This window comes from Sciurus carolinensis, chromosome 2, assembly GCF_902686445.1.
Source record: "Sciurus carolinensis chromosome 2, mSciCar1.2, whole genome shotgun sequence".
Classification (NCBI taxonomy): Eukaryota; Metazoa; Chordata; class Mammalia; order Rodentia; family Sciuridae; genus Sciurus; species Sciurus carolinensis.
In genome coordinates this window covers 123,684,228-123,753,223 of record NC_062214.1, presented here as the reverse complement: position 1 = coordinate 123,753,223, position 68,996 = coordinate 123,684,228, and the positions used below count along the sequence as shown (strand labels likewise).

At 46.0% G+C, this 68,996-nt stretch overlaps 4 protein-coding genes across 16 annotated transcripts; 1 reads left to right on the top strand and 3 right to left on the bottom strand.

Annotated features, from left to right (window-relative positions):
• Positions 1-21,168: 21,168 nt before the first annotated feature.
• Tmem253 (transmembrane protein 253) lies at positions 21,169-27,045 on the bottom strand. Of its 3 annotated transcripts, XM_047536823.1 has the most exons (10): positions 26,541-27,045; positions 26,307-26,428; positions 25,090-25,969; positions 24,903-24,965; positions 24,640-24,777; positions 24,133-24,243; positions 23,984-24,040; positions 23,594-23,704; positions 23,335-23,484; positions 21,169-22,993 (listed from the first exon to the last, which is right to left on the bottom strand). In XM_047536823.1, exons 5-10 carry the CDS (start codon positions 24,745-24,747, stop codon positions 22,913-22,915), a joined length of 618 nt encoding a protein of 205 aa, XP_047392779.1. In that variant the 5' UTR covers positions 24,748-24,777; positions 24,903-24,965; positions 25,090-25,969; positions 26,307-26,428; positions 26,541-27,045; the 3' UTR covers positions 21,169-22,912. The 3 variants fall into 3 exon arrangements, with proteins under 3 accessions (XP_047392779.1, XP_047392769.1, XP_047392761.1); XM_047536813.1 differs by lacking the exon at positions 25,090-25,969 and having other exon boundaries at positions 24,903-25,017; XM_047536805.1 differs by lacking the exon at positions 25,090-25,969.
• Positions 21,697-35,804, top strand: Znf219 (zinc finger protein 219). Of its 6 annotated transcripts, XM_047536760.1 has the most exons (6): positions 27,014-27,443; positions 30,488-30,652; positions 31,983-32,071; positions 32,338-33,745; positions 34,034-34,165; positions 34,432-35,804. In XM_047536760.1, exons 3-6 carry the CDS (start codon positions 32,066-32,068, stop codon positions 35,034-35,036), a joined length of 2,151 nt encoding a protein of 716 aa, XP_047392716.1. In that variant the 5' UTR covers positions 27,014-27,443; positions 30,488-30,652; positions 31,983-32,065; the 3' UTR covers positions 35,037-35,804. The 6 variants fall into 6 exon arrangements, with proteins under 6 accessions (XP_047392751.1, XP_047392741.1, XP_047392716.1 ...); XM_047536795.1 differs by lacking the exons at positions 27,014-27,443; positions 30,488-30,652 and adding an exon at positions 21,697-21,799; XM_047536785.1 differs by lacking the exons at positions 27,014-27,443; positions 30,488-30,652 and adding an exon at positions 26,846-26,944.
• On the bottom strand, positions 34,981-54,894 carry Arhgef40 (Rho guanine nucleotide exchange factor 40). 6 transcript variants are annotated; one of them, XM_047536708.1, is made up of 24 exons: positions 54,346-54,892; positions 51,625-51,822; positions 49,722-50,967; positions 49,436-49,603; positions 49,172-49,292; positions 48,502-48,598; positions 48,312-48,392; positions 48,073-48,189; positions 46,337-46,432; positions 46,125-46,240; positions 45,605-45,731; positions 43,771-43,893; positions 43,539-43,682; positions 42,468-43,078; positions 42,100-42,334; positions 41,659-41,745; positions 40,860-41,075; positions 40,055-40,225; positions 39,135-39,312; positions 38,007-38,111; positions 37,641-37,784; positions 37,005-37,135; positions 36,648-36,709; positions 34,982-36,532 (listed from the first exon to the last, which is right to left on the bottom strand). In XM_047536708.1, the coding sequence occupies exons 1-23, from the start codon at positions 54,346-54,348 to the stop codon at positions 36,653-36,655; spliced, it is 4,572 nt and encodes a 1,523-aa protein (XP_047392664.1). In that variant the 5' UTR covers positions 54,349-54,892; the 3' UTR covers positions 34,982-36,532; positions 36,648-36,652. The 6 variants fall into 6 exon arrangements, with proteins under 6 accessions (XP_047392688.1, XP_047392664.1, XP_047392695.1 ...); XM_047536716.1 differs by having other exon boundaries at positions 34,983-36,532; positions 36,648-36,694; positions 54,346-54,722; XM_047536732.1 differs by lacking the exon at positions 37,641-37,784 and having other exon boundaries at positions 34,981-36,532; positions 54,346-54,894.
• Positions 54,895-65,046: 10,152 nt separating this feature from the next.
• Positions 65,047-65,516, bottom strand: LOC124974143 (ribonuclease 8-like). The gene is given in 2 exon segments (XM_047537639.1): positions 65,047-65,114; positions 65,117-65,516. Coding segments are annotated over 2 exon segments (468 nt in total).
• Between the last annotated feature and the right edge of the window lie 3,480 nt (positions 65,517-68,996).

Sequence of the window (68,996 nt, the reverse complement as noted above, 5' to 3'; positions counted from 1 at the left end):
GCATATGGATTTCCAGTTTTCCCAGCACCATTTGTTGAAGAGGCTATCTTTTCTCCATTGCATATTTTTGGAACCTTTGTCTAGTATGAGAAAATTGTATTTATTTGGGTTTGTGTCCATGTCCTCTATTCTGTACCATTGATCTACCTGTCTATTTTGGTGCCAATACCATGCTGTTTTTGTTACTATTGCTTTGTAGTATAGTTGAAGTTCTGGTATTGTGATACCCCCTGCTTCATTCTTCCTGCTAAGGATTGCTTTAGCTATTCTGGGTTTCTTATTCTTCCAGATGAATTTCATGATTGCTTGCTCTATTTCTGTAAGGTACGTCATTGGAATTTTAATTGGAATTGCATTGAATCTGTATAGCACTTTTGGTAGTATGGCCATTTTGACAATATTAATTCTGCCTATCCAAGAACATGGGAGATCTTTCGATCTTCTAAGGTCTTCCTCAATTTCTTTCTTCAATGTTTTGAAGTTTTCATTGTAGAGATCTTTTACCTCTTTGGTTAGATTGATGCCCAAGTATTTTATTTTTTTTTGAGGCTATTGCAAATGGAGTTTTTTTCCTCATTTCCCTTTCAGCTGTTTCGTCGCTTGCGTATAAAAATGCTTTAGATTTATGTATGTTGATTTTATAGTCTGCTATTTTGCTGAATTCATTGATGAGGTCTAGAAGTTTTCTGGAGGAGTTTTTTGGATCCTCTAAATATAGAATCATGTCATCAGCAAAAAGTGACAGCTTAAGTTTCTCTTTTCCTATTCGTATCCCTTTAATTTCTTTAGTCTGCCTAATTGCTCTGGCTAGAGTTTTGAGGACAGTGTTAAATAGAAGTGGTGAAAGAGGACATCCCTGCCTTGTTTTCATTTTAAAAGGAAATGGTTTCAGTTTTTCTCCATTAAGAATGATGTTGGCCATGGGCTTAGCATAAGTAGCCTTTACAATGTTCAGGTATGTTCCTACTATCCCTATTTTTTCTAGTGTTTTGAGCATGAAGGGGTGTTGTATTTTGTCAAACGCTTTTTCTGCATCAATTGAAATCACCATATGATTCTTATCCTTAAGTCTATTGACATGAGGGGTTACGTTTATTGATTTACGGATGTTAAACCATCCTTGCATTCCAGGGATGAATCCCACTTGATCGTGGTGCACGATTTTCTTAATATGCTTTTGGATACGGTTTGCCAATATTTTGTTAAGGATCTTTGCATCTATATTCATCAAGGATATTGGTCTAAAATTTTCTTTCTTTGATGTGTCTTTGCCTGGTTTGGGTATGAGGGTGATATTAGCTTCATAGAATGAGTTTGGTAGGGTACCCTCCTTTTCTATTTCCTGGAATACTTTGGGAAGTATTGGAATGAGTTCTTCCTTGAAGGTCTTGTAGAACTCGGCTGAGAATCTGTCTGGTCCTAGGCTTTTCTTGGATGGTAGGTTTTTAATGGCTTCTTCTATTTCATTGCTTGATATTGATCTGTTTAAATTGTGTATGTCCTCCTGGTTCAGTTTGGGAGGAGCATATGTCTCTAGAAATTTGTCAATAACTTCGGTAGTTTCTATTTTGTTGGAATATAGATTTTTGAAGTAGCTTCTCACTATGTATCTCAGTGATGTCTGTTGGACTATTCTTTTACTCTTTTGTGTGCAGTATCCATGTCTGATTTTGTTATCAGAGTAATACTGTCCCTATAAAATGAGTTTCATAAGCATTCCCTCCTTTTCAGTGTTATTGAAAGAGTTTGAGAAGGATTTGTATTTAAATGTTTGCTTTATTGGGAGAACGAAGCAATAGGATTGAAAGTTTTGAGGCCAGCCTGGGTGATTTCAAAACCTGCTCTCAAAATAAGAAAAATAAAAAGCGCTGGGTTTGTGGCTCAGGGGTAGAGAGCCCTCACAAAAAAAGAAAAAGAAAAGAAAGAGTTTTGTCTTTTAAACTTCATAATAAAGATGTAAGCAATTTATATACCACCATTGCACAATTAAAGCACAGGCATACCTGAGATTGAAAGTGTTGGTTTCAGATCACTGCAATAAAGTGAGTTTTACGAATTTTTTTTTTTGTTTCCCAATACATATTAAAGTTCATTCTATTCTCTCTCTCTCCCTCCCTCTTTCCTGGTTCCCATGTCCTGAGTGACTTTCCTCTGCTATGAACTGCTGTGACATTCTGCCCCACCTCAGGCCCAGAGCCATGAAATTAGCTGATCATGAACTAAAACTTTGCAATCATGAGCTAAAATAAACTTTCCTCTTCCTAAAAAAAAAAAAAAAAAAAAGTTTTGTTTACACTATGCTATAGTTCACTAAATATACAATAGCATTTTATCTAAAAAATAATGCATGGAGCTGGGGGTGTAGCTCAGTGGTAGAGCACTTGCCTACCACATGTGAGGCACTGGGTTTGATCCTCAGCATCACATAAAAAACAAATAAATAAAATAAAAATAATGCACATATCTTAAGGTAAAATATTGTATTGCTAGTCAGACACACCTGTAATCCCAGCCACTTGGGAGGCTGGGGCAGAAGGATCACGAGTTCAAAGCCAGCCTCAGCAAAAGTGAGGTACTAAGCAACTCAGTGAGACCCTATCTCTGAATAAAATACAAAATAGGGCTGAGGATGTGGCTCAGTGTTGAGTGCCCTTGAATTCAATCCCTGGTACCCACCCCCACAAAAAGTTTGTATTGCTAAAAATGCTAAGAATCACCTGAGCTTTCAGGGAGTTGCAGTCTTTTTCTGCTGGAGAGTCAGATATGGTGGAAATAGTAAGAGAACTATTGAGAGCTGCTGACTAATCAGGGTGGTGTCTGTTGAAGGTTGTGTAGATGTGTCAATTTTTAAAAATAAGACAAGAACAGGGGATGGGGTTGTGGCTCAGTGATAGAGTGCTCACCTAGCAGGGTGAGGCACTGGGTTTGATCCTCAGCATCACATAAAAATAAAACAAAGGTATTGTGTTCACCCACAACTAAAAAATATATTTAAAAAAAATAAGACAACAAGGAAGTTTGCTGCATCAATTGATTCTTCCTTTTACAAAAACTTTCTTTGAGCATGTGATGTTATTAGATAGTATTTTATCCACAGAAATTCCTTCAAAATTAAAGTCAATCCTCTCAAATTCTGCTGCTGTTGCATAAACTAAGCTTTTGTACTGTTCTAAATCTTTTTTTTTTTTGTCATCTCAACAGTGTTCATAGCATCTTCACCAGGAATAGATCACATTTTAAGAGAACACTTTAATTTGCTCATCCATAAAAAGCAACTCCTCATCCATGAAATTTTTATCATGAGATTACAACAATTCAATTGCATCTTCAGTTTCCACTTTTAATTCGAGTTCTCTTACTATTTCTACCATCAGTTACTTCCTCCATTGAAGTTTTGAAGTCATCGAGGTCATCCATGAGGGTTGGAATCAACTTCTTCCACACTCTAGTTAATGTTAATATTTCTATTTACTTGACCCTTGCCTTCTCAGGTCAGCTAGGACCCAGGGACTGGGTCTAAATGTCCTCCAACTCTGGGTGAATCACTTGACCTCCTAACAGGGAGGATAAGAGGACCCTAGAGAACAGGAAGCCAACCAGTGCACATTCTGCAAAGAGGAGGGTCATTGGAGAGGGAAATGTCCCTGATGCTTCCAAGGGAAGACACATGTGATCAGCAAGACCCTGACCTATCCTGGCAGGTGATACAACTGGTAGAGGAAGAGCAAAAGAGCCAAGAGGCTCCAAGAAAACTCCCAAGAGTGACCCCTGAGGGATCTCAGCTGATCCTAACAATAGATAGGACAAAGTCAATTTTTGACCAAAGTGGTCTTAAACATCTGGCAGGAAAGTATAACTAAAGAACAATCATAAATGGACATTAAAAAAGACTTGTCCTAGGAGTTGTAGTTCAGTGGTACAGCGCTTGCCTTGCATGTGTGAGGAACTGGGTTTGATTCTCAGCACAGCATATAAATAAATAAAATAAAAATCTATTGACAACTAAAAAACTATTTTTAAAAAAGACTTGTCCTTTTAAATGTGATTTGATGTACATTTTCATCAAGGATGTAGAAAAAAATCCAGATTTTGAGATATGTACAAATAAATAAAACTATTAATGCTTACTTACCTACCCTCACTTGGCTGTTTCCACCGTTAGAACTTCTGGTAACTATACTTCTGCTCCTATTGCTAAGTCTGGGTCTTTTTAGTCTAATAAAGCTTGTATCTTCCAGATTACAAAAATTCCACGTTAAGAGAATGGTGACACAAGAATATCAACCCATCCCTGCAACTGAGACCAGTGTCTATCTCCTTTAGAAAAGCCAGGATGAGACTTCTGGTACCTGGCTAGGACTCTTGCCGGTCTGAAACAGCCATAGAAGACAGATCTTTGCCCCTCACCAACCCTTAAGATTAAGGGATCAAAATCTCCGTTGTGGTTGGTGGTTTGGGATTTAGGATAAGGAGAGAGAAATAGGGAATCTTAAGGGAAACACCCTCAAACCATTGAAATGCAGAATCAAGCCATTGAGATGCAAACCTTGGCCCATGCTCTTGGCCTATGCCCTTATAAAATGAGGGGAATACACAAGTGCAGGAAAACTGGCATGAAATTGCACTCCACACTGAATCCACTTCCAGTCCAGCCCCTGATACAGCCCTTCTATAAATATTGAACCCCCCAGCCCAAGTCAGGGCTGCGTCTCATTCTTGAGACAGTCTGCATTCTCCCTTGAATGTGCATACTAAACTATTTATTTTTCATGTGGTGCCGACGATTGAACCCAGTGCCTCACACGTGCTAGGGGAGCACTCTACCACTGAGCCCTCTCCCTTGAATGTGTATCTACCTCCCTAAATGAACCTCTGTCTATGCCTCAAAAAAAAAGTATATGCATTTTTAAACTTTCTTCCATGAATCACAAATGTTCTTATTTTGTTTTTTTTTTTTTTTTTTTAAGAATTTTTTTTTTTTTTAATATTGTCCAGGTTGGCCCTGAACTCAACTAGGTTCAAGAAATCCTCCTGCCTCAGCCTCCTGAGTATCTGTGGCTACATATGTGTACTACTATGCCTGGCTTACAATGTTCTTAATGGTATCTAGAAAGGTTAATCATTTTTAGGGTGTTCATTTTATTTTTTCCACATCCATCAGAGGACTAATTTTCTATAGCAGTTATCTTTTAACAAAATATATTTCTTAAATAATGAGATTGGAAAGTTGATATTATTCCTTGATCCATATTTGCAGAATAGATATTGTGTTAGCAGGCATGTAAGCTGCATTAGTCCTATTGCATAACTTCATTAGAGCCCTTGGGTAACCAGGTGCATTGTCAATGAGCAAAAATATTTTGAAAGGAATCTTTTTTTTTTTCTGAGTAGTAGTTCTCAACAGTGGGCTTAAAATATTCAGTAAACCATGTTATAAATAGATGTGCTGTCATCCAGGTTTTGCTGTTCCATTTAGAGAGCACAGTTTAGTATAATTCTTATGACCCTAGGATTTTTAGAATGGTCAATGAACATTGGCTCTGACTTCAAATCACCAGCTGTATTAGCCACTAACAGGAGAGTCAGCCTGTCCTTTGTGGATCTGAAGCCAGGCATTGACTTCTCCTCTCCAACTATGTGACTCCTAGGTGGCATCCTCTTCCATTATAAGGTTGCTTGATCCATATTGAAATCTGTTGTTTAGTGTAGCCACCTTCATCTGTTACTTTAGGTCTTGTGGATAACTGACTGCAGCTTCTCAATCAGTACTTGCTTCACCTTGCACTTTTATATTATGGAGATGGCTTCTGTCCTTAAATTTCATGAACCAACTTCTGCTAGCTTAGAGTTTTTCTTCTGCACCTTCAATTCTCTCGGTTCCTGTAGAATTGAAGAGAGTTAGGGCCTTCTTCTGCATTAGGTTTTGGCTTAAGGGAGTATTGTGACTGGTTTGATCTTCAGTTTAGACCGTTCAAATTTTTTCCATATCATCAGTGATGCTGTTTCACTTTCTTATCATACGCAGTGCCTTCTAATTTCTTTCAAGAATTTATATTTTGGTTGGGTGTGGTGGTGCACACCTGTAATCCTCATGGCTCCGAAGGCTGAGGTGGGAGAATCACTAGTTCAAAGCCAGCCTCAGCAATTTAGACAGGCCCTAAGCAACTTAGTGAGACCCTGTGTCACAAAAAAAAAAAAAAAGGCTGGGGATGTGATTTCTTAGTGGTTAAGTGCCCCTGGGTTCAATTCCTGGTACCAAAAACCAAAAAACTAAAACTTATATTTTGCATTCACAACTTGGTTAACTGGTGCAAGAGACCTAGTTTTCATCCTATCTTTACTTTTGACATGCCTCCACCCTAAGCTTACTCTTGTCTAGCTTCTGATTTAAAGTGAGAGACATGGGTTAGGAATGTAGCCCAGCGGTAGAGTATTTGCCTATGCTTGGGTAGAATGTGCAAGTCCTTGGGTTTGATTCCCAGCACTGTAAAACAAGTAAGTGAATAGAGTGAGAGACATTCAACTCCTCCTTTTTCTCAAACACTTTTAGGCCACTGTAGGGTTAGTAATTAGCTTACTTTCAATATTTATGTCTTAGGGAACAGGGATGCCTGAGGAAAAGGAGGGAGTAGAATGGTGACTCAGTGGAGCAGTCAAAGCATACATTACGTTTATGAAATTTGCCATTTTTGGGGGGGTTGGGGATACTAGGGGTTAAACCCAGAGGCACTTAATCACTGGACTTCACCCCCAGTCCTTTTTTATTTTTTGAGACAGGGTCTCTTTAAGTTGTTTAGGACCCTCCTAAATTGCTGAGTCTGGCCTTGAACTTGCAATCCTGCCTCAGCCTCCCAAGTCCTGGGATTATAGGCAAGAACCTCTGCACCCAGCTGAAATTTATCGTTTTATGTGAGCTTGGTTCATGGTTCCCCAAAATAGCAATAGTAACAACAAAGATCACTTATCAAGGTCTGAGATGTAATTCAGTGGCAGAGAAAGTGCTTTCCATATGTGAGGTCACAGGTTCAATTCCCTGTACTCCCCCCCAAATCACTGATCACAGATAACCATACCAGAGAGAAGAATAAGGGAAAAGGCTGAAATATTGTGAGAATTACAATATACGTGACACAAAGACTTGAAGTGAGCTCATACTCTTGGAAAACCATCACCAACAGATTTTACTGGTGCAGGGTTGCGACAAACCTTTAATTTGTTAAAAAATAAAAAAGTTACCTGTGAAATGCAATAAAATGAAGCATGTTCATACTCTGACTTTGACTGTGTACTTAATTTTTTTTTTTTTTTTTTTACCAGCGAGTTTGAAGTTTTCATCTGTTCTGTGTTACTAATCAGTATCTTTCTTTCAGTGTGAATACCTAACTCCCTTTTGAAATGTGTTTTTTAGGAGATGGGAGATACCATAACATAGTCTTGGGCTAATAGGCGTAATTCTATAAAGGAAGAAATCAGTGATGCAGAAGAAAGGGGGTATAATAAGCTTGTGAGTAAGGGGAGAGATTGAAGTTCATATATCAATGAGGAGACTGTCCTTTCGTGGTGGTAATAGTACATCCCATGAACCAGGTTAGAAGGTGAATAGTGTGTACACCTAAGTCATTTGTTAACTTTGGTGAGGCAAAATGAAGTTGTTTTCAATTGGATATTTCTGTTTTCTCAGTAAAATATGAAATGAGTCATACGATTACTTTAATTATAGTTGTCTCTAAGTCGAGGATAATAGTGTTTGTTTCTAAGGGTTTATGTTCATGCATGGAGGCCACATACGTATGTAGGCCTTGGCTAGGTTTGCTCTACTGAAATCTTTAGTGGGTACAACAGCATAGCAAGAGATGAATCTTGGAAGTAGATAAGTTATAGGAGATATTTCATATGAATTTCACAACTATGTTACTGTTCTGTGATACATAAAAAAATACATGAATTTATCCAGGAGCAATGACTCACACCTGTAATCCCAGCAATTTGGGAGGCTGAGGCAGGAGGATTGTAAGTTTGTGGTGAGCCTCAGCAATTTAGCAAGACCCTGTCTCAAAATAAAAAATAAAACGAGGGGCTGGGGCTGTAGTTTAGTGGTGGAGTGCTTGCATGTGTAGGCAATGTGCTCGATTCTCTCAGCACCACATAAAAATAAATAAAGATATAAAAATGAAAAAAAGACATGTTTAAAAAAATAAATAAAATATAAAAAAGTAAAAAGGGTTGGGGATGTAGCTCAGTGGTAAAATCTCCCTGATTTCAATCTCCAGTACCAAAGGAGGAAGAGGAGGAGGAGAAATGAACATAGAACCTAGTTGGGGTGACCATGCCTGATAGATACCCTCTTGCAACAGTCAAAAAAGAATGATACGTTGGGCATTGTAGTGCACACTGGTAATCTCAGTGGCTTAGGAGGCTGAGGCAGGAGGATAGCAAGTTCAAGGCCAGCCTCAGCAACTTAGCAAGGTCCTAAGCAACTTAGCAAGACTGTCTCAAAATAAAAAATAAAGTGGGCTGGGATGTTGCTCAGTGGTTAATTGCCCCTGGGTTCTGTCTCTGGTCCCCCAAATAAATGAATAAGTAAATGATATTACAAAAAGTGCAGATGAACAACCAAAGAGGAACACAGGACAAAGTATGGGGAAAGAATGCACTATTCTTCAGTGTTCAGCAACCATGAAGTACCCAAACTGTCATTTTGAGTTTTCATGGAGACTGCATTATGTTGGCATGATTGATTAAATCACTGGTGCTTGGTGATTGACTCACATTCAACCTATCTCCTTCATCAGCACTTGTCATATGTTGGCATAAATTCTTCCATTAGGATTTTTTAAATGTAATTTTTACATTAAAATTGGGCTCACTCATATATAGTGTTTTGGTTTAATAATATGTGAATGTATGATGACCACTTCCTCCATTTCATTTAATATCATTCTACAGCCTCTTTTAAAAGGACTTAAGTAGGCAGGGTGTGGTGGTGCATGCCTATAATCCCAGCAATTTAGGAGGTTGAGGCGGGAGGATTGCAAGTTTGAGGCCAACCTCAGAAATTTAGCGAGGCCCTAAGCAACTCAGTGAGAACTTGTCTCAGAATTTAAAAAAATAAATAAAAAGGGTCCGGGATGTGATTCTGTGGTTAAGCAGCCCTAGATTTAATCCCTGATTTAAAAAAAAAAAAAAAAGACTCAAGTAATTAAGGATTACAGTAGATAAATTAGAACATTAGTCCTAAATGATCACTCATGGTCTACCAGGGCTATTTGATACTTATCATTCTACATTTTTTCCCTGTGCATATACTTCTAAACCAATATACTTCTAAACCAATCATATCTATTGATTCCTAATGTGTTTTTTCGCTTCAGTCAAATTCATATAACATAAAATTCACCATTTTATCATTTTAAAGTGTACACTTCAGTGTATCATTTAGTACATTCATAATGTTGTAGCACCATCATCACCATGTAGATCCAGAACGTTTGTATCATTCCAGAAGGAAACTCCATAGCCATTAAGCAGTCACTCTGTTGTCTCCTTCCTCCAGATTCTGGTAACCACTGATGTGTTTCCTGTTTCTATGAATTTTTTCTGGATATAGCATATAAAGGGAAGTATACAAAATATGACCTTTTGTATCTGACTTCTTTCATTTAGCATAATGTCGTAGCATGATTGAGTAACAAATATTCCATTGTATCACATGTGTATGTACCACATTTTGTTTGACCATTTATCAGTTGATGAACATTTGAGCTGTTTCCATCTTTTGGCTATTGTGAATAGTGCTCCTATTGACATTCATGTACATGTTTTTGTTTGAACACCTCTTTGTTATATACCTATGAATGGATTTGCTGGATTATATAATAATTTCATGTAGAACCAAATGAAGAAATGCCAAATCATTTTCAACAGTGGTTGTACCATTTTACATTCCCACAAGCAATATAAGAAAGTTGTGATTTCCTGACATTCTTGCCAACACTTGTTTTTTTCCGTTTTTTAAACAGCTATCCTAGTGGATATGAAGCACTAATGTGATATCTCATTGTAGTTTTTATTGCATTTCCCTTAAAGACTAATGAAGTGAGTTGGGCACGGTGGCACATGCCTGTAATCCCAGTAGCTGGGGAGGCTGACCCAGTAGGATAGCAAGTTCAAAGCTAGTGTCAGCAATTTAGTGAGGACCTAAGCAACTCATTGAGACCCTGTCTCTAAATAAAAAATATAAAAAAGGACTGGGGATGTGGCTCAGTGATTAAATACCCTGAGTTCAATCCCCTGTACAAAAAAAAAAAAAAAGAAAGAAAGAAAGAAAGAAAAAGAAGTAGAAGACTAATGAGGCACAGCATAATTTTCATGTTCTTCTTGGTCATTTGCATATCTTGATTGGTCTTATGCACATTTTCAAATTGGATGCAAGCTGTTTTAACTTGTAATATACTATGGACATCTTTTACTCTATAAATTTTATGCTGGTATAATGTAATGCAACAATTTATTCTCTTGATTTGTTATACTTTAAAAACCAATTACTTTATTGTTGGATATTTAGACTGTTCACTCTATTAAACTTTTAAAATTTATTTGCAATAAACATTTCAGCAAGTAACTCCTTGCACATGTCCAACAGTGTTCCTAGAAGCAGAATTGCTGGGTCAACGGTAGGTAATTCTTAATCTTTAGACACAGTTTTTAAAAATTGCTTTCCATTATGATTATACCAATTGCAGTCTCACAGGGGTTAACAGAAAGCGCTCATTTCCTTGTGTACTCATCAACAATGCATTTAAAAATGTGACTGGCATAAAATGGCATCTTAATGTTTTAAATTACTTTTGCTAGCCAGATACAGTGGTGCCCACCTGTAATCCCAGCCGCTTGGGAGGCCGAGGCAGGAGGATTGTTAAATTCAAGGCCAACCTCAGCAACCTAGTGAGGCCCTAAGTAATTTATTGAGACCCTGTCACAAAATAAAAAATAAAAAGGGTTGGGAATGTAGCTCAGTGGTAAAGTGCCCCTGGGTTCAATCCCTAGTAACAAACCAACAAAAAACCCCTTTTACCTACTATGAATATAAACAATTTTTCATAGATTTATTGGCTATTTGAATTTTTTAAAAAAATTGGTTGGTTTGGTTTCTTCAGTGATTCTATTTTTTCAATATTAACAATATTTTGATTATATGTTACTCTTTGTCATCCTTTAATTTTCATTTGAGTGTCACCCTTATTGTGATACTTTTTACAGAGAAAGATTAAAATTTTTTTAAAAAAATATTTTTTGTTGTCAATGGACTTTTATTTTATTCACATGTGGTGCTGAGAATCGAACCCAGTGCCTCACACATGCTAGACAAGTGCTCTTCACTGAGCCACAACCCCAGCCCTGAAAACTTAAAATTTTTCATATAAAAGCTCTCAGTCTTTGATTTGTTAATCTTTATCACTAGTGGTATTTTTAGAAAGCTCTCATCTGGGTTTCTGGGCTCAGATTATATTTTTACCCTTTTTTTTTAAGTACTGGGGATTGAACCCCGGAAGACTCTACCACTGAGCTACATTCTCAGCCCTTTTTATTTTTTATTTTGAAATAGGGTGTCACTAAGCTGCTTAGGGCCTTGCTAATTTGCTGAAGCTGGCTTCAAACCTGTGATCTGCCTGCCTCAGCCTCCCAAGTTGCTGGGATTGTAAGTGTGTGCTGCCCAGTTTACCTATATTTTCTTCTTATATTTTTATGGTTTTGGTTTTTCCATTTAATCATTTAGAACTTATTTTGGTGTAGGATATATGATAGAGCTGTAACTTATTTTATTTGCAATTAGTTGTTCCCACATCACACATTAAAAAAAAAATCAGTCTACCATTAACTAATAGGAAATAGTGCCATTAAAATATATTCTGGGGCTGGGGTTGTGGCTCAGTGGTAGAGTGCTTGCCTAGCATGTATGAGGCACTGGGTTCAGTTCTCAGCACCACACATAAATAAATGAATAAAATAAAGATCTATCAATATCTAAAAAATTTTTTTAAAATATATTCAATATTCAATCTTAGGATATACTTGGCCTTTTTGTTGGACTCTGTTCTTTCCCATTCGTCCATTTGTCCATTCTGATAAAATATCATGCTGCTGTAATTTTTAAAATCTTTTTGATATACATTTAGATCTGAGACACCAAGTCTTATTACTCTTTTTGTTGTATGGGTTCTGTTTTTTTTAGTTTTTATCATTTGTTTATTTTTCTAGATATGCTTTATAATAATTATTGAGAACAAGGTAAAAAACTTGAAGTATATGGAAATTAAGAGCCACTAGTAGTGTACTATGATGTAGCTTTTAAATTCTTATTGCAATTTGAGACCATGAATTTGCTGTGGCACCAGCTGCCTTGTTTGAGTGATCTTCTCCAGGGGTTGCATTATTTTCAATGTTTAAGCAGAGAAGTGATAACTGTTAGAAAGTCTGTTCTGTTTTAACAAAATATCAAAGACTGAGTAATTTTTTGATCTTCGAATTTAATGAGTTTACATCAAAAAATTAGGTAGCAAGACTGAGTAATGTATAAATAATACATAATTACTTCTCAAAGTTTTGCAGGCTGGAAGGTCTAAGATCAAGAAACTGGCAGGCTCAGTGTTGGGTGAGAGCCTGGTCTCTGCTTCCAAGATGACCCCTTATTGCTGCATGCACCTGGCAGGGGAGGGGTGCTGTGTCCTCATATGGTATCAAGGACAGAAGGGAAAAAGGGACTAACTGGTTGCCTCAAGCCCTTTTATAAGGGTACTAATCTGAAAGGTCCTAAAAGGGCCTAATCACTACCTAAAGGCCCCACCTTTTATTACAATCATCTATGAGTGTAAGTGCCAACATATGAATTTTGGAGACACATACATTCAAACCATAGCAGGTATCTTTCAACTGAGTCTACTTATTCATTCATTCATCAAACATTTATCATAGGGCTGGGGAGATAGCTCAGCTGGTAGAATGCTTGCCTTGCAAGCACAAGGCCCTGGGTTCAATCCCCAGCACTGCAAAAAAAAAAAAAAAAAATTATCGTATATCTCCTATATTCCATTTATTTGGCTAGGTCCTAGGGTTATAAAAATGAAAGAACAAAAACAAACAAAGAACAAACTGAGCATGGTGGTATACATCTATAATTCCCAGTGACTCCAGAAGCTGAGGTAGCAGGATCGTAAATTCGAGGTTGGCCTCAGCAATTTAGTAATATCTTATCTCAAAGTAAAATAAGAAGGGCTGAGGATAGAGCTCAGTGTTAGAGAGTCCCTGGTTCAATGCCCAGCCCCCCACTCCTTTTGTTTGTTTTTCCAGCCCCCCACTCCTTTTTTTTTTTTTTTGTGGTGCTGGGGATGGAACCCAGGGCCTTGTGCTTGTGAGGCAAGCACTCTACCAGCTGAGCTATCTCCCCAGCCCAGTCCCCCACTCCTAAAGAATAAAACACAGTTCCTCCTTCAAAGTTCAACAAATAAATGATAATTTCAGTAAAATGTTATAAGAATAGAGCTTTCTATGTGGCACTAAGTGAGCACTGAAGAACACAATTATGGGAGAGGCCAGCAAAGCTTGCCAAAGTGGGTGAGGACTGAGCAGATGACTCTTGAAGGACAAGCAGCAGTTAGCAACACTTGAGACTGAGGTGGGGCCAGAACTGGAGGCAACAGCTGAATAGGAATAAATATATACGTGAAGCGAGAATTTTTGACTCGGTTATTTTGGCATGATATGACTTTGGCTTCCTGTTACTGTTTGTGTGTGTGTGCATGCTGAAGATGGAACCCAGGGTCTCATACATGCTAGGCAAGTACTCTACTATTGAGCTTAACCTCCAGCCCCCAGTGTTTTGTTTTGACATCTCACTAATGTGTGCAACCAACATCCCTGACCCTCACCCAGCCCACCACTGAGTCATTGCTGTCATCATCATCATCCTTGGGAATAATCAAAAATAAGTAAAAAGGAGAGGAAGAAGATGCAATCTCAAGGATGGTGTGGAGGAGTTTGTCATACATATTAATTTTTTTTTTTTTTGTGGTACTGGGAATTGAACTCAGGACCTTGTATTTGTAAGGCAAGTACTCTACCAACTGAGCTATATCCCAACTCCCTATTAATCATTTAAAAAAATCTTTTTCAAGTCCATACATCAACGCTACCTTCCTCAAGTTGCTGTCACCAGATTGTGAAGTGCACAGGACAGATGTGGAAGATGATGCTGGAAGGTTGGGCATGATCCAGATCACAAAGCTCAGGGTACCATTTTTAAAGGCTTAGACTTCATCTTGTGGTTGAAAGGGAGGATCAAAGGGCTTTTAAGCAAGGAAGTGATGTAGGATGTGGAAGACGCATGGGGGGTGGGGACAAGCTCAGAGGCATAGGAGCTATGCCTCTAGGGAGACTTGGGATGGCAGTGGGGAGAAGAGGGCTCATTCAAGAGCAGGAGGAAATTGTAGAATGTTTGGCTATATTTTCTATAGCCCCTGGTTCCATACCCAGTCCCCCACTCCCAAAGAGGGCATTTCAGCTCATGTGACTGTGTGATAACAAAATGAAAATAGATAGTTCAGAATGAGGAGTAGGAAGCAAATATGGGGAGAAATTTGGATTTTAGATGTGCTGTTTGGTTCTTGTAGGTCTTTTTAAATACAAGAATCTCGAGAGGTTAGACAAGAAGTTCTTAAAACCTTTCTAGTCATATCCTTCTAGTTCATTGCTTTCAGGGTTGGAGTGGGTGATGATTTTGTTCCCCAGGGGTCATGCATGGTTGTTATAATAGAGGGGAAGAGGGATACTGGCATCAAATGGGTAGAGGCAGGGAATATGCTTAGCATTTTACAATGCACAGAATAGCCTTCCACAACAAAGAATTATCTGGCTCACATATCGACAATGGCAAGGTTGATAAACTTGGTTCTATAAACCAGAGGAATATTAACCACCTTAATTTTCAATATTGTCCAGGGCTAGTCATTCAGATTAGAGAATATGGATGGATCAATTAATAAACATCATCACTGCTGAGAAACCAACGAAAGCTGTTTGAAGAGAATAAATGTCATCTCATTCAACCATTCAGCTGGTATTTGAATAGTTGCTTCAACAACTTGTCTGTGCATGAGAAAGTACATTGCACAAAACAAACCTAACACATCAAAGTACAACTGAGAGTTCAACTTCAAAGCAGTTCGCCTTTAGAAATGTAGAAATGTGTTGCTGTTGTTCTCTCTCTCTCTCTCTCTTTTTTTATTTTTATTTTTATTTTATTGTAAACAAATGGGATACATGTTGTTTCTCTGTTTGTACATAGAGTAAAGGCATACCATTTGTGTAATCATAAATTTACATAGGGTGATGTTGGTTGATTCATTCTGTTATTTTTCCCCTTCCCCCCACCCCTCCCATCCCTCTTTTCCTTCTATACAGTCCTTCCTTCCCCCATTCTTGCCCCCCTCCCTAACCCTCACTCTAACCCTAAAACTAACCCCTCCCACGCCCCATTATGTATCATCACCCACTTATCAGCGAGATCATTCTTCCTTTGGTTTTTTGAGATTGGCTTATCTCACTTAGCATGATATTCTCCAATTTTGTCCATTTGCCTGCAAATACCATAATTTTATCATTCTTTATGGCTGAGTAATATTCCATTGTATATATATGCCACAGTTTCTTTATCCATTCATCAACTGAAGGGTATCTAGGTTGGTTCCACAATCTGGCTATGGTGAATTGAGCAGCAATGAACATTGATGTGGCTGTATCTCTGTAGTATGCTGATTTTAAGTCCTTTGGGTATAGGCCAAGGAGTGGGATAGCTGGGTCAAATGGTGGGTCCATTCCAAGTTTTCTAAGGAATCTCCATACTGCCTTCCAGAGTGGCTGCACTAATTTGCAACCCCACCAGCAATGTATGAGTGTACCTTTCTCCCCACATCCTCACCAACACCTGTTGTTGCTTGTATTCTTGATAATCGCCATTCTAATTGGGGTGAGATGGAATCTTAGGGTGGTTTTGATTTGCATTTCTCTTATTACTAGAGATGTTGAACATTTTTCCATATGTTTGTTGATTGTTTGTAGGTCTTCTTCTGTGAAGTGTCTGTTCATTTCCTTAGACCATTTGTCGATTGGGTTATTTGTATTCTTGGTGTTGAGTTTTTTGAGTTCTTTATAGATTCTGGAGATTAGTGCTCTATCTGAAGTATGATTGGCAAAGATTTTCTCCCACTCTGTAGGCTCTTTCCTCGCATTGCTGATAGTTTCCTTTGCTGAGAGAAAGCTTTTTAGTTTGAATCTATCCCAGTTGTTGATTCTTGCTTTTATTTCTTGTGCTATGGGAGTCCTGTTGAGAAAGTCTGGTCCTAAGCCGACATGTTGAAGATCTGGACCTACTTTTTCTTCTATAAGATGCAGGGTCTCTGGTCTGATTCCGAGGTCCTTAATCCATTTTGAGTTGATTTTTGTGCAGGGTGAGAGATATGGGTTGTTTCATTTTGTTGCATATGGATTTCCAATTTTCCCAGCACCATTTGTTGAAGAGGCTATCTTTTCTCCATTGCATATTTTTGGCCCCTTTGTCTAGTATGAGGAAATTATATTTATTTGGGTTTGTGTCCGTGTCCTCTATTCTGTACCATTGATCTACCTGTCTAATTTGGTACCAATACCATGCTGTTTTTGTTACTATTGCTTTGTAGTATAGTTGAAGTTCAGGTATTGCAATACCCCCTGCTTCATTTTTCCTGCGAAGGATTGCTTTAGCAATTCTGGGTTTCTTATTCTTCCAGATGAATTTCATGATTGCTTGTTCTACTTCTGTAAGGTACATCGTTGGGATTTTAATTGGATCTGTCTCTCTCTTTTGTCTAAAATTGGCCTCTGATAGCAAGTAACCATTGGACCTGGTTTCACTTCTCAGGTTTACCAAAAACAGTTTCTCTTCATCATAATTTTCTTTGAGGCTTATAAAAGCATAAATTCTATTTCTTCTATGCCATGACTTACACCTAACGCCTAAGAGTAGTCACATAGAACTGTTTTTAAACATAAAGGGAGCACATAATTATAAAGAACAAAACAAAGTATATCTTGGGAGCTTGGACTTAGGAGAAAACATTGTAAATAATACAACCTTACAATGTCTAGGAAAATGAAAAAGAAAACAACAAAGAAAATTCATTAACTGTGTACAGAACTTAGGAAAAGTCTATGATAAAAATGAACTGGTTGTGGGCTGGGATTGTGGCTCACTGGTAGAGCGCTTGCCTAGCATGTGTGAGGCACTGAGTTCAGTTCTCAACACCACATTCAAATAAATAAATAAAGGTTCATCAACAACTAATAAAAAATATTAAGAATAAATAAATAAATAAACTGGTTGTGGTGGCACATGCCTCTAATCCTAGCAACCTAGCAACTGCTGGAGGCTGAAGCAGGAGGATCAAAAGTTTGAGGGCAACTTAGCAATCCCCTGTCTCAAAATAAAAAATAAAAAATGCTGGTGATGTAGGTCAGTGGTAGAGTATCCCTGGGTTCAATTTCCAGGGTTCAACTCCCAGTACTGGAAAAAAGAAAACAAAACAAAACAGAAAATCACACAACAAAAAATATCAATGAAATTAGGAAAAAAAAAAAAAAAAGTAAGCAAAGATGAAAGAACATAAAAGAAAAATAAGATGGTTCCCATGAAGTAAACAGTATATGGGGCCAGGGGTGTAGCTCTGTGCTCTGTGGTAGAGTGCTTCCCTAGCAGGCAGAAGGTCTTGGTCAACCTAATACAAAAAAAAAAGAAAGAAAAAGAGGAAAGAGAGAAAGAGAGAAAGAGAGAAAGAGAGAAAGAAAGAAGAAAGAAAGAAAGAAAGAAAGAAAGAAAGAAAGAGAGAGAGAGAAAGGAAGGAAGGAAGGAAGGAAGGAAGGAAGAAAAGAAAAGAAAGAAAGGTAAATGGCATCTGATTTATCTGATTTTGTTCTTATTTATTTATTCATTTATTGGTACTGGAGGTTGAGCCCAGGTGCACTTAACCACTAAGTCACATCTCCAACCCTTTTTATTTTGGGACAGGGTCTCCCTAAATTACCTTAGGCCTTGCCAAGTTGCTGAAGCTGGCTTTGAATTTGTGATCCGTGCTGACTGGCATCTGATTTTTTAAGAAGTACCACACACCGTACTAGCAGCGATGTACCTCCAGGTATGGCTGTCCCTGACCTAGCAAACTGTATAAGCAGGTCCTTCCCGCTGAAGTATTATAAAGGGGAAAGCAGGCTAAGATAATCACCAAACGTAGACAGTCCCTTTCCTCCTTGCTTCCTCTTAGGTTAGGGGTTAATATAAGTGTTATTACGGGGTGGGGGTGTATTCCGGGGCGGGGTCCATTAGAGCTGTATACATGTTGTACATGGGCATTACTATAACCAAAAACAAAAAACCCAGCACGAACTAAAAACCTTTTCCTGCCTTCCCTTTTCTGCTGAGTCACAGCTCAGTTGCAAGCATTCCAGCTCAGGGCAGTTCCTAGATTCCCTGCCCACGGAGCTGGGCCTCCGATCCCTAGTGCACAGACTCTGTGGTATTGAAGTAGTGACTGCAGCACTGCCATTTGTCCTGCTTGGTCCACCAGTCCGATGTCGAATTTGAGGCAGCACCAGCTAGGCCCACCAAGAGAAAGCACATGGACATAGCATAAAGCCGGCCCAGACATGAAAATAAAATCCGGAACCCGATGGGGTGTCTTCATGTCTCACTGAGCTGAAGAGCATCCCGGCCTCAGGTGGCGAGTAGCAAGAGGCTGCCGAACAGTCATCAGGCCAAGCTGGCGAGGTCAGCTCCGATTACTGCTGGGCAGTGAGTTCACTGATTTCCGTGGCTCCTGGCCAGGATTGCATAACAGTCCCAGAGGCCCAAGGGGGCACAGATGGCAGGAAGGGAACCAGCGCCTCCAGCCCCTGCGCGATGCCCAGGGTTCACGCCCGGCTGGGGATGCGGCACCCCTCCGCGGACCCACTGTAGGGGAGGGATTTGCCGAGGCCCCACGGAGTGGAGAGATTCTTTGCTCCAACTAAGCCACTGCTAAACGCCATTACCTTGAAGGAAAGCGCTTCGTGAGACCTCGACCTGGGCAGCCAAGAGGCCACGAGATGGCGGCAGAGGACGCAGCCTGGGACAAAAAACCCGAGCCATCTTGCGAAAAAACAGGTCGAGAAACGGAAGACAATTCATTTGGGAAAATATCGTCAGTTGTCTGTAATCATGCATTCGGTAAAAATGGCCGGATTTTAAAGAAATGAGGGTAAAAACTCATCAACGTGGGGACCATTTCAATCACAGAATTCAACTGCGTATGAAACCACATATCATGAATGGGATATTTTTCCATTGCTTAGAAGCAGGAGATGGGGGTCATGGCCTTTAAAAATTGACGTCAGCAGAAGCCTTGCCACAGTCCCTTCTTTCTGTGAAGTTCTACTTCAAGTAAAATGAGTGTTCTCCACAGAGGCTGCCAAACTGATGAAGAATGGGGCAGATACAGTGGTTGCTGGGGAGGAATGCAGCAAGCAGAATGCTGTCATGAAGCAGTCGGGGACTCTGGCAATAGGGTGGGGAGGGGGAGATCCTGAGGAACACAGGACAAGTTTCAAACCATCGTTGCTCGCAGTTGGCAAAGGGTACTGCCCAGGGAAGGGGCATTAGTAGCATGGGACTAAACTCCAAATCTTCCGACTTTTTCTTCTAAAGCATGCTCTCCCTTCCCTAGTTGTAACTATGAAAAAAGTCTCAAGATATTGCACAGTATCCTCAGGGGTGCAAAATGACCCTTCCCTGAAAACCAAGAATTTCATTTCATCCCTGCAAGACTCTCATATTTCACAAGTCTATATGAACCATATTGTATATCCAAATCCTGAATCCTGCTATATGTTTGTGTAATGTGGACACTGACAATTGAAGGACCACAGGCTGAATCTAGTCCTTGAATTAAAAAAAAAAAAAAAAAAAAGTTATCAACATTTTAAAATCAGAAGATTTCACAAGTCAGAATCTGTCTTCTATAGGAATATTGAAGGTATGGTACTATGTGGTCCACAGTCCTATATTCCTATATGACAATAACTGGTGGAGATATACATTTAAATAAAATGTGTATCCTCTAGTTTGCCACAGTTTCCACCACTTCCCATTACCTCATGACCATCTGCTTCATTCATTTAAACCATACCTTGCCTCTATAGACAATTTATTTTCAACCCCTGGAGTACTCTATAGTTTATGGGTTTTTTTATTTGTTTTTTTTTTTTTTTTTTTTTTTTTTGCAGTGTTTGGATTGAGCCCAGGGCTTTACATGTGCTAAGCAAATGGTTTGCTACTGAGCCACATCTCCAGCACCACCTTTTAGTTTTATTTTTCCTTGTGTGCTTTTATTGTAGCCTTGATTCTTCAGTAACATGAGGACAAAAATCATGTGAACAAAATGTAGTTTAGAAATTTGACTTGCTAAAGCAACAGAATCAGAACCTAGATTTCTTAACATCCTATTCTATTACCATTATTATTTAAGGGAAAAGTTTGATTAAGAATTTCACTTTGGGCTGGGGAGATAGCTCAGTTGGTAGAGTGCTTGCCTTGCAAGCACAAGACCCTGGGTTCAATCCCCAGCTCCGCAAAAAAAAAAAAAAAAAAGAATTTCACTTTCGGGGCTGGGGATATAGCTTAGTTGGTAAAGTACTTGCCTCACACATACAAGGCCCTGGGTTCAATCCCAGCACCAAAGGAGTTCATGGAACCAAACCAATAATGCAGGAATAGGCATGTTTGCTAGAAATGATGAGTTCCAACTGCTAAGCTGTTCAAGAATCACCAAAATGACTAACCCTTTTTCTCTTATTGAAGTATTTTGGCTTCCCCTCTCCTTCCACACATGTGAAAAAAATGCCCCTCCTGCTTCCTTGAAGTTGAGTGATTATATGGTCTGCTTTGGTCAATGAACTGTCCCCTTTAGGGACACATGATTACTTCACATTTTTGAAGGGGGGGGGGTAACTATAAACCTCATAGTGACACTGTAGGGTCTCAAAATGGTGAGATTCTTCAGCTCGAGTATCTGAATAACTTACAGTGAGCAGAGATCCTTGTCAGCCTACTTTGGACATGTAGTATGAGAAATAAACCTTTGTGGTTTTAAGCCATGGAAATTTTAGCGTTGTTACCACAGCGTCATTTAATGTATCCAGACTGACAGGAGGTTCATTTGCATGGTCTTTTGAGTATTTTTTTTTAAGAACTAGAAAGCAACATCTAGACTTTTGATCATATTATAAAAGCTGAAAGAACAAATTGTTTCATATCTCCCCTCCACAACCCCAGCTTCCTCATATACCACAATCTTCTGACTTTGAACAAAGTTTTTATTCTTGGAGCCTTTCGTACATGAGCCCTCCATTATTCTGGTAGTTAGATTGTGGGGAGGAAGGAGGCCCAGATCTTATGTTCTTCATTCCAGAGTTGATCCCAGAACTGTCCCCACCCACTAGTACTCACATTTAACTTTTCATAGGGCGACTATTACCACTCCCAAGGTGTCACAGAAAGGAATTGTAGCTGGCGCCACTGCAATGTCAAGGCAAGGCAGCCAGGCTGCGCTGTACCCTCAGTGGTGCATGGGCTTGGCTGAGACCTGAGAAGCAGCATTCTCTAGGGAAAGAACGCCTTCTCAAGTGGGAACAAAAATGAGTGTGAGGAGAATACTCATCCTGGGCACTATGTGAATTTGGGGTGAGTTCTCTTAGTACTCCAGCTCTGATCAGTTTCTAGTTGCTAGCGGTTAAGCTGACCTACTGGTGCTACGGGGACTCCCAGTTTTCCTGGGCTTTTCTCCAAGCCCACCCGAGCTTGTTATCTTTTGTACACTTGCAGAGGTCATAAATGGTGAGGGCTGAGTGCAAGCAGAGCTTCAGCAACCAGACCACAGCCCAGGATCAAAGGTCCGCGGGGCTGTGCTGAGGTTGAGTGTGCGCAGTATCGCTCCCGCCTTGGAAAGGCTCTTTACACCCGCGTGCTAGCAAGAGGCGGGAAAGTCTTATGTCCGGTCGCCGCGTCCTTCCCTCTGCCTGCCGGGTCCACCCGCCTGCCTAGCTAGCCCGTCCGCCGCAGACGCCCAGGACGTGGGGGAGGGGGAACGAGAAAGGCCCCGCGCTCCTGACTCATCATCTCCAACCCCTTCTCGCGCGCGCTCCAAGTCTCAGGACTTTGGACCTGGCCTCTCGTGCGAGGGGGCGCAGCGACAGCACCTGGGAAACCCCAGCTCTGCTGAGCGCCGTTCCCAGCCGTCGCCGGGCTCCGAAGCTGCCAGCCGCGGGGGCGAGGGCCCAGAGTCCGCTCACGGTTGAGTGGCTGTTACGGCGGCGCCCCAGCGCTGGGCCGTCCGCCCCGCTCCTCCCCGCTTCCTGGCCCAGTGGTCGCGTCCGAGGAAACTCTCGGCTAGGCCTTGACTTGCGGCGCCTCACATCACTCAGCTGATGCATAGCGGCCCTGCCGCGGAGGGAAGGTTTTTTATTTCCCAGAAGGTCACGGGGTAGTAGGGCATCCTGGGACTTGTAGGCTCTGTTAGAGTGGACCTGAATCTGAGGAAGCAGCAGTGGGGAAAGGAGGGCAAGGATGGAAGGGAGGAAGCAGCTTTACAGGGCGGTGAAGTGAGGGAGGACCCAGGTCCAGGAATATCTTCCTCTCGTGGGGAAGGGACAAGAAAGAACTCCACCAGACCTCATGCGTGTCTCCAACGAGGCCAGCTAACTTCTGAGTTTGGTGGGCTGGCAGGAGGTGCAATCTGGAAGGTGCTCCCTTAGGAAAGAAGGGCCTAGAACCTGTGCTGCTCCTTGCCCGCTCAGCTCACTCACTTGTTCGATTTCCTGTGCTGGCCACCATAGGACCATTTTCCAAACCAGGCACCTCCTCCATCTCAGAGAGGCCCTGAAAAGCAGATAAAAGTTAAGTGAATTGTGGGGATGAGAAAGGAGAAAGCCCAGACTGAAGCAACTTCCTCCTCACCCATTTTTTCTCATGGTCCTTCCAATAAATTTGAATAGCTTCCTATTGCTCACCTATTCTAGTCCCAGTCATTTAGATACCCAATTCCCTCTTATCCATCATTAGAGGAAAAGACGTCCCAAGCCAGAAAACCAATTAGATTCAATCTAGGACCCTTCATTTTCCTCCTGTCCCACTGTCTCCCCTTAAGTGTCACTGAACAGGATTGTGGAAAAATTAACTGGCAGCTAGCTGCTCCATGCTTTCCTTCCTACCCACAATACCTCCTGCAGTTCCTGGTAGTGCAGACTCTGGCTCCTCCTGAAGCATCCTGGTTTCCTCTGGCTCAGCAAGAATAGGGCATATGCTGAGGCCAGCACTCCGCCTAGAGTGAAGACCTCAGCGCTGAGCTCCAGCACCAGCAAGCCTGCCAGCTGCAGGTAGACAGGGCCGAGGATGCTGTGGAGACCAGTCCCTGTTTTTCCCTGCCCTTTCCATCTCTTGCTTCCTCCTCCTCCCACCTTCTCCTTCATTCACCAGTACCTGGGAGGGGGCAGTAGGAGCAGACCCCAAAGCTGTCTTCATCACCTCGACCACCACCGCAATGAAGCCCAAGATCAGGTTGAAGGTGTTGAATATCATCATGGCCCGTACCTGCCAGTGAACCAGCTCAGCCCTGCCCAGCCTAGGGGACTTATTCCAACATCAATCCCCACCTGAAGTCTAGCTGAAAACAAAACTCAGCTCTTGTTTCTCTCCCAAATGGAGCCACCAGCTCTCTAACTTCCTTGCTTTCTGTCTGTAGTTTTTTAGGCCAGCAGAGAGGATTAGTCAACACTTAATTACTTACTTCCTGAGTGGAGGGATGTGTGTGTGTGTGTGTGTGTGTGTTTTGGGGGGGGGGGCACAGTATGTATGCTCTTTCCCACTCACCTTCCAGAGACGGGGTGCTCTGCGAAGCTCAAGGGTGACAGTTCCAGTTAGGAGACCCTGAATGGTGAGAAGTGCAAGTGTTGAACTCTGGTTCCATTAGGGAGGGATCCCCAGAACCCTCCTTCCACCCTCCTTGTGGTAGGTCTTACTGAGGCTCCAGACCCAAGTGGCAGTGCTGTGGCCATGTGACAAGCAGAGTTCAGGCAGGCAACTGAGACAGCAAGGGGTACCACAGCTATTGCCAACCATATCTGGGTCACCTGGAGGCCAGAGCAGGGTAGTTTAGCAGGGGGGACGATCAAGGATTCTTCTCCCTCCTGGCAAACCATGCTTCTTCTAGAGATCAGTAATTGGGATGAATGCATGGCAGAAGGAAAGTAGTCAACCAAGGGCAGCAAAGGAAGTAAGATTTAAAAATTAAATGCCATTTAATTTGTTCTGCCTCATGTTGCAGTTTACTTACCTCTGTTTTCCCTATCTGACAGAAGCTACTGGAGATTAAGGGTCTTGCCTTATTTTTTTCTGTTTCTTCTACCCTCCTCCCACTAAGAGCCTAGCAGTTTCTGGCACATGATAGGTGCTCACTGAACATGGATGGAACTGAACTGGGTACAAGTGGGCATGCTGAGACCTGGGGTGGGGCAGCCTGGCCTCACCGCCAGCACCAAGAGCTGTCCATTTTGCCTGTGCCTTGCCCAATGTTGTAGCTTTTCAAGACGAAGGCTGGCTCTCTCCTGCTCTTGCAGATTAGCTCTATCCTCCATCACTCCCTTGACCACAGAGCTGGGTGCTTCCTAGGGTGGAAAAATTCATTATGGGCTTGTCTTTCAAGAGACAGGACGTGCTATCTCTCTCCCAGTTACCCCTCTGCCCACTCCCAAAATTCAGGGAATTGAGGCCCAGGACCTTACACACCTACCTAGTCTGAAGCAGCTACTCCAAAAGGATGGGACCGAGCTGGGTCCTGGCACTCCTTGGGGGCCTGGTATTTCAGAGCAGATGTCAAACTTGTCCTGGCTGAAAACGGCTGGGGGCTGGGATGTGGTGGGGCAAAGGTCCCTGTAAGGGCCTATGGATCTAGGGAGTGGCCCTGGGTAGACACCAACCTCAGTTCATAAGACACTCAGCCCTGGCTCATTCTGTTCCCATTTTCTGTTGCTCCCATTTCTGTCCATCTGGTTTCCTCTTCTGGATTCATTCACTCACTGCATCCCTTTGGACACAATCAATCCTGGACCTCGATTTCCCCATATTTCCATCATCTTTTCCCTCTCTTTGGTTTCTTCACCAAATAGCTTGCTCTGCCCTATTAAGATTCTGTATTACTCTTTGGACTGCTTACCACTTGCAACTTTGTCCCTAACCCAGGTAAGTTTTAATTCCCCTAGATTTCCTATCTCTTTCTTTTCTCTCATACTTTCTTGAAGGTTTTACTTTGAACTGGACACTAAGTGGATGGAGAGCACTGTTTTCAGCGGGGAATTGATTTTGACTCAGTGATAAGCTGCACTTAGACATATGTAGATGGTCCCCAAGTGGTCTGTCTTGGGAAAGGTACTACTACAACAATATTTCTGAGAGAATAGGTGCCTTGCAGCCTGGGCTAGACTCAGTTTTGCCATGTTCCCAGCTGTGTGATCTTGGACATATTCTTGTGACATTATTTTACCTAATTCAACCTCAGTTTGTTCACTGATAACAGGAAGCTAACAACATGCCTGTGAAAAGTTGTTGATTCAGGGTGAGTGGTTAATAACCATTAATGCTGATGATGAGGTCATACTGATGTGCCTGAGGACTTACTAAAGGGCTTACTCAGAACCTAAGATAGGGACATTTATTTGTACAGCAGAAAGAGCTGGGCCTGAATACATACAGTTCAAAGATAGGAAAGTCCCATTTTGGCACAGAGCCTGAGGTCTGGAGACAACCAGTTCCAGATCCACCTGGATGACCTTGTACAAGTTGCTTAATCTGTTTCCTTATCTATAAAGGGAAGTTAATACCAATTTCAGGGGGTTGCCTTGAGCATTAGAAAAGAAAATGCATACTAGCTAGCTTAGCCCAACACCTAGCACATATATATTCATAAATCTTAGTAGCTATTAATTATTATTGATGATAGGAGAAACTGAGCCAGAAGACCCTTGGCAGGTAGTTCCTTGAGACAGGCTCCTGGGAAGCACATGGCCTTCCTTATAAGCCACTTGTGCCCTACTCAGTGATGGGCCAATATCCTTGGAGCATTTTATCTATTTTTCTTTCTTGGGGAGTGGGAATCACATTTTAAAGGAATCCAGAGAACTGTTGTGTCTATTCCTACCTCTTCAATCCTCGTATGAATTAATTTTATTTAATGGTGATGTGAGATGTTGAACTTGCATAAGGATCCTTAAACTTGCAGGCCAGTGGGGAAAGAAACTCCTTGGGCCTCATTTTTCTTACCTGTAAATGAGAACTAATTATATTAGAGGGTTATCGTTAAGGGTTTTATACTATTAAATATGTGAACAGGCATTTTGTATATATTGACTAAAAATCTGAATATACTACTTACAAGTTTGTAGCCATCGTCCAGACTACAGTCTCAAGGGAAGGAATCGCATCCCCCTCATCTGTGCATCCCCCACAGCACTGAGCACAGTGCCTGGTACTTGGTAAGCACTCAGTAAATATTTGTTGTTTTGAAGAGTCATTTAAGTGTCTTAAAGAATGGAAAATAGAATTCGAGAGGGAAGAACGGGAATTGTTTATCAAGAACAGAAAGGACGGAAGAGTAACTTTAATAATGTTTCTTATACGGCAGACATTAACTATCTCTATAATCGCCCCTCCTCCTCCCCAAAAAGAGACAGAAATTGTAAGGGAGAGGCTTTGAGATAAAACCCCAGGAAGAACTTCCCCGAGTCTGAGTCTGTGCATGTCGGGGCAGAAACAGCGGCAGAGCCAACTCCTTCCCTGGTATGTCCGGGTCTAGGGTGGGAGGGGCAGCCCTGCTTGGAGGCTGGGGGAAGGACGAGATGACCTTTCAAAATCTCTTCCAGTCTCCTGTTGGAATCGTCTGTGCGCCCCACCCCCGCTCCCTCCTCTCTCCCTCCCTCCGACAGCGCCCCCCGTCTCCAAACTGCCCGCACCCCGCCCCTGGCGGCCGCCTCTCGCGGCTCCCGGGGTCCCCAGCTCCCTGTCCCCAGAGCCATAGCCGCGCTCCCGCGCGGTTCCCAACCCCGCCGCGCCGCCCCCCGCATGCTAATGGCCGGGCCGCCTCCCGCCGCACACAATGCGGGCCAGGGCCGGGGGCGGGGGGACCGGGGAGGGGGCGGGGGCCGGGCCGGGGGCGGGGGGGCCGGGGCCCGGCGCATCTCCCCCGGCCCCACGTAACGCTGACGCCCGCGCCGCCGGCCCGCCGCCCGCCGCCGCCGCCGCCGCCGCCGCCCGCTCCGCCGCCGCCCGCCCGGGGCTCGTGAGTAGCCGCTCCCCCCACTCTCGGCCCCCCCCGCCCGCCACCCGCCCCCGCCCCCGGCCCCCCTCCCCCCCTCCCGGAGGGGGGGCCGCTCCGCGCGCCCGGCTCGGAGCAGGTGCAGGGGGCGGGGGCGGGGGAGGGGCGCCGGCTCGGCCCCAAGCAAACTTCGCCCAGAGCTCCTGGGGGGGCGGGGTGGGGGTGGCGGCCTAGGAAGCCTGAAGAGCTAGGGGGGGCCCCACGGGAGGGGGGCCAGGTGGGGGAGCGGGGGGAGCGGACACCAAAGGGGAAGGGCCAACGGGGTGGGGTGGGGGCGGGGGTGGCGAGCGTCTTTGTAGGGGCCCGAAGGCAGGGCGCGAGGGGCCTGGGGGTGCGGGGCGATGGGCCGCGAGCCCGAGTGGATGAGCGCCCCCCGGCCCAGGTAGGGCCGGTGGGGGAGGGGGAAAGGAACCCAAACTCTCCGGGAGTGGGGAGGATGGGGGGAGGGTAGAGGATGGGGGGTGCTTCCCTCTCTGCGTCCCAAACAAAGTGTCACAAAGAGCTCGGCCCGCGGCAGCAGCGGAGGCGGCTGTAACTCAGCTTTTGTTCTCCCGGCCAGGGGTAGCAGAGCCCTGGCCTCCCTATCTCCCACCCTGCCCCCTATCATCCTTCTTGCATATCTTCCCAGGGAGGGGTCGGGGGTGCTGCTGGAAGTACCTCCTGTACGAGATCACAGGTCCTACCATACTTGCCAACCTATTTCTTATAGGGTTATTTTCCAAGAGACTCTCCTGCCCACCTCCCTCATTTCCCCACCTCCCAGTCTGAGGACTGAGGCTCATGTGGGCGGTTAGACTTTTCTAGGGTCAGCTGTAGTTAAGGAGACTTAGGGATGGCTACGTGTCTCCTGTCCCCAAACCCAGATCCTTCACAACTTTCAAAATCGGGGTCAAGTTAGGACATGACTCTGGGATAAAATTCACTGTGGTGGGGTGGCAGCAGGTGTACCTTCCTCTCACCTCCTACTGTGCATTTGGAGTCCATGACAGGTTCCATGCCTCAACTCAGGACAGTGGGACCCAGGGAAGGCAGTCTTCACCAAGAACTCAACCAAAAAGGTTGCAAACTGCAGTGTAGGGTGGGTTGGGAGGAGCTGAGCAGTGAAGTTCAGAGGACATGGAGAGGAGACCATAAAAGTGATATGTTGGCATCTGTGTGATCAAGGTGATCTTGACTCTAGACCACCTAAAGCTCCCTTCCTTTCCTAAAACCCATTTAGTGCAGTGGTTATCATAATTGTTAGCTGACTTGGGAGGTATAGGATTCTCAGCAGTGTGAAAACCATCAAGTATTAGAAATGACCAAAGACAGAGACCTAGTTACAACTAGACCCCAGAGATCCTGAACCCTTGACTCCATACACTTTGATCCTAAAAAGTTTGAACCACCAGGACTGGGGACAACCTTCTTAGTCCTCCATTTGGCGGATGCTTCTGTGTACCTGTCTTGTTGTTTATAAGTCTTTTTACTAACCAACCATCCTTACCTACTCAGTAAGGTTCGATGGTCCATACCCCCATCTACACCAACTGTCCTAGCTTGTAAGAGTAATTGGCCTGTTGCTTTGGAAATATTTCTGATCCCTAACCCTGGCTCTGCATCCCTATAGAATCCAAATAAGGGCAAGATAACCCCTGATTCTCAGTGGGGGTAGAAAGTAGGTCACTGCTACTCTCTGATCAAGTCTGGCCAAGTATCATGGATAGTGTTTAAGCCTGAGTATAGAAAATCTATGATTATTGTCCACAGTTGATACATGTATGACTTAAGTTCCAAGCCACTTCATAAAATCTGTCAGTGCTTTCCTCTATTGACTACAACCATGAGATCAGGAGTCTGGAATGGAGATGATTGAGGGGATCTTGACTGGGTCTAGGAGGTCTCAGTGAATTTTGTTGATTTTAGGCCTCTTCTGGGGAAACTCTCCTCCTGGGGAATTCAGCTTCAGTTTGGGTCTTCTTATATATCACTATATTCCCATGTGCAATGTGGGTTTTTGTTGTTGGGGAGGACGCTTTGCCCTGTTCTGTTTTATTTTATTTTTTGCCTTGGATATGAGTCCAGCTTCTCAGATGTTTTGCTTGCAGTTTTTGGGGCACTAGAATCTTCTCAGAATCAGAATATGTGCCCATAGGTTAGTCAGCTATGACCATGCAGTATTCCCAGCCTCCACCCCCCTCCCTCTTGGCCATCTGCTTCCTCTGAATATACCAGATTGGCTGTACACCAGGATGTTCCGGGAATCCCCAGGAGAGCAACAGAATGTGAGGGACCCAAATACGATGTCTCAGTAACTCATTCCAGGATGTACAAACTGTAACTGTCAGGACACTCCTTATAACTAAAAATTTTCTAGTTACATCTATTTTCTATTACCTCTATTTTCAGTGACATCTAAAAGGCCAAAATAACCTTTCTGGTACCACTCTCCCCCCACCCACTGTGGTTCCCAGAGAGGGGGAGAAAATCCTCCAGCTTTTCTCAGTGCTTTATCTGTGGTGCTAAAATGGCAAGCATGGCCCCTCTAGGACCTCATAGCTTTATCTATGGTATTAAGGTGGCCAAAGTGGCTTCTCTGGTAGCCCACTGCACTCTCCATGGTACTGAAGGAATGACCATTTGTTTCAGCATCTTGGGTCCAGAAGAGTCCTGTTATTTAGATCCACAAAACTTTCAAGCTGGAAGGGCCCATCAGTATACTAATTAGTCCAACCTACTTACATTACAGAGGTTAAATGATTCACTGAAGGTTGTAGGTTATTAATGGTAAAACTAGGTTTACAATAGCCTTGTACCCCTTAATCCTATTCTGACTCACCTTCACTGAAATTATTCAGTGAACCTGGCTAGATTCTTGGCCCCAGGAAAGGGGTTTATTTGGAGGATCCAGAGGAGGAGGGTGTACTCCCAAATTTGGTGCTAAGAAATACATTAAATGGTGACAGAGGACATCTAGTGATCTTTAGACAAGGGCATTTTGTAAATTAATCTCCTGTTAATATTCCCAGAGCCCAGATTCTGCATATAACAGGTACTTGTCCCATACTGAAGTCTTACCACATCCATTAAATGTTGAAAATTAAGAAAGCTCTGGACCTCTAGAGCCTTCTCTCTGCTGATAAGCAGGGCTGACTCCTGACCCAGTTCTCTTCTATTAAAGATCTATAAACAAGGTAATGCTGAGTTCTTTTTTTTCTCAGTAACATAATGTTTATTGTAAGAAAGTTCTTTATATCTCAAATATTCTTCCTATCTTAGGCAGAGGGAGGGAAAAAAAAAAAAAAAAGAACGAAAAAGGTCAGGCCCACATTCATCTGGCCTTGACCAGATACAATCTGTATGGAGGCAGGAAGGTAGACTGGATGACTTCTGGTCATCCTCCCAGCCCTGTTTCCATGAATTTTAATTCTGGGGTTGCTTCTCAGTTCTAAAGCTGACCTCTGCCGCTTAGAATAGGACCTCCCACCCCCCATCCTCTTCCTCTCAGTGCTCTTCTTCCCCAGCCCTGGAGCTCTGTACATCTCAGGCCTAGGGAATTTTAGCTGGAGAATTTTAACCCTTTCCTGTTCAGAGCATGTGCGGAGCCCCTATCTGTGCAGATGGCCCAGCCCCGCCCCCCGTCCCTCACTCCAGCCTCTTGAGCTCAGAGCCAGTGTAATCCTCCTCTTGTGTGAGGAAGCCTCTCCCCTGCAGAGAGGAGGAAAGCCTGCTTCGGAACAGCCTGGACAAAGGGGCTGAGATGCCCCATCAAACTGCAGGCTCCAAGGTTTGAAATAGGGGATGAATCCTAGATGGTATTTGCAGTTTTTAACCCTTTCCCCAGACTGGCAGTGCCCCTTAACTTCCACTCCTCCCCCAACTCTCTCCATTCCCTCTCTGGCTCTCTCCCCCTTCATGCCCCTCCCCCTCTGTCTGTCTCCAGACTCTGCTGCTGGGAGGTGTTTCTCTCCCATGCATGAATGAGTCTCTGTAATGAATGGAAATGAATGGATCAGGAATCCAGGCGGAGGGAGGGAGAGTGAGGGGGAAAGACGGAAAGACAGGGTAAGGGCAGAAGCAAGGACCGTGGAACCTGGAAGGATGTTTGGCTGCCTGGTCAGTTAGGGTCTGAGAGTGACTGATCCCACTTGGATAACTGGGGAGCATGGCAAGCCCTCTCCATTCATTTATCAAGCTGTACAACCCAACCCAAAGGAAATAGGGGTATACTGTGATGTTTCCCCCCTCCCCACTGCAAGGGTGTGAGGTGGTGGCAGTGGTTCTGGGAGCATTTGAAACATAATTTTGGGGAAAAAAATCTGGGTTATCAGGGAGTCTTTTGGATTTGGCAAATTAAGGGTGGAGTCTTTGAGGAAAGCAGCCCCCTCTTGTGACTCAAGGTGCAAATAGGAAGAAGGGAAAGGTTTGAGGACTATAGGGTGTTAAGAGTCTGGGATTGGGGGTGATGCTTTTCCACTGCTGAAAATCAGGGCTCATCTTTCCTCCAAATCTCTCTCCCTTTAGCTCCTCAGCACCTGTTGCCTTCATTAGCAGCCTTTCCTCCTCTTCCCTGCACTTCCCAGAACCAAAGAATGTGAAGGGGTTCCATGGAGGTGAGTGGAGACATGGCCTGAACCTACAAATATCTAAAACGGTGCTTTCTACCCCACTTACCTTTCTCTTTTAACCTATTATAAGTTATCTCCTTGGCCCCAGCATCCAATTCTCATCCATTCCCCAACCTGCTGTGGCGAATAGCACTCTGGGTCAAACCCAAACCCACCCTGGTTTTCTTCTGGACCTTGTTGCCTTTGTTTTCTCCACAGATCGCAGATCGCCTGTCACCACCCTTTGCTCTATGTGCCTCTTTTTTTCACAGGGCTCACGTCCCCGCGTCCCTGGTGGCCATTTAGCCCCGTCGCCACCAGCCTTTGACGGCGAGCTGGATCTGCAGCGCTACTCCAACGGGCCAGGCGTGAGCACTGGGTCGCCCGGGATGGGAGCTGTGGGCTGGTCAGAGAGTCGTGCAGGCGAACGGCGTTTTCCCTGCCCTGTGTGCGGGAAGCGATTCCGCTTCAACTCCATCCTGGCATTGCATCTGCGAGCGCACCCAGGCGCTCAGGCCTTCCAGTGCCCACATTGTGGCCACCGCGCAGCGCAGCGGGCTCTGCTGCGCTCGCATCTGCGAACGCATCAGCCTGAGCGCCCACGAAGCCCAGCCGCGCGCCTGTTGCTGGAGTTGGAGGAGCGCGCATTACTGCGGGAGGCTCGCCTGGGGAGAGCCCGAAGCTCAGGGGGCATGCAGACCAATCCTGCTACTGAGGGCCTGGCACGGTCTCAGGTTCCTTCGTCTTCTGCCTTCCGCTGCCCCTTCTGCAAAGGCAAGTTTCGCACCTCGGCGGAGCGTGAACGCCACCTGCACATCCTGCACAGGCCATGGAAGTGCAGTCTGTGCAGTTTTGGCTCCAGCCAGGAGGAGGAGCTGCTACATCACAGCCTGACGGTCCATGGGGCCCCCGAGCGCCCCCTGGCGGCCACCTCCGCTGTGCCCCAGCCTCAGCCTCCACCCCAGCCTGAACCTAGATCTGTTCCTGAGCCGGAGCCTGAGCCTGAACGTGAGGCAACCCCTGCCTCTGCTCCTGCAGCTCCCGAGGAGCCCCCAGCGCCTCCAGAGTTCCGCTGCCAAGTGTGTGGCCAGAGTTTTACACAGTCCTGGTTTCTCAAGGGCCACATGCGCAAGCACAAGGCCTCCTTCGATCATGCGTGTCCCGTGTGTGGCCGCTGCTTTAAGGAGCCCTGGTTCCTAAAGAACCACATGAAAGTGCATGCCAGCAAGCTGGGTCCTCTCCGTGCCCCAGGCCCTGGCTCAGGGCCTGCCCGGGCACCCCAGCCTCCTGATCTGGGGCTGCTGGCCTATGAGCCACTGGGCCCTGCGCTCCTCTTGGCCCCAGCACCCACTCCAGCTGAGCGACGGGAGCCCCCAAGCCTGTTGGGTTACTTGAGCCTCCGTGCTGGTGAAGCCCGGCCCAATGGAGAAGGGGCTGAGCCTGGGGCTGGCCGCAGCTTTGGAGGCTTCCGCCCACTGCCATCAGCTGTCCCAGCCAGGGCTCGAAGGCACCGTGTGGAGGAGCCTGAGGAGGAAGAGGAGGTGGTAGAGGCTGAGGAGGAGAACTGGGCTCGAGGCAGGTCACTGGGTCCTTTGGCCTCCCTGCACCCACGGCCAGGCGAGGGGCCAGGGCACTCGGCGCCTTCCGTGGGGGCCCAGGCAAGATCAACAGCCACACAGGGTATGTAGGGACTCCTCTTTGGGTTTTCTGCTTCTCTGTTCCTCTCCAACTCTGTGCCACCACTTTTGTAGCTTCTTTATAAAAAATAGTCTTTTCTTCTGGTTGTTTTATTTTCTTTGTTTTTCTCCTGGGAGTGTTGCCTCTTCCAAGGGCACTAATTCTTAACTCTAACCCCTTGTATTCTCCCAAACTTGCTATTACCTTGTGGAACCCAAGGGGAAGCAGACCTGTGGGTGGGTGTGGAGGTGCAAAGGGACCCTTGTAACTTCCTCTTTGTGTTCATTGCAGAAGAAAATGGGCTGTTGGCTGGAGGGACCCGGCCTGAGGGGGGCCGAGGGGCCACTGGCAAGGATTGTCCCTTCTGTGGAAAATCTTTCCGCTCAGCTCATCACCTTAAAGTGCATCTGCGAGTGCACACAGGTAAGGGAGGCAGCTTTTTGAGTGAGGACAAACTGGAGAGGAGAAAAAAGATGAGAGCTTCCAGAAATCCTGGAGATGACCTGCTGTAGCCTTCACACTGATGAGATGAAATCAGTTGGAAAATGTTCTTTATTAAATCAGAGCCAGTGAGAGAGGCACGGTTTGTGCCCAGTGCTGAGGATGAAGTCAGTAAATTGAGCAGAATGCAAAAATGGGGGTGTGCAGTGATTTTGACCTCATGACCTTATCCCACCTCTTCTCCCCAGGTGAGCGCCCCTACAAGTGTCCGCATTGTGACTATGCGGGCACCCAGTCTGGCTCACTCAAGTATCACCTGCAGCGTCACCACCGGGAGCAGAGGAGTGGTGCAGGCCCTGGGCCACCCCCGGAGCCACCGCCCCCTACCCAGCGGGGTTCAGCCCCATCCTCAGGAGCCAAGCCGGCTCAGCAGTCTGTGACCTGGGTGGAGGGCGCTGCAAGTCCCCGGCCTCCTTCAAGTGGCGCAGGGCCGGGGTCGCGTCGGAAGCCGGCCAGCCCTGGGAGGACCCTGCGTAATGGGCGAGGTGGTGAGGCTGAACCTCTGGACCTGTCCCTGCGGGCGGGGCCGGGAGGCGAGGCCGGGCCTGGGGGTGCCCTCCACCGCTGCCTCTTCTGCCCCTTTGCCACTGGAGCCTCTGAGCTTATGGCCTTGCATCTGCAAGTGCACCACAGCCGCCGGGCTCGGGGTCGCCGGCCTCCCCAGGCTGATGCATCTCCTCCCTATGTTCGAGCACCATCAGGAGAGACCCCTCCCAGTCCTTCGCTGGAAGGGGAAGAGGGCCCTGGGTTGTCAAGATCTGGAGAAGCAGGGCCTGGGGGGCAAGAAAGGTAGGGATCCCGCTTAGGGGTGATTTAGCTTAGTGAGCTTACCCCGCCGGAGTGGGGGAGCACTAGAGGTAGTTGGGTAGAGCAGCCAGCAGGGGGCAGTATGGGACCCAAATCCCAGCCCCAGGCGGACCAGAGGTGGAGGGGCAGCGGGCAAAGGAGGGTGGGCAGGCAATACCCATCCAGCCCAGGGGAGTCACAGTGCCTTAGAAGTGGCAGAGGTGAGGGTCAAAGAACGGGGTCCCAGGTCTGGCAGAGAGGGTTGTGTCCCTGTTGAGGAGACACTCTGCCAGTTTTTGCTGGTCCATAGGCGTGAGAGTTTATTTTTGTACAAGGGGTGGGGGTGGGGGGGCACTGTACCCTTCTAGCCCCATCAGGGGCCCTGTAGACGTTGCTATTTTTGGTACGATTCCTGTCATCCCTGTTGCAGAGTCGTGTCCCCAATAAACAGGTGTCTTGAGGCACAAGGCCCTGTGTCCTGTCTGCCTATGTCCTGTTCCCTTTCTTGGACTCTTCTGTTTAAGAAATAGTTAATAACTTCTTCAGGCATTTAGTTATCATTCAGAGAGCTGGACAAGAAATGTAGAATATTGGGCTTTAGCCCAGGTTCAGATTTAATATCTCCAAGTAGTGCCCAAGAGTTAGCATTTAACAAATAGCCTGAGGTTCTCATGCTGTGTCTTGAGGATCTCTTTGGAGAACTGCTGGGCTGTGCTAGACCCCAGTTTGTGACTAGCTCAGCCTCAAGATGTGGGTACAGTCTGAGAGAAGGAACTTGAAAGAATTCATGATCTTCTGGGAGCCAATGTGGAGGAAGCGCATTCTCCCAGACTCTTGCATAGTTTTGGGCCAGTAAAGGATAGAGGGTACTTCTAGCCTTGATTTTATTTTCTGTATTCTAGTTAATGGTTGGTTTACGGAAGAGCTCAAGTTAATTGCAACACCTTAATCCAGAGTACCGTTCTGGCTCCTGGGAGGCAAAGTGTGGGTAAATACGTTTAATATAACAATAGTATTATAATAACAGTAATTACACATAAAAAGTCTGCAGTTCCCACCCCACTCTCTAGTAATGGTTTGCATAGTTCCATTTCCTGTGACATCCCAGGATGGAGTCACCAGGAACTCCAGTTGACCTGGCAGAGATGAGTCTTTTCTGGGAGAGTCAGGGGATGAGAAGAGGAGAAACTCAGGCTGTCAGTGGAGTGGTGTCCAGAGGGTGTGTAGTGGCCCAGCATGGGAAGACTAGAAGAGGGATAATTTCCCCTCTGGGCTATGAAGGCAAGCAGATGTGGCCATTCTGGTTCCTGTAGAGTAAGGCACCAAGCAGGAGAGAGCTAGAGATAGCAGTAGCAGGGGGATGCTCTGGTCCTTGAACCCCCTCTCTGTCCAGGAAGCAGAGGGAAGGACTTCGGTGCTCTCCTAGTCCTCCGTTTTGTCCCATTCACATCCCAGTCCAAAATGTGTGGAGAGGAGGGGCTGCAGCCATGTTCTGCATCTTCTCTAGAAGCCAGGAGAAAAGAGGGGGATGAATTGGGAGAGGGAAGAACCTATCAAGCAGCTTAGGCTAGGAAGGAGGGCACTTGAAGGATAGAAGGCAGGAAGGATATGAACTCACCTAGGTCACAGAGGTGTGGTGGGGTCACTCAAGGCTCGGGCGTGACTCTGAGGGCAGAGAAACTGCAATGAATTTGGAGACATTTCCTGTCTGTACCTCTCTCTCTCTCTCTCAAGCCTGCTTCTTATTAAAGATTCCCCCCCACACACACACACACACTTCTGGCATTGATAACTCTTAGCCAGGCCTCGGGGAGAGGAGAAAGGCAGACTGTACCTTAGTTGCAATCTGCATCCTTAGTTGGGAACAAAAGATCATTGGTTTTCCCACTCCCCCAATGGATTGAATGATCAGAAAAGCCCACCCCAAAAGTGACCAAAGAAATCACCCATTCCCAGCTTTACTGCAGGTACTTACCTGCCGGGATAGCCCTAAGATCCCTCCACTGGCCAGGGTGGGAGTGCTGCTCCCAGGGTGGGGGGGTTGCAGGCTGGGGCTGTGTCTTGGTCCTGGGGACACATCTCCAGAAGAGTCAAGTGTTTCTGGGGCTAGAGGGGAAGCTAGGGTGAGAGCAGGGTATGGAACTCCTGCAGATTACCTTAAGCAACCAAGCTGCTCCGTCAGGGAAGAAAAAGCTCCATAGCAACAGGAAGCTGTGTCACCATAGCAATCCAGTTGCAAGAGAACCCCCCTACCAAGAGGCAGGAAATTGTCAGCAGCATCATTAGAGCAACCAGGGAAGAAGCGACAGGAAACTATAAGGATTGCCGTGGTGAACCAGGAGGGTACAACAGGAAGCTGAGGCAGTTTCCATAGAAACCCAAGGAGAGCTAGAGAAAGAGAGGTACAGAGGAAGTGCTTCTTAGCAACAGGCTGCTGTAAGCATCACCCTAGCAACCACATGGAAAGCTCTTTTAGCAGTGGGGAAGCTGTACATAGTTGTCATGGCAACTGGGCTACTTGGCTAGAAAAAGGAATTGCTCAGCAGCAGGCAGCCTGAACATCACCATGATGACCCAGCTGTTGGGAGCCACCCCTTGAGAGGTGCCTCACCCAGGGAAATTTGCTTGACGTCCAGATCCCAGGCCTCCTCCTCGACGCGGGCAGGCAGGGAGCAGGCCCCCGGCGAGAGGCCGGGAAGGGAGGGGCCGGCATGCTCAAAGGATGACACTGCCACGGAGGCCCGGGTGCGGGCGGCTGTAGAGAGTGGGGAGTTGGGGTGGGGGTGGGGTGCTGGTGTGGGAAAGCCCTCCTGGCTTCCCAAAACAACTGTCTCAGAGGGCCTCCCAGTCAATCCCACAGATTTTGGGAAGAGATGCCCACTCATTATCCTTCCTTACTTTCCACCATGCCTCCCCGTTGTGCTTGGAGTTGATCAAGGCATGATTCTGGGGGCACCCCCAGCACCTTGGCCCTTACCTCTTCCAGTGAGTAGGGCACTCAGTGTCCTTTCCCCAAGTGCTTTGATGTCCAGGAAGGGTTTATTTCCAATGCCCATGGAGACCATCTGCTGTACTCGGAGTTCTAGGGAACAGAGACCCTGTTAGCAAACTTCTTGGCTCCAGCTGTGGCACATTATGGTTCACCCTTTATTTTGCTCCTTCCCAACTCTCATTACTCCCTCTGTTCCTCTGGTATCTCTTTACTCTTCCTGTTGACTATCACTACAGGAATGGTGATGGCAGTTGTTGGTTTTCTCCTCCAATTTGTCTGTTGTCTCCTATATGTGGCATCCTGGTTGCCCAATTTTATAACCTTAGCTTCCCTTTCTCTTGGGCAATAAGAGCAAAACTCACAAATTTAAATCTTTCCAGTTTTTACAAAATGCTTCCATATATATCACCTTACTTAATCCTCCCTATTGCCTAGGGATATAGCTCAGTAGTAGAGTGCTTGCCTAACATGTCCAAGGCTCTGGATTCAATCCCCAATACAGCCGGAGGCGGGCGGGGGGGGAGGGGGGAGATAATTACCATTTCATTTTTCATGAGTAGAGCAGAATGAGGTTCAGAGAATCAAATCAAAACAAAAACCAAGATGGGAATAGGAAAAACGGTAGAATGAATTGGACATAACTTTTCTATGTTCATATATAAATACATGACCTGTGTAACTCCACATGATGTTCAATACAAGAATGGGGTCCTAATTAGAGTAAGTTATACTCCATGTATGCATAATATGTCAAAATACATTCTACCATCATGTATATCAAAAAACAACTAAAAGAAAAAAAAAAAATAACAAAAACTAGTCCAGGTCACGTGGCAAATAAGTGGCACCGGTTCTTAATCTCAAATCTTTTCTAACTCTTTTGCCTACCCATTTACTCTCATTTTCCTGAAATGTGTTAGCTTTCTCCTTCTTTTTGATATATCTTAGGTTAATTTCTATTCCAGCAATTCTCTCTCAAGCCAGATCTTGAATCTTAAGTCATGCTTTTTTCTGCATTCTACACCATTTTCTCAAGCAATCTCCATATTCTCCAGAAAACCCCCTGCCATAACCCTGGTTCCAGGTACACTCTCCCACAGTTCTGCCCAGTACCCTTGTTGTGGGCTGCCTGTCTCCATAGCAGCTGGGCAATAGAACTTGTCCACTTAAGTTTGATCTCTGGTGAAGTTGCCTGCAGAGTGTATGCCTCTCGTGCACGCCGCCGCCGAAACCATAGTTCAAAGCAGAGTCCACTGTCCCCAATGTTTTCTGTCAGCCCCATGTCAGCAGTCTGAGGAAGAGTAGGGGGAATGGGTGAAGATGCATGAGTTCTAGCTGGATGGTATCACATGGGCAAGTACTGCACTTAGCCTGGCATCTGGTAGATGTTCAATAAACATTTGCTTAACCCTTACCAGCTCATGTGCTCTGCATGTAGTCTTCATAACAACCATAATTTACAGAAGGGGAAATGAGGCCTAGAGATATGCAGCAACTTGCCCAAGAATTTATCTAGATTACTAGAGAATAAGGACTTGAACCCATGTCTGTTATTCCAAATCTAGGCCTTTTTTCTTTGTACTACCCCCTGAAGAGCTGAAACTCATGTAGGGGACAGAGTTAAGAAACCTTTAGAATCATTCCACACTGCCTGATCCAGGACCATAGGATGCTATGGACATTGATCTGGCTGGTTCCCTAAAGCAAGGCCTCCCTCTTCATGGGTTCTTTAGCTTGGTCAAATTAAGTTATACATAGTGTCTAACTCAAAAGGCATATGTATCCTTAATGGGAAAGATCCTCTTCCAAGGCTGACTTGGAATGCTTCATAAATCTGCATGGACTACAGTGAAAACCCCATGGGATAGACCAATGGCAGGGACTTCTATCATCCCCTTATACCTTAATGATGACTGATTATAGGTCAAAGCCTATTCAGAACCTGGGTTGGGGCTGAACTTCTAGAACATTGAGTTCTCAAGTAGGGCATAACTTCTTGTCCCCTTCACGCACTCCAGCTCCAGGCAATGTACCTTAAAAGCCTGCTTGTAAACAAAAGTCTCAGAACCCCCTTCAGAGCCCTTGAGCTTGCTGAACAGAAGGAGGTGCTCAAAAAGAAAGACATGGCGAAGACACTTCTTCCGGCCACAGATGACGGTGAAGGGATCTCGATGCAAGAGTTGTCCCTGCTCCTTCAGATCTATCTGGGGGGAGGAAAAGGAAAGGTGGTTTGCTCTGGAGCCCTTTGTGTGCACTTTACAGGGAGTAAAAATAGATTTATAGAGCAGACCGGTCAGGAAATTAGGGAAGCCCTCAGCCTAGAATCCATTCACTGGTCACCGTGTACAGTACAGCTTGTCTAGCAGCACAGTCCTGCTCTCATGATGGGAAGGTGCACTGCACAGTAGGGCTTGCAGTCTTCCCTGGGAAAGCCTTTGCATTTTGGGGACTGAGGAAGAGAACCAACAAAGAACTAAAATAGGTTTATCTCAGAGCAAGGGAGATGTTAGCCTGTTCTAGAATCTCAGGGCAGGAAAAAGACATGGTAGAGGAGAATAAAGAATGTGTTGGATGTTGAGAGCAAAAGGGAAAGATAAGATTAGGAAAGGGATAGGAGAACACAAGGCAGATGTAGGTATGGGATGTTGGGCAGGACACAGCTTCTTTATTTAGAGACGAGAAAACCGAGTTAACTTCAGTGACAAGTCCACCTGGCTGATTAAAAATTAGAGCTTAGAGTCCTCTGGCCTTGACTCTGGTTTTCTTGTCATCAGCCTGAGCTGTCTGAGGCTGCAGGGCTAGGCAGTTTGAGCAGAGGGACTACAGCCAGGGCCTTACCTCACAGCCTCGCACTGCTTCCACAGCCAGCAGGTCTCTGCCACGCGTTTCTTGTTCTTTGAGCAGCTGCACAGCAGCTCCAAGGGCCTGGCGCTCAGAACTCAGCTCAGACCCAGCTTCCCTCAGAAGCTCCTCCAGGAGCCACCCATACCGAGCCAGTTGCTCCAAGGGCTGCTGCAGGGCCCGGGGCAGGTAAGGGCCACCCTCCATGGAGCCCTGGGTGAGGAGACAGACAGGATGAGGGGAGGGGCTGGTGCCTGTGGGGGCCAAACGCTGGAGGAAGGTACTTTGGGGTAGAGATGAAGCCCAGATACCCCTAAAGGTAAGGCAAAACCCTTTCCTCCAGAAAGAATGCAGGCAGGGGGCCTGAAGGAGATGCAACCATACTCCACATCCTGAAGGGAGTTGGAAAAGAAACCTGGGGAATAACCCCTTTAGAGTCTCTGGTGTTTAACTTTTGAAATCACTTTCACATCTTTTGATGTGAAGTGTTTTGATCCTCAGGCTCTCTGAGTTAGATGGAGTGAATATTGCCTTCGTTTACCAGATGTTAAAATGGAGGTCCTGAGGAATCGAGAGTCTTACCCAAGTTCCTCAGGTGGGGGAACTGGATAAACAACCAGCCTCACCAGCCTCCCAGTCCAGTGCTTGTCCCTCCCTCAGCAACTCTGGGATGTTAACTGGTAGAAGATGTTCCTGGGCACGTTTAAGAAAGTTTTATATCCCTGAGGGATGTTGAGGTGGGGAGGTTTTTAGGTCTTCTCAGCCATTCTTCTCAAAGGGCAGGAGAAGAGTTTACCTTGGCTGGGGGGTTGAGTGCAGCCAGACCATTCTCCAGTTTGTGTCGGTGCTTCACATACTGAGCGTAGAGGCTGAACTGGTCCCCCTGCACAAGTAAGGAAGAGGTAAGGCCTCCTTGGTGAGGCCCCTGCAGACAAACTTTTCCTTCCCCTTCATCCTCATTGCAGTGCAAAGGAGGGACAGGTTGCCAGGGAGCCCTCATCATGCCAGGAGGTGAGAGGCTCCCTATGGAGAGAGTGAAGTCCAGGTAGCACTGGAGGACAGGGACAGAGAGGCTGAGCAGAGCCAGAGGGGTCAAGAAAATGGGGCTTGGCTCCAGAGTCCTAGATACTGGGAGAGGCAGCGGGCAGTGGGTAGTGGATATGGAGGAGGAATAGGTGAATGGGGCTAGAATATGGGAAGGGAGAGGACCTGAAAGACGTTTTAGAGAGTCACTTACATGGCGAAGGAAGCAGGCCCCAATGCGCAGAGGGTGGGCAGCACAGCCCTGAAGCTCACGTAGAAAGTGTGTCCTGTGGAAGCTTCGAAGTCTCTCCCGGGCACTCAGCGTGGCCGCCCAGGTGCCCCGAAGTTCAGGGGTCAACTCAGGTCCAGGGGGTGGTACTGGTTCACTGAGGGTAGTCACATATTCCTGTTCACAGGCAATCAGTTCAGACACCAGACGCTGCTGGGCACTGTAGGGACAAGGAGTGGCAGAGGAATTGTCACCTGGGCATGAAAGGGAGCTATTATCCCAAACAATGTCATTTTTTTCCCTGTTGGGCAGTTGGTTTTGCCTTTTGGGCACCAATTGGGCTGGATTCTCACCTAATGCTTCGCTTACGCTCCATCCGGGGGGTGCCTACTCCCCACGGCCCATCTGGTCCCCCAGCCCGGCCCAGCAGCACATGTTCCCGCGGTGAGCATGTCCTGTCCACCACCTCAGTACTGGTGACCTCCAGGCCTCGGATTAGCACGGCCCTTGGGGGCCTGCCATCTGCTTCTGGAGCCACCTCCAGGCCTTCCTCCTCGTGGTCTTCTCCACATGGGGCCAGGGAGCAATGGGATGGGGCTGCCCGTGGCCCAGGGCTGCTGGGGAGTAGTAGGGAGCTGAGGCTGGGTGAGGGACTGTGGGAGCCTCGCTGGACCCCGGCACTGCTGGCACTGTCTGCCCGTCGTCGCCGCTGGCCCTGAGGACTGGCCTCCTCTCCCAGCTGTTGCTGAATCCTCTTTTCCAGCTCTTGGCAGCGAGCCCGGCAGCGGCCCCATTCTCTCAGGGCTGCTGGGCTGCCCAGGTCCAGGGCCAGGGCCCGCATCTCCTGGAAGGTGCCAGCACTGGGCTCTGGGGCCCGTCGAAGGGCTAAGGCTGCCAGCACGGCCTCCCGACCTGGCCCAGCTCCTGCCAGCCGAGCAGAGCCCTCATCCACCCACTCATGTGCCTAAAAAGCCAAAAGGATGGGGGTGAGGACCTATGCCACTTTCAAATGCAGCAATAGCCCTTTCCCTCTTGCTGATGGTTTCCCCAATGCCTGTCACCCCCCCCAACACCCATCCTTTCTCTGTCCTAGCATTACTGCCTGACCATGTCACTTGGAGACAGAGGAGCCTAGATAAAAGAACAGCTAAAACTTATACAGTTTGTAAGTGACAGGCTTGGTACTAAGTGCTTCTATATACTGTCTATATATTCTATATATATGCAGCCCTGGGAGGCAGATGCCTACCTACTGAGGCACATTCAGGTTTAGTACCTTGTTTCAAATCATTAAAGTAGGTGGCCAAGCTAAGAGTCAAAGCCAAGGATGCGCTCCTGAGTCCCTGTGCTTAACAACTGTCTAATCAGCCTCCTCAGGCCAAAGAGAGGAAATGGTGGGCACAGAAGGAAGGGGCTCTGCGCACCTGTTGGAAGAAGCGCTGCAGCCGCAAGGCCCGATGGAGACTGCTCTCAACCTGCTCCAACCGCTGCTCAAAGATATCCAGAACCTTCTGAGAGGTCATGTCCTCCTCCAGAGCAAGGGCCTCCCGTGCCTGGGCTAGGCGCTCCTGGAGAAGGAAGGCCACCCTCAGACCTGGTCCTTACTCCCAGTTAGTCAACCTTCTACCTCCCTGTATATTTCTTCTCCCTTCTCACCTGAACCTCACTGCTGAAGGCTCGGAATTGCAATTCTATCTCCTGCAGAGCAGCTAAGGAGTCCCCTGGCACAGTGAAGCTGGTCAGCTGCTCCTCACCTGGGCCTGAGAGCCACTGCAACACCTGGGGTAGATGGAGTGGGACAGCAGGGGGCCATGAGGGAGGAGAAAGGTAAGGAAAGATTCAGATACAGCTCTAGTTTCCTGATCTGTAGAACCTTGGGCAACCCATTTCATCTCATCTGTAATTGTAGTTTCCACAAGGATCAGGTGAAAAACTAAGGAACCTTTAGTAAATTGCCAGATGAGGCTGAACTGGCAGAAAGCATTGAGGGAGGGGGTTAGAGTTACAGGGTTAGGCCTCGAGAATGAAATAGAACTTGGCTGAACCAAAGGCAGGATGAGAGTTATTTGGGTAACTGAGGGTCAGTCAGGAGAAATGTCAGGTGCTATGCTTCGCAACTGATGGGTGGGGGTCCTGGTACCATGCCTGGAGAAGGTGGATGCATTTGTGTGAATGCATATATCCAGATTTAGTTGCTTATTATGGAGCTATAGTTCTGAGATGTTTGACTAAAAAGAATGCCAATTTTTTTTTTTTTTTTTCCTCTGAAGAAAGGCTGAAGCTGGGTAGGGCAGCCTGAGGCTGAGAAGTCTGAGAATGTTCCCAATAGCCAATGCCAACAATAACCACTGTTATAGAGTCCTTTGCTAAATTCTAACCACCTTGTGTGTTAATTATCACTATCTCCATTTGACAGAGGCGGGCTTAGGATCTCAGAGAAACTTCATGACTTGTCCAACACCTTATACACAGCAGAGCTAGAACTCAATCAGAGCATTTTAACCTCTAAATCCTGTTTTTAAATAGGCTTTAAAATCAGGAGTGGAGGGTTGATGTTGTGGTAGAATGCTCGCCTAGCATGTGTGAGGCTGCGTTCAATCCTCAGTACCATATAAAAATAAATAAAATAAAATAAAGGTGTTGTGTCCGTCTAAAACTAAAAAAAAATAAAAATAAAAATTCAGGAGTGGAGGTGGGGAGACAGCTCTTCAGGCAGACAGCAAGCAGTAAGAGATGATCTCTTGGATATTGGAATAGCAGAAATTAATATGCAGCAATCCCAGGAAACAAAAAGCTCTGGCCCCTTCTTAGCACTGACCCTGAGATGAGCCTTCCCCTGATGTTTACAGGCAGGTTCATGAAATGTGCTTGGGACTAAAGAGGAACAACCAGATATCAAAGCCCCCTCAACCCCAAGTGATGGAGAGTAAATCCTTGTGGGGCTCTTAACCGCAGGAAAAAAGAGTCAAGGTTCAGAGAAGCCAGTCTTATTCTTGAATCTTCCCCACAAAGAGAACTTGCTTCCTCCTGGGGGCCTCTAATGCTTTCTCCTTCCAAGATGGAAGGAGATAGGATACTTCCATCCTCAGATCTGGGGATGACACTACATAAGAGTGAAGGCAGCATTTGTGGCTGTGTAACTAAAGAGCTGGTTATCAAGAGATTATTTTTATGCCAAAGAGGTAGGCACTCCAGAGTCAATCAGTTTTTTCCAGAATTCCCTAGGGCTTTGAGTATCTCCAGCAATCTCTAAGGACCCTGATCAAACAGAGAGGAGATCTGGCTTCTCTTTGTTGGTGCTGAGATGCTTCCATCCTGTTATTGAACCTCATACTTACTATGACCAACCTCCAGGGCAGGTGAGGTGAAAGGGCAGGGCATTTAGTACACCCAGGCAAAAAGAACACCATGAAAGGTAACCATCCAGAGAAGTGGGTATCAGAGGCCAGGCTGTCAGGTTGAGTAAGAACAGCGTAGGGTTCTAGCTCACCTGCTGGAGTTGCTGCAGGCGTTGCCGCTGCTCCTGCTGCTGCACGTGCAGATTGGAGAGGCGCACAAGCTGATGAATGGCCTCATCCACCTCCTGATATAGTGTAGCTGGGCCTGAGCCCTCCAACCTAGGGAAGGTTGTGGCAGAATAAACCTCTGCCTTTGTCAAACCCCTTGATTCTATCTTTGCATCTCCAGGGACACAAACATGAGAGGTGAAATAGCACTGTGGATCAGCGCATGGGCCAGACTCAGACTGCCTGGATTTGAATCCTAACTCTGCCTTTCACTGAATTAGCCTGGCCAACATATTTAACATGTCTGATCCTCCAAGTCCTTGTTTGTAATTGTAACTAGCACACAGTGATGTTGTGAAGGTTATGAGATATTAAGTGTAAAAACCTGATATCTTGCCCAGATACATGTGCAATAAGAACTATCTTGTAGCTAAGGTTTGCTGGCAGATCTCTGCTGTGTTTCTCCTTCCCACTTCCACCTGCGTCTGCACACCCATCTCATACTTGCTGCTGTGGGTGGAACGTAGCCTCATCAGGATGGCTCCTCCGTCCCTCTGCAGTGCAGTCAGCCGGGGATCTGCCAACACTTTTTGCAGGGGCTCAGGCATTCCCACTGTCTCCTGGGGAAAGGGAGCAATTGGCAGCTGGAGTCCCACTAGAGTGCCTACTTCAGTCCCATCGCTTTCCCACCCCCAATTGTCCTTCTCCTTTCATACCTCTCCCTTTGGTTCCACTGCTCCTTCCAGTTCCTCAATGGCCTGCCTTACAGAGCTCAACACACCCCGACACAGGCTGCACAGCCTCGCCACTTCCTGAAACCCATAAGCAGGGAGAGAGTTGAGATGAGGTACCTAAGCCCTAGGGTGGACTGAGGCAGCCCCAGAGACTTTAATGGAGGTAATGTTGGACTCTGTTTTTGTCTGTGCTGCTTACAAATTGGGTAACATTGGGCAGGTCCAGAAACCCTGAACCTTATTTTCCTCAGCTGTAAAATTGGGATAAGAAGAATTTTATGAGTTTTAAAGGGCTAATACCAGCCCAGCACCTGCCAAGGGCCTGGCACTTTATAGCTTAGTAAACCTGAGTTTCCTTTTCCTCTGCACTGGGTCTTCACTGTGCATAACCCTCCTTTCTCCCTCTTTAGATTCATTTCCCAGGTTGAGTAAGAACAGTCTAGGGTGTGTGTGTGTGTGTGTGTGTGTGTGTGTGTGTATGGGTGTAGGGTGGGTAATGGGGATTGAAACCCAGGGTTCTCTACCACTGAGCAACACCCCCAGCCCTTTTTATTTTTTATTTTGAGACAGGGTCTTGCCAAGTTGCCAAGGCTGGCCTTGAACTTGTAATCCTCCTGCCTCAGCCTCCTGAGCTGCTGGGATTATAGGCATGTGCCACTGCACCTGGTTCTACTTCCCCCTTATAGACCATGTTTCACCTCCCATTCACATTCAGATAATGTTTATTCCTCTCTTCTTGAACACTCCCAGCACCTAGATTCACAGAATCCTGGAAGATAATTGCTGGAAGGACCTTTAGAGATCATATTACAATTGCTGTACTTTGAGGTGAGAATCCTGAGGGCCTGAATATTGGTGCAGGGAGCAGGTAGAGAAAAGACACCATCTCTGGAAGTGAAATAAGGTAAGCTGTCAAGGAACAAAAACAAACCTTTTGACTCAGTGCTTTCCAGAAACTGAGTGACACTAATCTAGCAAAATTTTTTTTTTTTTTTTTTTTTTTTGTGGTGCTGGGGTTTGAACCCAAGGCCTTATGCTTGTGAGGTAAGCACTCTACCAACTGAGCTATATCCCCAGCCCTATCTAGCATTCTTCTCTAGTTATTTTATGACTTAATCTCCCACCAAAAGTCATGTTATTTAATGTGATATTAAGAATTTAAGCCAGGGGGCTGCAGTTGTAGCTCAGTGGTAGAGAGCTTGCCTAGCATGTGTTGAGGGGGTTCGATCCTCAGCACCAGATTAAAAAAAAAATAAAAAAATAAAATAAAGGTCTAAAAAATACATTACATCATTAAAAAAAAAATAAGCCGTGTGCAGTGGCATACACCTATAATTCCAGCAGATTGGGAGGCTGAGGCAGGAGTATCGCAAGTTCATAGCTAGCCTCAGCAACTTAGTGAGGCCCTGAGCAACTTAATAAGACCCTGTCTCTAAACAAAATATAAAAAGGGCTAGGGATGTGGCTCAGTGGTTAAGCACCCCTGGGTTCAATCTCGGGTACCAAAGGAAAAAAATTTAACATTCTCTTCCCAGTAGCCCATCACTCTTAATTTAGCCCATGGTTTGTGAACCATAAATACTTGCTGAATTGAAGGGAATGTAAACCACTTTTTCCCACCCCCAGGGTTGCGTCCTGGATCTGCCTTCTCTCCTAGAATGTCCTCAGCTGGGTCATTCTTGGGTTCCACGGTCCTAGGTGGTGAATTGGAAGCTTACCTGATGTACCTCTACCCAGTGGCTGGGAGAGGGGTCTCTGTGACCTCCTAAGTCCCACTGTAGCTCCTCTGGTTTGGCCACTCTTTTCAGATCATTCTCAGACAGCAACTCAGCACCCTGTAGACATGTATAGGCAGGGGTTTCTGACCAGGCACCCAGGGATTCAGAGATCAGCCTAGGGCTCCTGATAGCCTGTCTCCTCTCTGATGGGGTACTAGGTGGGAGTGAGGGGATCAAACCTGAAATCCACAGAATTCAGCTGGAGGGTCATTCTGGGTGATAATCAGTAGTCGCTGAATGAGGGGAGGATCTCCTGAGTCCTGAGAACAAGAATAATAACTATAAACTATGGGCAACTGGGTGGCTTGGAATGATCACTAGGGAACAGGGAGGATCTAGAGGAAGTGCTTATCTAGAGGGGTTGGTTACCTGAAGTTGACTCAGGGCAGGAATGAGTGCTGGAGGCAGCGGGGGTGCCTTGCGAAGATCAAGCAGGACCGATAGCCCCAATGACTGAAGATCAGGCCTATGGAGGCAGAAGAGCCGAGGAGGCTGCAGTGTGTGTGTGCCCATGTTGGGGAAATAGCAGATAGAGCAGGGCAGAGGCATAGGGTCTGATTTAGTATTAGCAGTCTTCAGGAGAAGTCAGTTCCTGGCCTTGTGGTTGACAGGCATTTCCTGGTACATTTGGGAAACACAATGAGCCAAGGGCTAAAGTCTGGGATGTGTGTCCAGGAGGTGATGACCAGCAATCAGGAGTTTACTGGGCCAAGGGATTAAGTTCTGGAAATAAGCATTCTATGTTCTGGAAAGGTATGAATTCAATACCAGCCTGTAGCATGGTGCCTAAGAGGTATTTGGTGCTCAATAAATATTTGTTGAAAGAGTAAACCGAGGTCTCGGTAACCTAGGTAGATCAAAGTATTGATTCTGAGGATCAATGAAGATATTGTCTTGGAAGTCAGGAGTCAGTAAGGTCAGAGGTCAAAGACTTGAAAAGCTGAGAGTTGAAGAAGCAGGTGTGCTAGAAGTCAGGTCAGTGTCCTGAGAAGGAGGTCAGGAGGTGACTGTACAGGGTCCCCATGCTCACCGAGGTTACCTGAGCAGTGAGTGGAGGTAATGAAGAGCAGTGCTCAGCGTGTCTCTGGAGGGTGGGGGCTCCTCAGGAAGGCATGGTGGGGTAATGGTCAGGAGAGCTCGCCCACTCTGGTCCACCCCTCCTGAAGACACAAAAATAGCCAGGCTGTCCTGGCTGGGAGCAGTCCTTGGCTACCTCCCTTCCACCCTGCCTCCCCCACAAGCCCACTTCAACTGCTTCTCTTTTCTCAAGTTCCTTTTCCTTTACCCAATGATGTCCACTGACCAGTCAGGATGAGGAATCCAGATGCCATCAAGTCCCAAGCTACATCAGGGTCATCAGCGATGGAGACTGGCGGGGCCTCTTCTGGGTTGCTATCCCCTTTTACTTCCTGCACTGTCTCCAGGGGTTGTGTTAGAGGGTCAGACAGGAGCCCCTCTGGGCCTGTGGATCCTGTGCAGACACAGGCAGAGCTGTGGCCTAAAGTGAGGCTTGGTATGGCTGTTCTGGCCCCAGCCTAACCCTGCTCCTCCTCCAGCCCACCCCCTAGCTTGGCCCTCAGTCATCTTACCTGCCATACACACCAGGTTTGACCCCTCTTGCGCTTTCTCTCTGGGTCCTCCTTCTATAGGCCCACAGACTTCTGAAGGTGGAGGCTCTTTTTCATCTGCTGGTGTGAACTCCTCTTTTGGCTCACATTCTGGCTTTTCAGAGCCTTCATTTTCCTCCTTAACTAGGCTGGATTCTGGAAGCTCTTGTTCATTTGGTCGAAGCAGATTGATAAGGGCTTCCTGGTGGTTGGTCTCTTCCTTGTCCCCAGGGCTGAGTGGGGCACTATCCCCTCCTCGGTTAAGAGCCACTCTGCCTGCAGCTCGTTTCTTTCTCCTGTTTCCTTTGCCTGTTCTCCGAGGTGTACCAACTGGTCCTTCAGTTCCCTGACCTGCTCCTCCTCCAGATTCCTCTGGCCGCAGTGGGCACGATTCAGAGGCTTCCCCCAGGGCCTCTGTTGGAGGCTCAGACACCTCCAGGACTGCTGCCTCTGGGAGAGCTTCAGCTCCTGGGGGGGACCCAGGAGAAGCTCTGGTGCTGCTCCCCTCACCAGGTGGGCGTGCCCCATCCTGGTCCCGAGTTCCCAGGCCCTTCTGGTGCATCCATGCACGGTGTCTCCGGTGCCGGCCCTTCCCTCCAGCACTCTTGCGGGTGGGTACTGTCCGGGTTCTGGAGAGGCTAGAAAGGCCCTCAACATCTGTGGGGCTCCCTCTTGCAGGCAATGTCACTTCCAATAGCTCTACGTACTCACCCTCTGGTCCTTCGGCAGGCGCATTATGCCCATCCCCAGGACTTCGGGTGCCTAGCACCTCCTCAGGGAGTGGAGGGCTAGGAAGCCCTGGGGGTCCAGGTGGCAGTTCTGGGGGTAGTGTGCTTGGCCGATGTCCAACCATGAGGCCCCCTTTGTGTACAAATCGTGGGCAGATGAGCTCTGCCCAGGGCAGTCGCTGAATCCCAGAGGGTGCAGACAGTAGGCAGGTGCTGAGGCGACCTGTTGGTCGGTCCTTGTTGATGCCTTGCAGCCACTCAGGTGTGAACAGGTAGGTACAGGCCTCATTGGGCACAGGCAGCTCCTGCACCCGCCCACCCCCTGGGGCCAGACACTTGAGTGCCAGACGGGGTGCTTGGGCTGTAGAGGGTACCACTTGCAGGTAGAAGTCTCCTGGGCGCAGCAGCTGCCAAGGCAGAGCTGCTAGCTGTACCACCACCTGCTCATGCAGGCAGAGGGGCCAGCCCTCATGGAAGAAGAGGAATCCGCTATACTGGGCCTGGGGAGAGAGGTTGGAAGGCTGTACTCAGATCTCTGCTGAAGAAACCAGCAGGAGGAGGCAACGAGAGTGGGTTCACACTGGGCAGAAATGGCCTTATCATGGTGGGCTATAATCCCTGGGGAACAGGAAGGGAGATTTTGGAGTGTTCACATGGTCAAGGAAGGGATATCTTCTGATGGTAAGAAGTTTCTCTAGGATGTTAGTTCCATGTGTGGGAGAGAAAGAACTGAATCATTAAAAGATATGGTCAGCAGATGCCATTGTCTTAGAGGAATCAAAGACTCTTGGGTCTCTACATCTGTAAAAGTGAAGTATTGCTGAGTCATATCTGGAGGAGTTTAGTATCTTGAGAAACTCACAGGAGGGGGATATGTCCGGAATTGAGTCTAGAGGGCCAGTTTCTTTGGGAGTCAAAATTTCTTAGGGATTGATATTTGGGGAAAATGAATGCGCACGTACACATGTTAGTATCTAAGTGGTCACTACCTTTAAGGGTTAAAGTCTGTGGAAAGTCAGCAAATGAAGTTGAGCGTCTCTGTGGGGATAAGTATTAGGGGAGGCTATGTGCCTGGGTGGGGTTGAAAGGAGTCTGGTAAGCCTTGGGTGAGGCAGTGGATCTTCAGGGAGTCAGAAAAGGAATGCACAGCTACTTACACAGGCTTCCTGCTGGACCTTGGCAAGCAGGTGTTTGGCTGGTACCAGGAAGTCGAGTGTGTATCTCAGTGCATCCTCCCGATAAGTTCTCTCTACCACCTGGAACACCTGGCCCAACAAGGTGGGGGCTGTGGCTTCGAAAGGTGGATACAAGGCAGCAAGTGTGCTCTGCACACAATCCTCCACTGGCTCAGGCTCCTGGGAGAGACAAGACCAGGCTATAGACTTCTAGTGATCACCCAAGGCTGACTCTTTGGGGTCTGCACTGGACTGTGGGCAGCTGTGTCCCCCAGGGCCCCAACATACAATGCGTGCCCAAGTGATGCTCAGGAAATGCTATCTGAATAAGCCCACGATGGAAATGGGGCTGAGCCAGTTAGAGCACACAGGCTTAGCAGGGCTCTATACTTAAGCTCTGAGACCTAGGTTTTGGAGGTCCAGGAAGAATTTATTGTGAATGCTGACAAGGGTTGTCCTGGTGCTTATAAATAAATTGGGGGTGACTGCATAGGCTCTCTTCAGGAGACAGAGAGGCTACTGGGCTGTCAGGGGACTAAGCTAATGGTCAAGAACACCACAGGATGGGGCAGGGCGCTGCCATACAACCATCCTGAAAATCATTTCTCTCAGAGCCCAACATCCTTAGACCTCCATCTTTAGTGAAGGCACCACTACCCACAAACAGTTCCATCCTAGAGAAGGTCAAGGGTGGGAAGAAAGAGGTTGTAGAGCTACCTTATAATACCCCTCTCTTCCAGAGTAACTCTAAAGCAATCATCCATTCCAAGAGCATGTGGGACTGGGTTACAAAAGAATGGGGTGGGCACTTGAAAGAGGGAAAAAGGCACAAAAGGAACATGTGGAGAAAGGAGGAGGCCTTGATGGTATGCATTCCAGTTGAAATATTTTCTGATTCTAGGGGGAACCTCTGCCAACCTGGACCTGTAGCCACCATCTCAAAACACTCAGCCCTGCTTCATCCAGACTCTCTTCCCTAAGTGAATCAAGGCACGGGACATCTTTCTCCATCCCACACCCTAAACAACAGCCCCTTGGGCTATTCCTTTGCAAGCTTATTTCTCTTTCAAGATAGCCTTTGAAGTTCCTTTTATCAGATTCTTTTGCTGTAAATGGGGAAAGGGATGCTCCAGGCAATATTTACCTAGCTCTCTGCCCGCTCTCAGCCCCCAAGTCCTGCTTTTGCCCCAAGACAAAACTACTGTTTTACTGAGTCCCTCTGGTCAGAGTAGCTTGCTAGTTCCAACCGTCTGAGAAGCTAGGCAACTACTCCAGAGACTGACATTCCTTGCGTCAGCTCACAGATCCGGCCCCGAGATGTGTGGGCGAGCAGACAGACCCCCAAGTGTTCCCCCGACTCCGCCGGCGCTGTGCGCGTGGGTGGGGATAAGGTGGTGATGGGCAGGGGTGAGGCAGAGTGGGCCGTCGACTCCAAGGCCGGGAGGGGGAGATAGAGCTGGAATAGCGAGGCAGCTGCAACCCATTAGGGGCGGTGAGCTCATGGCTGAGCGAGAGTCTCAGCCACAGGAAACGGCAGCGGCAGGAGGGAAGGAGGGGTCTGGGGCGGGAGGTGGCGGGCGGGAGCCCAGAGACCCGGACTCCTACCGTCCGGGACAGAAGAGACCAGAGAGACTGAGTCAGCTCTCCCTGGCCCAGTTCCTCTTTCTTCTAGCTCCAATCTCCTTACCAGGGGGTGCCCTTCCCTCAGTAGAGGAGTGGCCCCGTTAGTGCTCCTACCCCTCCTCCACTCCCTGCAGTGAGCGCCCCCTGGCAGGGCCTCTCTCCCTCCTTCACACCGCAGTGAGAGCCCCCTTGGCTGCCCCCTCCCCCTTGCAGTGAGCGCTCTCCCTGGCAGTGCCCATTCTTGCAATGGTTCTTTAGGAATACTTCTGGACCGAAAGTTCCCAGAACAGTGTTCACTCCTGTTGATGTGGGCTTCCAATGCTCTGAAGTGCTGCTCCGAGTTCCTCTGCCTCCGGCGGGGAACTCCCGCCCCTTCTCCCGCCGCTCTGCAGAGAGTGCTCTGAGCGCTTCTCTTCCCTGCAAGCGTGAGCTCTGGGGCACTTTCCCCCTCGATCTTTGATCGGCTCTGTCAGCGTCACGCCCCCTGGTACTGTGACCCCCCCTCTTCCCCTCGCGCCCCGTCCACTACCCTAAAGCAGCCCCTTTTTCTCCGCGGGAATTTCCCTCTTTGGCCGTGCCCTGGCCCCGGCCCAGCCACAGCTGCGGCTGGTCCCCCAGGGCCGGATGGGTGGGCCCGCCTCACCGGGTTGGGGACTGGGATGGAAAATGGTGGTTCCAGGCAGGTCAGTTCTCATGACCCGAGGCAGTGCCCCTTGCGGAGCTGCTGCAGGACCAACCCGCAGGGGTCTCCCGCGGGTTAGAAACTGGGGTCGGGAGGGGGAGGGAAGATCCTGCAAAGGCAGGCACAGGTCTGGACAGAGGAGGGGGGGAGGTGTGTGGATTAGGGGAGAGACCAGGGGGACGTTGGGGGAGGGGGCGAGGAGAGTGGAAGAAAGGGTAAGGGCAACACCAGTGGGGACAGAGCTAGACAGTGGGCAGGCAGGGGGATGGGAGGAAGAAAAGTCCCAGGAGCGCTGAACAGCGTAAGGCAGACACAGGAGGCTCAGGGCTGGGGCTCGGGGGCCCAGAGCGGACTGCGGGAAGGCCGAGGGGACACAGGGGCTGCGGCACGGGACTCACCATGGCTCGGCGCCGGGCCGCGTCCGACGCTAGGTGGGTCGGGCGGGCGGGGCTGGGCGCGCCACCGCCTCCCTCCCGCCTCTCGCGTCTCGCCGGGTCTGGCTGGGGGACAGCTCCGGCCGCTGTGGCGGCTCGGCCCGCTCCGGCTCCCAGGCCGCGGGGCCCAGCCAGGGAGGGCCGAGACGGCCGCCCCGCCCCGCCCCGCCCTTCAGCGCCCGCCCCCGCCTCGGCGCGGGACCCCTTGCAGAGACTCCCTAGCCAAGCTTCTGGGCTCCTGCTCCCCCGACGTCTCCAGCCAATCCGCCGGGCTCACCGAAACCCTCTGTCTTCTCCGCCGCGCCCTCCAGTGGGTAGCCCGGACCCTGACCCTCGAAGGCCTGCCCAGCCGAGGACGCCCCTATAAATTCCCGCCATCGCCTTGCTCACTGAGGGATCAGTTTAGCCCTTGCTTGGGACACTCCAAACTCCAGGGCACGCGGGAATTCCCTTAGGTCCCCTGCCTAGGACTGGGTCGTCCGCGGCCAGAAACCTCCGCCTCTAACTCGCCTAGGACTCTCTTCTCCCCTCGGTTGTCAGCTTTGGAAGGCCCTGGGGCTCAGAAGAGATCCTCGAGCTCTTGTCCTCTTTGGGTAGAACCTAGGGCCTGGAAATCAGGGGATTCCCCCAAGTTCCCGGGGGTTTGCCCGCCCTTCTCCTTCCCCTCCCATCTCCTCTGTCCTCGAACCTCCAGGCTACAATAGGCTCCTCTGTGCTGCTTGGGGAAGGCGGGGGCGTGGGGGGAATTATGGAGCGGTGAAGGCTTGGGATGGGGGGTGGATATCGTGACTGAGTGGGCAGGGTCCCGGGATCAGAATCTTTCTGTAGAGTCGTACAAAAGGGTGGACATTTTCAGCATTCTCTCTTAGCTGGACCTTTCCTGATCGCATTGCTTATCCCTCTTCGACTAGAGGGGGGAAGGCACCAACCCTCCGGTTAGACCTAACCCACGATTCGGTACTGGATGCCAGACCCGTCCTTCTTGTGCGTTTTTGGTAGTGACCCAGGGCAGCTAGGGCTCTTGGTAATGGAGACCAGTATCTGACGCAGTAGACAAAGGGGGCTAGGCTGGTTAAGAAAGTTGTAGCCTCATCCAGTCTACCTCACTGTCAAACCGCAAGCATCCTTCACCGCATCTGGATGGGAAATAGTTGCCGGGTGGGGGTCTCCCAGGAGTACTGGCGGAGACATAGGCACAGCAGGGAGGTGCCCTGCCTCTGTGTGGCACAGGGGAACCGAGGCAGAATAGTGGACTTTTCCAAAGGGTAGGCACTGGAGAGGAGATAAAAAAAAGGTCAAATCGTCCCCAGAGAGGGATGTGAAGGTGTGCCCACTGCAGTTGTGTGTGGGGTTGGGGGGGGGGGCACATTTAGTTCCTATGAGTTTGGGAGACTGAGGGAAAGCAAGGTCGTTGCCAAGGTGACAGGCTCTTCTCTCACCTCCTCAGGACGCTAAACTCCACTCTTTCTTTACCGGCTGGTTCTGGAAAAGGAAGAGAAAAAACGGTTCATTCTCCTTGATGGTGAGAAGAGACCTCTGCTCCATAGTGTCTAAAAACAATCTAGGGCAGCAAACCCCAGTGACCATCTTCCCAGAAGAGGAGAACCATGGAGGCAGAGCTCTTTCCAACCACATTAGGTGACCTCCAGTCACGCAAGCTCTCCAGCTTCCTTGTAATTAGTGCCCGGCAGCTAAGAGAGTGAGATTTTGCTACCCCCTGGTGTCCACTCCGTAAATAATGCCCTGTGGCTGGTTGTAGGGGCCAGTGCTTGGGAAACTTTCTCAGAGAATGTTTTATGAACCTTATTAATCACTTGTCTCAAGCCCAGCGCACCCATCTCAGTATTGAGAGAGTGTGAACCTTCCCTTACTGGGTCTTACATCTCTTATACTCAAGCAAATTGGGGAACCCCTGGTAAAGTCCAAGGTTCCCACAACTAAGCAGCGAAATATAAATTGAGCTGGCTATGGGGGCCCATGATATCCTGATAAAAAAGGAGTGGAATACCCCCACCCATGGGAAAAAGGAAAACAGTTTCTGAGCTGGTGAGATGAGGGAGTTTGGATACAGGGTCTGGGATGCAGTTACCCTTTGTTTTCAGGAACTTAAAATTGTGCTTAATTGCAAAGGTTTTTTTTAAAGTGAGTGCCGTATATGCTTAAAGTGGTTAAATACCACTTTGTCCAGAGAATGAATCTCTTACATGAAAGGGTGTGTGTGTGTGTATGTGTGTACGCACGCATTTGTACACAATTATCCCTTGTGTGTGCTTTTGGTAGGGATATGAAGGAGTAAGATTTCTTTGTTTATTTATTTTTATGTGGTGCTGAGGATTGAACCCAGTGTCTCCCAAGTGCTAAGTAAGCCCTCTACTACTGAGCCACAACCCCAGACCAGGAGTAAGGTTTAAATGGAGAAATTTAAGGCTGTGAAGAGATCAAGATTAGAGGCCCTCTCCTACAAATATTTCTCATAATATTTCACCAATTTCATATTCTTTAGGGCTTATCAATCTCCTATTTTATGATGAAATTCTGGCTTATTGTAGTTAAGTAACTTGCTCTAAGTTACATAGTAAATGAAGAAGACAAGTTGAAACCAGGCAGTCTGACTCCAGAGCCTTCCCTCTCAACCACTAAGTGACAGGGCTTTACCTAAGCTGTCAAAGCTCACGAAAGAAGAATTTTGAACACTATATCATCTTTTCTACCAACTCGGCATCACCTTTAAAAAATGTTAAACTTGTCTTTGTAATAACCAGTGCTGAAAGAGTTTCTGAAAGTGTTCAATATGTCCTTGGGGGTCATAGAGGGAAACCCATTTTTTCTTAGACTTGTTCTAGAGTATGTAATAGTTAAAATAATTTCCAACAAGTTTCCAGTATGATTTTTATGGAAAAGTAGTGTTATTCTAACATGAGGGAAAGCAGAAAAAACATCTGTATCTGTAAATTTTATTGCCTGGTTAATGTGAACCAACAGCTGTAACTGCCCTCTATATAGAGTTGGGGCTTTAGACTGCTCACTATTTATCCACCTAGAGAGTAGCAGTGTCTACGACTCTGCTTCAGTCTCATACCCCAAGTTAAGGAGGAATTAAGGAAAGACCATGAGGAACATTTTAGGAACAGACTTGAGAGAACCTATTAATTGTGCCTTCCAAAGAAACAGGGGACAAAACCTTAGTTATTTTAGGATAAGAAATCTGCAGAATATATAAATTCTATTTTTGGTTTAATTTTTAATTAGTGTCGGCTTTATTAAATTGGTAATTTTCCTTTAAAAATTTACCATTTAGCTGGGCACGTTGGTGCACACATGTAATCCTAGTGACTGGGAAAGCTAAGGCAAGAGAATTGCAAATTTGAGGCCGGCCTCAGCAACTTAGGGAGACTCTGTCTCAATAGCCGAAACCAAAACAAACAAAAAATTTTACAATTTGTCTTCTCTGAACTAGTTATCTCCAAAGTCCAAATCAGCAACATCTTGCCTCTGCCAATGCCTTAGTTTCTGTGCTGGTCTACCAGTTCCACTCTGATCTGAAAAGCCAGTTTCTGCATCACAGTCACAGTAAAATTTTAAAAATCTGACTCAGGGGGTGGGGAAAAACTCAGGGCAAGGCTCTGGGTTTAATCACCACCATCAAGACATGCGCACGCGCGCGCACACACACACACACACACACACACACACACACACACACACACGGTAAATTAAAAAGTCTCCAAATCAGACCAATCTTGTCAACCCTTTCTTCTCAGAGCTTCCCATTTGCATCATGACTCCTTTTCTCTCTCTCCGGCCTCATTTCTTACCACCCCTCTCATGTGATAAGCTACCTACCAATGACCCTCCTGTCACAGTGACCTTTTAGTTCTTTAAACACAACTTGTTTATTCCCAATTCTGCACCTTTTTGTTCTCTTTTCTTTATGCATAGGGACTTTTTCCCACAATTCATCCTCTGGGCCTGAACTAAAATGTTGCTGTCTGACAGGTCTACAGCGGCCTTTTTAATCACTCTTATTTCTTCACAGTGTTCATCTCTGATTACGTATTTTTGTTTTCCTGTCTCTCATGACAAACCACCTGTAACCTAAAAAGAAACTTTTCATGAAGTTATGTATCTTTTGTCACTGCTCTTTTCTAACTAGGGTCTTCAAAGATATTATCAGGCCAGGTGAAGACTGTAAGAGGAGCCCAAAGCCCCATAGAAACAGAAATGGTGGTGGGAAGAAAAAAGGTGGAAACCTGGCAGGAGTGGGAGGTAGAGAGGAGAAATCAGCTGCTTCACTTTCCTTTCTTCCTGAACTCAACCCTCACAGTTCTTTGTCCACTGGAGGATATTTGCAAATGAAGATACACAGGACAGAATTAAAAACAAATGGGAACATCTTCTGGATCAGATGCAAGTTCATTGTGTTATGAGAGTCTGAAAGATGCATGGCTTGGAAAATTCATTTATGGACTCAATTTAAGTACAAACTCAGAATCTCCTCTGCAGTTTAACCCATTTGACTGAGGTTTTGTTTTTTGTTTTGCAGTGCCCAGGATTGAACCCAGACTTCTCACATGCTAGGCAGATGTGCTACCAGTGAGCTTTACTCCTAGCCCATAGCCCATTTTTATGTTCTCTTTTCTTCATGTAGCATTGCCCAAACACATTTTTGTGCATCAAGGTTATTTTTGCATAAATTGTCTTCAGTGAAAGTTTTGAGTAGTTGTCCATTATTTGTTTAGTAGCTCTCAGTTTTAGGGCATTTGAAATATGTTAAACCTTTCTCTACTATACAAAGAAAATGTACAAACAAACTTGTGCAAATATGCTCCACACTTTGAGTTATTCCCATTTGGTATATTTCACAAAGTGAAATTACTGAGTCAAACAGCAGGAGCCACTTTATAGCTCTTGTTATTGCCAGATGAAGCAATATTTGGAGGACAGAGGTCATGATACTCTCTTAAAATATTTAAAAGGTTGGTTGTGAAGAGGAACTCAACCTATTCTGAGAGGCTCAGAGTGATGGGGCATTAGTGAATTGTTGGTTATATAGAGAAGATTAGGTTCTATGTAAGGGAGTTTTAATATTTAGAGCTGCCTGAAAATGGGACTGTTTATCTCTATAGGTAATAAATCTCCACTTGCTGAAAAGTTTTAAGAAAAATGAGTTTTTAAAAAAAAATTCTTTAAGCTTTCCAGATTTGTGATCTGTGTATTTTTCCGTCTGTATATCTGCATTCCTTTGCCCCCAAAATGAGTTGTGTTAAATGGATATTTTTTAGGATGTAACATGTGCCAGTTATATTAGCAGTAGCCTCAAGCCCTCATTGGCAGACCCTAGAGTCAGAGTCTCCTGAGATAGGCAATGTGGGAACCAGAACTTCATGAATCACCCTGGCCTCTCCAGTCTTCAGAACTGCCAAGCAGGTGGGCCAAAGTTTGTCTCCAGGTCCTTGACATCTTCATTGTCTACTTCCAGGTCTCTGCCTATGTTGCACCTACTCATGAGACATATATTACAAGATTCTGTGTATGCTATGCCATGCCTCCAAATTGTTCCCAAGCCAACCTGAACACCTAAGTGACTAATTCCAAGGATGTATTACACTATTTTTCTTTTCTTTCTGCCTGAGGATATTTGCATTTCAGATGAGGAATTTGGAACCCCTGCATTGGTGGAATATAGTGCTCCTAATTTTACTAACTTTACCGCATTACCATGAATACATGTGTATTTACACACACATACACACCCACCCACACACACACACACACACTTTCATGGATGCACTTTTGTTTATTGAAGGAGCTGTTTGCTTAATAATTTTTTTAAAGTCACTTTACTTGGTAAAATGTAGTCTCAAGACTCCAAGTTTAGCCAAAGAGGCTAAGTCCCTGTTGAGGATGGAGATTCAATCAGAATCTCTGAATTTTAATTTTTCTTGGATTGTATTTTGCTGAATTCCTCTGACATTACCACACTGGCCTCAGGTATGCCCTGCTTCCCTTTCTATGTTTTTCCAGAATGCAGTGGAAAAATCTCACCAATTCAGAAGAATAACCTACTATACCGGGAGGTAGCACTGTGCACAGGAAGAAGAGTGCCAAGGACAGATGTAGGTCAGGGTTCAGTTCTGTCTTGAGCCTGAGTCTTGGCTCCTGTACCGCAGCGACTTCTTTCCCTTCTAAGATAACCAGTGAAACCAAAGAAAATGGGAACACCAGAAAATATATCCTAAAGCCAATTGTGAAGTAAAGTATAGAAAATGGACTGAACGTGAGTTTTTTAAATGTCCCTTTTGGGTGCCAGAGATGTACCTCAGTGATTGAGCACTTGCCCAGCTCATGTGAGGCCCTTGGTTTAACCCCAACACCACACAAAAATTTAAAAAATATACACACACACACAGGTATATGACATATACACTTATATATGTCCCTTTTGTGCCCAGCAAGAGAGTATTGAGAGCCACTAACCCCTTTTTTTCTTCCGGTGCTAAGAATTGAATGCAGGGTCTTATGCTTGCTAAGCAAGCACTCTACCACTGAACTATATCCTCAGCTGTGGCTATAATCCTAGTAACTGGAGGATCACAAATTCAAAGCCAGCCTCAGCAACTTAGTGAGGCCCTAAGCAACTTAGTGAGACTCTGTCTCAAAATAAAAAATAAAAAGGACTGGGGATGTGGCTCAGTGGTTAAGCAACCTGGGTTAAATCCCCAGTACCAAAAAAGAAAAAAAAAAATATGTTCCCTATGTTAAGCGACATATTGGAAGTCCAGTTTTTCCTTAAGCTTTTATATGTAACTTACAAAGAAATAAATTTTAATAATCACTTTAAAGAATTATATTTAATGATTATTTGGGCCCCTTTTTAAATGTAGTTAATGATTATATATGAATTAAAATAGTTAAAGTATATTTTATAAATTTAATATATTTCATGTCCTTTTAAAGTAATTCAGTCATCTGAGCCAACCAGCAAAACATTATTGAATATCTAAAACTCTTATACATCTAATGATTTATAAATAGGGTGATTCAATTTTCTTGTGTTCTAACACTAATTTTATTATTATTATTATTATTATTATTATTAGTAGTAGTAGTAAGTAGTAGTACTGGGGATTGAACCCAAAGGTGCTCTACCACTGAGCTACATCCCCAACCTTTCTAAGTTTTTTTATTTTGAGACGGGGTCTTACCAAGTTGCCTCAGGTTCCTGAGTAGATGGGATTACAAGAGTGTGCCACCTTGCTTGGCATTCCAACATTAGTTTTAAAGGAAAGCTCCATTTCAAATCATGCACATTTTAAATTAGAGTTATAAGTCCATCTTGCTAGTGTAATAGACTAAAGTACCTCTTTTTCTCTCTTCCCCTCTCTCTCTCTTTCTCTCTCTCTCTCTCTCTCCCTCCCTCCATTTTTCTCTAGTACTGGGGATCAAACCCAGGGCCTTCTGAATACTAGTAATCATTCTACCACTGAGCTATATCCCCAGTCCCTAAATTCTGTTAAACACTACAAGTACCCATAATACCAAATATGTACAAATTTCTTAAACATATTAATGCTATGTGTTTCATTCTTGTAAATATTTCTATCTTTAATTCTAAATTTTCTGGAATTAAAGTATACTTACGTACTAGAAAACAATGACTGTACCAAATGGCTGGGGTGACGCTTCCCAAGCACTGTTTCTGAAGCCTGTTCTCGGTGGCTCAGCACATTCAGTGGAGATTTTGTCCCCAGACTTGGGATAGCTCTTTTCAGGCCCTCAGCTGCCCCACTGAGCCCAGTTTCATGTGTGCTGTGTCATTACTCTCCAAATGGGTCAGTTTTATAGCCCATGGTTCCTAGATTCAAATTACATTCCACCTACTTCTTCAGCCTACACACGGAAGTCAGAAACTCCTACCCAGGTTGCTACACCACTTGTTGGATATAATTAGTCTAGTTAAGAATTCAGTCTATTCTGAAAGCTATTCTGGGGCCACAACTCTTACAGATATTGAATGGTTGAGTTTCTCCTGTGTTGACTAACTGTGGTCCTAGACCTAATGTTAGCCCAGAGATATACAACAGAAAGACTAATACTAAACACAGAATTAATTTCAGGTCAAGAAGAATGAAACCCTGGGCAACGGGAGAAAAAGGTTACAGAAGCCGTTTGATTCATTCTTCTCTCCTATTTTACTGTTTGATAGTGTTTCACATATAATGTTTATTCTTGTCTTCTCAACAAGATAATCTGCCATCACAATAACTAGGTGTGTTTGCCTAGCTCCTTCCAAACTACAGCTCACTTCAAGGTCATAATGTGTTAGGCTCATGTTAGGAACCCAAGGCTACTTGATAGAGAAGAGAGAAGAAAAAAACTCAAGCTGGGCTTGGTGGCACACATCTGTAATTCCAGTGATTTGGGAGGCTGAGGCAGGAGGATTCCAAGTTCAAAGCCAGCCTCGGCAAAAGCAAGGCACTAAGCAACTCAGTGAGACCCTGTCTTGAAATAAAATACAAAATAGGGCTGGGGATGTGGCTCAGTGGTTACGAGCCCCTGGGTTCAATTCCCAGTATAAAACAAACAAACAAACAAAAATGAAACACAAAGAATGTTTGTGCTCTTTTGAGGCAGTACCTGGGATAAATTGGTAATTATTCAAGAAACAAACAAAAAAGAATGATGTGTCTTAGATTATTACCTTAAATAATTGAATATGATTTTTCCACTAAGCAAACCCAAGAGACTGCAGGAAGAGGGGTGAATTTGGTAGCCAGGGGATCATGAACTTTGTTCTGATTGTTCTGTGTAGAGATGCCTGCAGGACACTGAGGGACCAGAAACAATAGACAGATGGACAAACATGCCTAGACCATGGGAGATCTGGGCTGAAGATATGCCTTTAGGCAGCAGGTAAATGGCATTTGAAGTAATGGACAAGATGAGTTCATTGAGTGCAGTGTGAGAAGAAAAGAGAGCTAAGAATAGGACCCTGAGAAACACCATCATTTAGGTGCAGACACAGGAAAGGGAACTGCCTACGATTCTAAGAAGATGCCAGAGTGGTGGAAGAGTATTGCTTCTCTCTTGCTTCCAGTGTGTCTTCCCTGGTCGCAAGCACAGGAATGGGCAACATTAGTGGTACTGATGGGCACAGCATGGGATGGAGGGGCTCTGCATGCTGTGGAAGAAGTTGCAGCTGGGGTGGGATGGTGTTGTTATAGGCAATGAGCTCGAATCCTAGAAAGCTTGGAAGGAGGCTGGGAGTTGGAATTTCTGAATGCTATGCTTTCTCTGCCACTTCATGTTTCAACAAACATCCTTTCCTTATTCTGAGTCACAGCCTGTGTAGGAAAATCTTTGCAAATATGGGAAGGGAGAGGCAAAGAGGAAGCAGAAATGGTAGAGGAAAGGAGAGGAGGTGCCTTGTGATTGTGTGTGCCTGTGTACGTGTGTTTTACATACTCATACATGTGTGCCAGTGTGTGTCCCTGTGTTCTCATATATGACTGGAAGTGTGTAGTATGTGTCTTATGTTGGTATGCATGTGTGTCGATGTGTGTAATCTGTACAGTTTTCTCTGAATATCTATTAAGAACAGAAATTGAGAAGAAGCAAAGTTTTACAACAATTTGACAGAGTAATTAAATCTAGTAATAAAAATTTGAGGATTTTGTTTCCAAGACTCATTTTGATTGTATTTTAGAAGATTATTGGTCTAGGTAGATTGCATATAAAACTGCTCCTTTACTATAGCTAGCTGTACAAAGTCTGATTAAGATTTTTGGTGAGTCCTGATTCTGAAATTCCAAAGGAAGGGAGAATCACTTCAGAAGGCTGAGGCTTCTGATCTGGGTCATATCAGCAAAGCATGAATTCAGGTATTGAGCACAAACAAGGGGTCTGGCCTCAGTATCCTGGTATCCTGGGCATAGCCTGTTCTTCCTTTCCTTCCTCCCCTTTGTAGGAGGAGCTTTCGAAGGAATGGATGGCAGTATCAAGGCCTCCCTGACTCTGCTTGCGAAGAGTGCTACCCTTCCTACTACCTGGGGGCAGATGAAGCTGATGTCTATCGAAATTAAGAAGGGCCTCTGAACAAGAGCTGCAAACCTCTCCTCTTCTCTCCGGGCAGTAACACAAACTCAATCAGGAACTGCATAATCTTTTATTTCAGCAAAATCAGACCCGTTTCTTTCTTTGACACAGGGAACCCAGCACTGATTTTCCGACCACTTTCCTTAGATAATCCCTTCTGCCTGGGATTCCTCTAGGCTGTCCAACCACAGCCCTTCCAAGGCTCTTAACTTACCTTGTGTTTGTAATTTTAGATTCTTTTTCTTTAAGAAGGTCTCCAAAATTACATAAGCCATTGCTCCACAAAACCTGGATCAACCATGCTGAGATCCCCAGTGCTTGACTCTGGAAGGGCCACAGGGCACCAGACACTGAGAAAGCAAAGTAAGCATCAAGGGTTAAAGAGAAGGACCCCTCTGTTCCTCCTTTGGAGCATCCGTAAAAACCCCTAAGGAATTGAGAGTATGTGAGGTTGGGTGTGTGGGAGGGAGATGGTATTTACAAAGAGGGTAAGAAGTAGTAAAGAACTCAAGGGAGGAAATGCTCAGCAATGAAAAGTGTTTGCAGATCTTGGGAGGAGGATCCCAGGCCTTAGACAACTTTATCCAAGTGCACAGGAACCAGCTGGAGTTTCCCAGAGTCCCCTTTTTGGGGAGGTCACAGGTCACTATGTAAGGGGCATTCAGATGCTTCTTTTTGTACCTGCAGTTCGGGTACTTCTCTGAGGTGAGTTCACATGTGGTGAGGGACACAGGGCCTGGGCTCTGGTGGCAGTTTTCATGGCCACTCTTGCAGGTTATGTTGGGGGTCTGGCAGGTGGTGGCCACACTGGAGAAGGATTCATGCAGGAAGGTGTTGAGGTTTTTGCAGTGTTTTGTGGAGTTGTTGAATTGACCCATAGCTGAGTTGCATGCTTGTGTGTTGGGTTGCACATGCTGAGTTTCAAACCACTGAGATGAGGTCACGTACTTGGGCTTGGCACTGACTGGGGTCTCAGTCACCCACAGTCCCAGCAGCAGGAGCAATATTAGGGGGTAAAATCCTGGTCTGAGTGGTGCCATCTCTTCTAAGGGGGACAGTGGAGCAAAGGGAAAGGTAGATGGGTGGGTAGCTCATCATGGCAGAGCCCTACTAGTCCTTCTTTTTTTTAATTAAATTCTTTTTTTTTTTTTTTTTTTTTTTTTTGGCGGTACTGGGGATCGAACTCAGGGCCTTGTGCTTGCGAGGTAAGCACTCTACCAGCTGAGCTATCTCCCCAGCCCAATTAAATTTTTAATTTGTTCTAATTTGTTGTACCTGACAGTAGAATGTATTTATACATTTTGATAGATCATACATAAAAGGAATGTAATTTCTCACTTTTCTGGTTATACATATTGTAGGATCACATTGGTCATGCAGTCATATATGTACATGAGGTAATAATGTCTGTTTCACTCTACTATCCTTCCTGCCCCCACACCCCTTCCCCTCCCTTCACTTATCTTTACCTAACCTAAGGTAACTCTATTTTTCCCTACCTGCCCCCCTCTAATTGTGAATTAGCATCTGCATATGAGAGAAAACATTTGGCCTTTGGTTTTTTAGGTTTGGCATGATGTTCTCTAACTCCATTTATTTACCAGCAAATGCCATAATTTTATTCGTCTTTAAAACTAAGTAATATTCCATCATATATATGTGTGTTTTTTTTTTAATCCATCATCTGTTGAAGGGCATCTAGGTTGGTTCCATGTTTTAGCTATGGTGAATTGAGCTGCTATAAACATTGATGTGGCTGTGTTACTGTAATATGTTGATTCAAAACCTTTTGGGTATAAACCAAGGAGTGGAATAGCTGGGTCAAATGGTGGTTCCATTTCAAGTTTTCTGAGAAATCTCCATACTGCTTTACATAATAGTCACACCATTTTGCTTTCCCACCAGCAATGTATGAGTGTACCATTTCCCCACATCCTTGCCAACATTTATTGTTGCTTGTATTCTTGATAATTGCTCTTCTGATTGGAGTGAGATGAAATCTTAGAATAGTTTTGATTTGCGTTTCTCTAATTGTTAGAGATGTTGAACATTTTTTCATATATTTGTAGATCGATTGTATATCTTCTTCTGTGGAGTGTCTGTTCAGTTCCTTAGCCCATTTATTGATTGGGTTGTTTTTTTGCTGTTAAGTTTTTTAAGTTCTTTTTTCTTTTCTTTTTTTTTTTCACGTAAGAGGATTTGTTAAGCAAACAGAGTGTCTCCCTGCAGGGTGAGAGAGCAAATGGAGGAAAAGAGAGAGAGAGCTAGCGCGCGCGCAAGGGAGAATGAAAAGCAAGGAGGAGAGAGAAAGCATGAATGTGAGGAGAAGAGAGCGAAAATGTCGGGGGGCTATCCTTAAGCAGTCGAATTCCCTGAGTTCTTTATATATCCTAGATATTAATGCTTTATCTGAGGTGCATGTGGTAAAGATTTTCTCCCAATCTTTAGGCTCTCTCTTCACATTATTGATTGTTTCTTTTGCTGAGAGGAAGCTTTTTAGTTTGAATCCATCCCATTTATTGATTCTTGATTTAACTTCTTGTGCTTTAGGGGTCTTGTTGAGGAAGTCAGGTCCTAAGCCGACATGGTGAAGATTTGGGCCAACTTTTTCTTCCAGTAGTTGTAGGAGCCCTGCTATTCCTTCTAAGAATTTTATACCCTAAGTCAGTTATCTCAGGGTTCCTGCAGCTTAAGATATTTAAGGAAACCACTGGCATTTTACTTTTTGTTCCCAGTGGCTAATGTACTTTTTATGCCTCCAATATTTTTGTCTATCCCTCACAATATTAGTACGAAGCAAATATAATTACCCTTTCTATATGCATGAGCAAACTGAGACTTAGAAAAGTTAAGGAAATTCCCCATCATCAAACTACCAGAGAATGTCAAGTACAAGATTTGAATCAAGACCGCTCAGCTTCCACTGCTCCTATTCTTTCCACGATCCCATGTTTCCTTTTTGACTCTGAGAAATAGTTATGAAAGGGAAACCAATCTTTGAAGAAAAACAGGCATAAGATCTCCCAGTCTGGCTTAGAAAAGCCTTGGAGAAGACTTTCAAGTCTGGCTTGAAAAGGTGGATGTTAGGGTTGTGCAGTTGGACTCATTCCTCTCCACGCTGCAGCCCTTTTTCTCAATGAAGTTACAGAAAAATGGTCGCGCTGAGTCAGGGAACCACTGCTCCAGTCGGGAAAGCTGCACAGCGAGTCCAGTTCTTTCCACGTCTGACACTTCGCCCTAGTTGGAGAATGCCTTGGAATGATGGAGGGTCAGAACGGGAAGAGGATCTTCAAGATCACCTCAGTGAATTGCCTCAATCTACAGATAAAATGAGCTCAAATTCTGGAAAGGGCAAGTACCCTTCCCAAGGCCGCTGAGTGAATGGCAGCACAGGCGCAGGGAACTTCCTGACTTTCAACCCATCCCTTTGGACCAGTGCCAGCTGCCAAGGAAAAGAGAGTTTCCCAGAGAAGCAGAGCATAGCGTGTCTCTGTGGTTTTAGGTGGTGTGTGAACCTTACCATAGAATAACTTTCTCTTAACCCTTCTGATAACATTTGGGAGAAAATCTCCTCTTAGAGCAAGAAGGTAACATTCCATTATATTCCCTAGTGTTTGTTTTTCCTCCTTTTCAAGAGACAACAGTCCTCAGGCTTAGTCTTCAGAAAAAATAATATCAAAAGAGAGTTTTAAAAAACAGAAGACATTCATTATGTTTATTTTTACTTCTATTTATTAAAATAGTACTTTGTGGAAGATGGTGCTGCAGTTTCATTTTCAAAGAATCATTTGAAATAAATGCTTAGGTATGTTCCTAGCAAATTACAGTAATGAAATGAGTAGATATTACAAAAGTTTTCAAGGAAAAAAGCAAATAACTGCAGTTGGAGAGACTCGATCTGTGCTCCTCAGGTCTGTGTTGGTGTGTTGGATTCCACCCAGCACCCCAACCACCACATTTGTGTGACTCCTCTGCCTTCAAGAAAATATGTTCTTCCCCATTTCTGAATGTGAAACTTCTGAGGTGTTGGTCTCTTCATCCAAAGATGGAACCTGGTTCACTAACAGAACTCACCCTTTCCATGGTAAGAATCCTTTCATGCACTTCTTCCCACAAAGCAAACAAAATATTGATTTTTGGACCTAAGAAAAAATTTCCCAGCAGGCACTTGGCTTGAGAACCACTGTGATTTCTTTTTTCTCTTTCTCCCCCCGCCCCCTCCCCAGAATATCATTTCTGTCTTGCAGGCCCTCATCTGAGCCTTTCCCATTGGGATGAAAAGATTACCAAGTGATTATTCATTAACAGTTATAGTCCAAGCCAACAGGCTTTGGAGTGATTGGGTGGGGATGGCAGCAGAAGCTGAGGGCTGACTTAAACATTTCCTGCTAACCAGGATGACTGGCCACAGACTTTGCGAGCTCCAAATCCAATTAAGTTGCAAATATGCTTTCCCTCGAGTAGTTGCTGGCCCTGCAGCTGGCCAGACTCACTCAGGCAGCCTGGGGAAGGGGTTCCTT

Excerpts from the sequence above, each read along its gene's own strand:
- Znf219 (XM_047536795.1), top strand. Across the intron at positions 33,746-34,033 it reads AAGATCAACAGCCACACAGG|AAGAAAATGGGCTGTTGGCT; the intron begins GTATGTAGGGAC and ends TGTTCATTGCAG. Across the intron at positions 34,166-34,431 it reads GCATCTGCGAGTGCACACAG|GTGAGCGCCCCTACAAGTGT; the intron begins GTAAGGGAGGCA and ends TCTTCTCCCCAG.
- Arhgef40 (XM_047536698.1), bottom strand. Across the intron at positions 49,604-49,721 it reads AAACCTGGTGTGTATGGCAG|GATCCACAGGCCCAGAGGGG; the intron begins GTAAGATGACTG and ends GTGTCTGCACAG. Across the intron at positions 41,076-41,658 it reads CACTCAACCCCCCAGCCAAG|GGCTCCATGGAGGGTGGCCC; the intron begins GTAAACTCTTCT and ends CTCCTCACCCAG.
- Tmem253 (XM_047536823.1), bottom strand. The coding sequence starts at position 24,747 with ATGGAGGATAGAGCTAATCTGCAAGAGCAGGAGAGAGCCAGCCTTCGT. Across the intron at positions 24,244-24,639 it reads GACAGCTCTTGGTGCTGGCG|GTGACCCAGATATGGTTGGC; the intron begins GTGAGGCCAGGC and ends TCTGGCCTCCAG. Across the intron at positions 23,705-23,983 it reads GAGCACCCCGTCTCTGGAAG|GTACGGGCCATGATGATATT; the intron begins GTGAGTGGGAAA and ends GTTCACTGGCAG.